At 43.8% G+C, this 72,089-nt stretch overlaps 2 protein-coding genes across 3 annotated transcripts in view; one reads left to right on the top strand and one right to left on the bottom strand.

Moving 5' to 3' along the window:
- Positions 1 to 14,586: 14,586 nt before the first annotated feature.
- Positions 14,587 to 56,687, top strand: si:ch211-168d23.3 (BRD4-interacting chromatin-remodeling complex-associated protein). 2 transcript variants are annotated; one of them, XM_014211625.2, is made up of 15 exons: positions 14,587 to 14,924; positions 17,750 to 17,977; positions 23,783 to 23,910; positions 24,066 to 24,108; positions 29,070 to 29,138; positions 30,668 to 32,250; positions 39,334 to 39,571; positions 39,774 to 40,304; positions 43,860 to 44,943; positions 45,864 to 46,105; positions 47,652 to 47,707; positions 48,087 to 48,235; positions 49,903 to 49,997; positions 52,742 to 52,844; positions 53,836 to 56,687. In XM_014211625.2, exons 2-15 carry the CDS (start codon positions 17,957 to 17,959, stop codon positions 55,185 to 55,187), a joined length of 5,694 nt encoding a protein of 1,897 aa, XP_014067100.2. In that variant the 5' UTR covers positions 14,587 to 14,924; positions 17,750 to 17,956; the 3' UTR covers positions 55,188 to 56,687. The 2 variants fall into 2 exon arrangements, with proteins under 2 accessions (XP_014067100.2, XP_014067101.2); XM_014211626.2 differs by having other exon boundaries at positions 23,865 to 23,910.
- Positions 56,688 to 60,451: 3,764 nt separating this feature from the next.
- The window catches only part of LOC106591874 (exonuclease 3'-5' domain-containing protein 2), an 18,266-nt gene continuing 6,628 nt past the window's right edge, over positions 60,452 to 72,089 (bottom strand). The window contains exons 5-11 of the mRNA XM_045723762.1: positions 71,808 to 71,934; positions 70,951 to 71,273; positions 65,265 to 65,371; positions 64,917 to 65,052; positions 64,623 to 64,785; positions 62,616 to 62,818; positions 60,452 to 62,425 (exon numbers count right to left, since the gene is read on the bottom strand). Coding sequence (XP_045579718.1) covers positions 62,209 to 62,425; positions 62,616 to 62,818; positions 64,623 to 64,785; positions 64,917 to 65,052; positions 65,265 to 65,371; positions 70,951 to 71,273; positions 71,808 to 71,934 — 1,276 coding nt within the window. The 3' untranslated portion in view covers positions 60,452 to 62,208. The remainder of the gene's footprint in view (positions 62,426 to 62,615; positions 62,819 to 64,622; positions 64,786 to 64,916; positions 65,053 to 65,264; positions 65,372 to 70,950; positions 71,274 to 71,807; positions 71,935 to 72,089) is intronic.

A 72,089-nucleotide genomic window follows, 5' to 3' on the forward strand; every position in this document is an offset into this window, starting at 1 on the left:
GATAGGTTTATTATGGGGGAAGGCCTGTCAGTCAGTGGTTATTTGATGCGTATCTGTTTATTATGGGGGAAGGACTGTCAGTCAGTGGCTATTTGATGCTGATAGGTTTATTATGGGGGAAGGCCTGTCAGTCAGTGGCTATTTGATGTGTATCTGTTTATTATGGGGGAAGGCCTGTCAGTCAGTGGCTATTTGATGCGTTTCTGTTTATTATGGGGGAAGGCCTGTCAGTCAGTGGCTATTGGAGGCTGATTTTTTATTATGGGGGAAGGCCTGTCAGTCAGTGGCTATTTGAGGCTGCTAGGTTTGTTATGGGGAAAGGACTGTCAGTCAGTGGCTATTTGATGCTGATAGGTTTATTATGGGGGAAGGCCTGTCAGTCAGTGGCTATTTGATGCTGATAGGTTTATTATGGGGGAAGGCCTGTCAGTCAGTGGCTATTTGATGCTGATAGGTTTATTATGGGGGAAGGCCTGTCAGTCAGTGGCTATTTGATGCTGATAGGTTTATTATGGGGGAAGGCCTGTCAGTCAGTGGCTATTTGATGCTGATAGGTTTATTATGGGGGAAGGCCTGTCAGTCAGTGGCTATTTGATGCTGATAGGTTTATTATGGGGGAAGGCCTGTCAGTCAGTGGCTATTTGATGCTGATAGGTTTATTATGGGGGAAGGCCTGTCAGTCAGTGGCTATTTGATGTTGATAGGTTTATTATGGGGGAAGGCCTGTCAGTCAGTGGTTATTTGATGCGTATCTGTTTATTATGGGGGAAGGACTGTCAGTCAGTGGCTATTTGATGCTGATAGGTTTATTATGGGGGAAGGCCTGTCAGTCAGTGGCTATTTGATGCGTATCTGTTTATTATGGGGGAAGGCCTGTCAGTCAGTGGCTATTTGATGCGTTTCTGTTTATTATGGGGGAAGGCCTGTCAGTCAGTGGCTATTCGATGCTGATTTTTATTATGGGGGAAGGCCTGTCAGTCAGTGGCTATTTGATGCTGCTAGGTTTATTATGGGGAAAGGCCTGTCAGTCAGTGGCTATTTGATGCTGATAGGTTTATTATGGGGGAAGGCCTGTCAGTCAGTGGCTATTTGATGCTGATAGGTTTATTATGGGGGAAGGCCTGTCAGTCAGTGGCTATTTGATGCTGATAGGTTTATTATGGGGGAAGGCCTGTCAGTCAGTGGCTATTTGATGCTGATAGGTTTATTATGGGGGAAGGCCTGTCAGTCAGTGGTTATTTGATGCTGATAGGTTTATTATGGGGGAAGGCCTGTCAGTCAGTGGCTATTTGATGCGTATCTGTTTATTATGGGGGAAGGCCTGTCAGTCAGTGGCTATTTGATGCTGATAGGTTTATTATGGGGGAAGGCCTGTCAGTCAGTGGCTATTTGATGCTGATAGGTTTATTATGGGGGAAGGCCTGTCAGTCAGTGGCTATTTCATGCTGATAGGTTTATTATGGGGAAGGCCTGTCAGTCAGTGGTTTTTTGATGGTGATAGGTTTATTATGGGGAAGGCCTGTCAGTCAGTGGCTATTGGTTGCTGATTTTTTATTATGGGGGAAGGCCTGTCAGTCAGTGGCTATTTGATGCTGATAGGTTTATTATGGGGGAAGGCCTGTCAGTCAGTGGCTATTCGATGCTGATTTTTATTATGGGGGAAGGCCTGTCAGTCAGTGGCTATTTGATGCTGATAGGTTTATTATGGGGGAAGGCCTGTCAGTCAGTGGCTATTTGATGCTGATAGGTTTATTATGGGGGAAGGCCTGTCAGTCAGTGGCTATTTGATGCTGATAGGTTTATTATGGGGGAAGGCCTGTCAGTCAGTGGCTATTTGATGCTGATAGGTTTATTATGGGGGAAGGCCTGTCAGTCAGTGGTTTTTTGATGGTGATAGGTTTATTATGGGGAAGGCCTGTCAGTCAGTGGCTATTTGATGCTGATATTTTTATTATGGGGGAAGGCCTGTCAGTCAGTGGCTATTTGATGCTGATAGGTTTATTATGGGGGAAGGCCTGTCAGTCAGTGGCTATTTGATGCTGATAGGTTTATTATGGGGGAAGGCCTGTCAGTCAGTGGCTATTTGATGCTGATAGGTTTATTATGGGGGAAGGCCTGTCAGTCAGTGGTTATTTGATGCTGATAGGTTTATTATGGGGGAAGGCCTGTCAGTCAGTGGCTATTTGATGCGTATCTGTTTATTATGGGGGAAGGCCTGTCAGTCAGTGGCTATTTGATGCTGATAGGTTTATTATGGGGGAAGGCCTGTCAGTCAGTGGCTATTTGATGCGTATCTGTTTATTATGGGGGAAGGACTGTCAGTCAGTGGCTATTTGATGCTTATCTGTTTATTATGGGGGAAGGCCTGTCAGTCAGTGGCTATTTGATGCTGCTAGGTTTATTATGGGGAAAGGCCTGTCAGTCAGTGGCTATTTGATGCTGATCGGTTTATTATGGGGAAGGCATGTCAGTCAGTGGCTATTTGATGCTGATAGGTTTATTATTGGGGAAGGCCTGTCAGTCAGTGGCTATTGGATGCTGATTTTTTATTATGGGGGAAGGCCTGTCAGTCAGTGGCTATTTGATGCTGATAGGTTTATTATGGGGGAAGGCCTGTCAGTCAGTGGCTATTTGATGCTGATAGGTTTATTATGGGGGAAGGCCTGTCAGTCAGTGGTTTTTTGATGGTGATAGGTTTATTATGGGGAAGGCCTGTCAGTCAGTGGCTATTGGTTGCTGATTTTTTATTATGGGGGAAGGCCTGTCAGTCAGTGGCTATTTGATGCTGATAGGTTTCTTATGGGGGAAGGCCTGTCAGTCAGTGGCTATTGGTTGCTGATTTTTTATTATGGGGGAAGGCCTGTCAGTCAGTGGCTATTTGATGCTGATAGGTTTATTATGGGGGAAGGCCTGTCAATCAGTGGCTATTTGATGCTGATAGGTGTATTATGGGGGAAGTTCTTTCAGTCAGTGGCTATTTGATGCTGATAGGTTTATTATGGGAGAAGGCCTGTCAGTCAGTGGCTATTTGATGCTGATAGGTTTATTATGGGGGAAGGCCTGTCAGTCAGTGGTTTTTTGATGGTGATAGGTTTATTATGGGGAAGGCCTGTCAGTCAGTGGCTATTGGTTGCTGATTTTTTATTATGGGGGAAGGCCTGTCAGTCAGTGGCTATTTGATGCTGATAGGTTTATTATGGGGGAAGGCCTGTCAGTCAGTGGCTATTTGATGCTGATAGGTGTATTATGGGGGAAGTCCTTTCAGTCAGTGGCTATTTGATGCTGATAGGTTTATTATGGGGGAAGGCCTGTCAGTCAGTGGCTATTTGATGCGTATCTGTTTATTATGGGGGAAGGCCTGTCAGTCAGTGGCTATTTGATGCTGATAGGTTTATTATGGGTGAAGGCCTGTCAGTCAGTGGCTATTTGATGCTGATAGGTTTATTATGGGGGAAGGCCTGTCAGTCAGTGGCTATTTGATGCGTATCTGTTTATTATGGGGGAAGGCCTGTCAGTCAGTGGCTATTTGATGCTGATAGGTTTATTATGGGGGAAGGCCTGTCAGTCAGTGGCTATTTGATGCGTACCTGTTTATTATGGTGGAAGGCCTGTCAGTCAGTGGCTATTTGATGCTGATAGGTTTATTATGGGGGAAGGCCTGTCAGTCAGTGGCTATTTGATGCTGATAGGTTTATTTTGGGGGAAGGCCTGTCAGTCAGTGGCTATTTGATGCGTATCTGTTTATTATGGGGGAAGGCCTGTCAGTCAGTGGCTATTTGATGCTGATAGGTTTATTATGGGGGAAGGCCTGTCAGTCAGTGGCTATTTGATGCGTATCTGTTTATTATGGGGGAAAGCCTGTCAGTCAGTGGCTATTTGATGCTGTTAGGTTTATTATGGGGGAAGGCCTGTCAGTCAGTGGCTATTTGATGCGTATCTGTATATTATGGGGGAAGGCCTGTCAGTCAGTGGCTATTGGATGATGATTTTTTTATTATGGGGGAAGGCCTGTCAGTCAGTGGCTATTTGATGCTGCTTGGTTTATTATGGGGAAAGGCCTGTCAGTCAGTGGCTATTTGATGCTGATAGGTTTATTATGGGGGAAGGCCTGTCAGTCAGTGGCTATTTGATGCTGATAGGTTTATTATGGGGGAAGTCCTTTCAGTCAGTGGCTATTTGATGCTGATAGGTTTATTATGGGGGAAGGCCTGTCAGTCAGTGGCTATTTGATGCTGATAGGTTTATTATGGGGAAGTCCTGTCAGTCAGTGGCTATTTGATGCTGATAGGTTTATTATGGGGGAAGGCCTGTCAGTCAGTGGCTATTTGATGCTGATAGGTTTATTATGGGGGAAGGCCTGTCAGTCAGTGGTTATTTGATGCTGATAGGTTTATTATGGGGGAAGGCCTGTCAGTCAGTGGCTATTTGATGCTGATAGGTTTATTATGGGGGAAGGCCTGTCAGGCAGTGGTTATTTGATGCTGATAGGTTTATTATGGGGGAAGGCCTGTCAGTCAGTGGCTATTTGATGCTTATCTGTTTATTATGGGGGAAGGCCTGCCAGTCAGTGGCTATTTGATGCTGATAGGTTTATTATGGGGGAAGGCCTGTCAGTCAGTGGTTATTTGATGCGTATCTGTTTATTATGGAGGAAGGACTGTCAGTCAGTGGCTATTTTATGCTGATCTGTTTATTATGGGGGAAGGCCTGTCAGTCAGTGGCTATTTGATGCTGCTAGGTTTATTATGGGGAAAGGCCTGTCAGTCAGTGGCTATTTGATGCTGATCGGTTTATTATGGGGAAGGCATGTCAGTCAGTGGCTATTTGATGCTGATAGGTTTATTATTGGGGAAGGCCTGTCAGTCAGTGGCTGTTGGATGCAGATTTTTTATTATGGGGGAAGGCCTGTCAGTCAGTGGCTATTTGATGCTGATAGGTTTATTATGGGGGAAGGCCTGTCAGTCAGTGGCTATTTGATGCTGATAGGTTTATTATGGGGGAAGGCCTGTCAGTCAGTGGCTATTTGATGCTGATAGTTTTATTATGGGGGAAGGCCTGTCAGTCAGTGGCTATTTGATGCTGATAGGTTTATTATGGGGGAAGGCCTGTCAGTCAGTGGCTATTGGATGCTGATTTTTTATTATGGGGGAAGGCCTGTCAGTCAGTGGCTATTTGATGCTGATAGGTTTATTATGGGGGAAGGCCTGTCAGTCAGTGGCTATTTGATGCTGATAGGTTTATTATGGGGGAAGGCCTGTCAGTCAGTGGCTATTTGATGCTGATAGGTTTATTATGGGGGAAGGCCTGTCAGTCAGTGGCTATTTGATGCTGATAGGTTTATTTTGGGCGAAGGCCTGTCAGTCAGTGGCTATTTGATGCGTATCTGTTTATTATGGGGGAAGGCCTGTCAGTCAGTGGCTATTTGATGCTGATAGGTTTATTATGGGGGAAGGCCTGTCAGTCAGTGGCTATTTGATGCGTATCTGTTTATTATGGGGGAAGGCCTGTCAGTCAGTGGCTATTTGATGCTGATAGGTTTATTATGGGGGAAGGCCTGTCAGTCAGTGGCTATTTGATGCATAACTGTATATTATGGGGGAAGGCCTGACAGTCAGTGGCTATTTGATGATGATTGTTTTATTATGGGGGAAGGCCTGTCAGTCAGTGGCTATTTGATGCTGATTGGTTTATTATGGGGGAAGGCCTGTCAGTCAGTGGCTATTTGATGCTGATAGGTTTATTATGGGGGAAGGCATGTCAGTCAGTGGCTATTTGATGCGTATCTGTTTATTATGGGGGAAGGCCTGTCAGTCAGTGGCTATTGGATGCTGTTTTTTTATTATGGGGGAAGGCCTGTCAGTCAGTGGCTATTTGATGCTGATAGGTGTATTATGGGGGAAGTCCTTTCAGTCAGTGGCTATTTGATGCTGATAGGTTTATTATGGGGGAAGGCCTGTCAGTCAGTGGCTATTTGATGCTGATAGGTTTATTATGGGGGAAGGCCTGTCAGTCAGTGGTTATTTGATGCCGATAGGTTTATTATGGGGGAAGGCCTGTCAGTCAGTGGCTATTTGATGCGTATCTGTTTATTATGGGGGAAGGCCTGCCAGTCAGTGGCTATTTGATGCGTATCTGTTTATTATGGGGGAAGGCCTGCCAGTCAGTGGCTATTTGATGCTGATAGGTTTATTATGGGGGAAGGCCTGTCAGTCAGTGGCTATTTGATGCGTATCTGTTTATTATGGGGGAAGGACTGTCAGTCAGTGGCAATTTTATGCTTATCTGTTTATTATGGGGGAAGGCCTGTCAGTCAGTGGCTATTTGATGCTGCTAGGTTTATTATGGGGAAAGGCCTGTCAGTCAGTGGCTATTTGATGCTGATAGGTTTATTATGGGGGAAGGCCTGTCAGTCAGTGGCTGTTTGATGCAGATTTTTTATTATGGGGGAAGGCCTGTCAGTCAGTGGCTATTTGATGCTGATAGGTTTATTATGGGGGAAGTCCTGTCAGTCAGTGGCTATTTGATGCTGATAGGTTTATTATGGGGGAAGGCCTGTAAGTCAGTGGATATTTGATGCGTATCTGTTTATTATGGGGGAAGGCCTGTCAGTCAGTGGCTGTTTGATGCTGATATGTTTATTATGGGGGAAGGGCTGACAGTCAAGGGCTATTTGATGCTGATAGGTTTATTATGGGGGAAGGCCTGTCAGTCAGTGGCTATTTGATGCTGATAGGTTTATTATGGGGGATGTCCTGTCAGTCAGTGGCTATTTGATGCTGATAGGTTTATTATGGGGGAAGGCCTGTCAGTCAGTGGCTATTTGATGCTGATAGGTTTATTATTGGGAAAGGCCTGTCAGTCAGTGGCTATTTGATGCTGATAGGTATATTATGGGGAAGGCATGTCAGTCAGTGGCTATTTGATGCTGATAGGTTTATTATGGGGGAAGGCCTGTCAGTCAGTGGCTATTTGATGCGTATCCGTTTATTATGGGGGAAGGCCTGTCAGTCAGTGGCTATTGGATGATGATTTTTTTATTATGTGGGAAGGCCTGTCAGTCAGTGGCTATTTGATGCTGATAGGTGTATTATGGGTGAAGTCCTTTCAGTCAGTGGCTATTTGATGCTGATAGGATTATTATGGGGGAAGGCCTGTCAGTCAGTGGCTATTTGATGCTGATAGGTTTATTATGGGGGAAGGCCTGTCAGTCAGTGGCTATTTGATGCTACTAGGTTTATTATGGGGAAAGGCCTGTCAGTCAGTGGCTATTTGATGCTGATAGGTATATTATGGGGAAGGCATGTCAGTCAGTGGCTATTTGATGCTGATATGTTTATTATGGGGGAAGGCCTGTCAGTCAGTGGCTATTTGATGCGTATCTGTTTATTATGGGGGAAGGCCTGTCAGTCAGTGGCTATTGGATGATGATTTTTTTATTATATGGGAAGGCCTGTCAGTCAGTGGCTATTTGATGCTGATAGGTGTATTATGGGTGAAGTCCTTTCAGTCAGTGGCTATTTGATGCTGATAGGATTATTATGGGGGAAGGCGTGTCAGTCAGTGGCTATTTGATGCTGATAGGTTTATTATGGGGGAAGGCCTGTTAGTCAGTGGATATTTGATGCGTATCTGTTTATTATGGGGGAAGGCCTGTCAGTCAGTGGCTGTTTGATGCTGATATGTTTATTATGGGGGAAGGGCTGACAGTCAAGGGCTATTTGATGCTGATAGGTTTATTATGGGGGAAGGCCTGTCAGTCAGTGGCTATTTGATGCTGATAGGTTTATTATGGGGGATGTCCTGTCAGTCAGTGGCTATTTGATGCTGATAGGTTTATTATGGGGGAAGGCCTGTTAGTCAGTGGCTATTTGATGCTGATAGGATTATTATTGGGAAAGGCCTGTCAGTCAGTGGCTATTTGATGCTGATAGGTATATTATGGGGAAGGCATGTCAGTCAGTGGCTATTTGATGCTGATAGGTTTATTATGGGGGAAGGCCTGTCAGTCAGTGGCTATTTGATGCTGATAGGTTTATTATGGGGGAAGGCCTGTCAGTCAGTGGCTATTGGATGCTGATTTGTTTATTATGGGGGAAGGCCTGTCAGTCAGTGGCTATTTGATGCTGATAGGTTTATTATGGGGAAGGCATGTCAGTCAGTGGCTATTTGATGCTGATAGGTTTATTATGGGGGAAGGCCTGTCAGTCAGTGGCTATTTGATGCTGATAGGTTTATTATGGGGGAAGGCCTGTTAGTCAGTGGCTATTTGATGCGTATATGTTTATTATGGGGGAAGGCCTGTCAGTCAGTGGCTGTTTGATGCTGATAGGTTTATTATGGGGGAAGGCCTGTCAGTCAGTGGCTATTTGATGCGTATCTGTTTATTATGGGGGAAGGCCTGTCAGTCAGTGGCTATTTGATGCTGATAGGTGTATTATGGGGGAAGTCCTTTCAGTCAGTGGCTATTTGATGCTGATAGGTTTATTATGGGGGAAGGCCTGTCAGTCAGTGGCTATTTGATGCTGATAGGTTTATTATGGGGGAAGGCCTGTCAGTCAGTGTTTATTTGATGCATTTAGGATTATTATGGGGGAAGGCCTGTCAGTCAGTGGCTATTTGATGCTGATAGGTTTATTATGGGGGAAGGCCTGTCAGTCAGTGGCTATTTGATGCTGATAGGTTTATTATGGGGGAAGGCCTGTCAGTCAGTGGCTATTTGATGCGTATCTGTTTATTATGGGGGAAGGCCTGCCAGTCAGTGGCTATTTGATGCTGATAGGTTTATTATGGGGGAAGGCCTGTCAGTCAGTGGCTATTTGATGCGTATCTGTTTATTATGGAGGAAGGCCTGTCAGTCAGTGGCTATTTTATGCTGATCTTTTTATTATGGGGGAAGGCCTGTCAGTCAGTGGCTATTTGATGCTGCTAGGTTTATTATGGGGAAAGGCCTGTCAGTCAGTGGCTATTTGATGCTGATAGGTTTATTATGGGGGAAGGCATGTCAGTCAGTGGCTATTTGATGCTGATAGGTTTATTATTGGGGAAGGCCTGTCAGTCAGTGGCTGTTGGATGCAGATTTTTTTATTATGGGGGAAGGCCTGTCAGTCAGTGGCTATTTGATGCTGATAGGTTTATTATGGGGGAAGTCCTGTCAGTCAGTGGCTATTTGATGCTGATAGGTTTATTATGGGGGAAGGCCTGTCAGTCAGTGGCTATTTGATGCGTTTCTGTTTATTATGGGGGAAGGCCTGTCAGTCAGTGGCTATTTGATGCTGATATTTTTATTATGGGGGAAGGCCTGTCAGTCAGTGGCTATTTGATGCTGATAGGTTTATTATGGGGGAAGGCCTGTCAGTCAGTGGCTATTTGATGCTGATAGGTTTATTATGGGGGAAGGCCTGTCAGTCAGTGGCTATTTGATGCGTATCTGTTTATTATGGGGGAAGGCCTGTCAGTCAGTGGCTATTTGATGCGTTATCTGTTTATTATGGGGGAAGGCCTGTCAGTCAGTGGCTATTGGATGCTGATTTTTTATTATGGGGGAAGGCCTGTCAGTCAGTGGCTATTTGATGCTGCTAGGTTTATTATGGGGGAAGTCCTGTCAGTCAGTGGCTATTTGATGCTGATAGGTTTATTATGGGGGAAGGCCTGTCAGTCAGTGGCTATTTGATGCGTATATGTTTATTATGGGGGAAGGCCTGTCAGTCAGTGGCTGTTTGATGCTGATAGGTTTATTATGGGGGAAGGCCTGTCAGTCAGTGGCTATTTGATGCTGATAGGTTTATTATGGGGGAAGGCCTGTCAGTCAGTGGCTATTTGATGCGTATCTGTTTATTATGGGGGAAGGCCTGTCAGTCAGTGGCTATTGGATGCTGATTTTCTTTATTATGTGGGAAGGCCTGTCAGTCAGTGGCTATTTGATGCTGCTAGGTTTATTATGGGGAAAGGCCTGTCAGTCAGTGGCTATTTGATGATGATAGGTATATTATGGGGAAGGCATGTCAGTCAGTGGCTATTTGATGCGTATCTGTTTATTATGGGGGAAGGCCTGTCAGTCAGTGGCTATTGGATGATGATTTTTTTATTATTTGGGAAGATCTGTCAGTCAGTGGCTATTTGATGCTGATAGGTGTATTATGGGGGAAGTCCTTTCAGTCAGTGGCTATTTGATGCTGATAGGTTTATTATGGGGGAAGGCCTGTCAGTCAGTGGCTATTTGATGCTGATAGGTTTATTATGGGGGAAGGTCTGTCAGTCAGTGGTTATTTGATGCTGATAGGTTTATTATGGGGGAAGGCCTGTCAGTCAGTGGCTATTTGATGCTACTAGGTTTATTATGGGGGAAGGCCTGTCAGTCAGTGGCTATTTGATGCTGATAGGTTTACTATGGGAGAAGGCCTGTCAGTCAGTGGTTATTTGATGCGTATCTGTTTATTATGGAGGAAGGACTGTCAGTCAGTGGCTATTTGATGCTGATACGTTTATTATGGGGGAAGGCCTGTCAGTCAGTGGCTATTTGATGCTTATCTGTTTATTATGGGGGAAGGCCTGTCAGTCAGTGGCTATTTGATGCGTTTCTGTTTATTATGGGGGAAGGCCTGTCAGTCAGTGGCTATTGGATGCTGATTTTTTATTATTGGGGGATTGCCTGTCAGTCAGTGGCTATTTGATGCTGCTAGGTTTATTATGGGGAAAGGCCTGTCAGTCAGTGGCTATTTGATGCTGATAGGTTTATTATGGGGAAGGCATGTCAGTCAGTGGCTATTTGATGCTGATAGGTTTATTATTGGGGAAGGCCTGTCAGTCAGTGGCTGTTGGATGCAGATTTTTTTATTATGGGGGAAGGCCTGTCAGTCAGTGGCTATTTGATGCTGATAGGTTTATTATGGGGGAAGTCCTGTCAGTCAGTGGCTATTTGATGCTGATAGGTGTATTATGGGGGAAGTCCTTTCAGTCAGTGGCTATTTGATGCTGATAGGTTTATTATGGGGGAAGGCCTGTCAGTCAGTGGCTATTTGATGCTGATAGGTTTATTATGGGGGAAGGCCTGTCAGTCAGTGGCTATTGGATGCTGATTTTTTATTATGGGGGAAGGCCTGTCAGTCAGTGGCTATTTGATGCTGCTAGGTTTATTATGGGGAAAGGCCTGTCAGTCAGTGGCTATTTGATGCTGATAGGTTTATTATGGGGAAGGCATGTCAGTCAGTGGCTATTTGATGCTGATAGGTTTCTTATGGGGGAAGGCCTGTCAGTCAGTGGCTGTTGGATGCTGATTTTTGTATTATGGGGGAAGGCCTGTCAGTCCGTGGCTATTTGATGCTGATAGGTTTATTATGGGGGATGTCCTGTCAGTCAGTGGCTATTTGATGCTGATAGGTGTATTATGGGGGAAGTCCTTTCAGTCAGTGGCTATTTGATGCTGATAGGTTTATTATGGGGGAAGGCCTGTCAGTCAGTGGCTATTTGATGCTGATAGGTTTATTATGGGGGAAGGCCTGTCAGTCAGTGGCTATTTGATGCTGATAGGTGTATTATGGGGGAAGTCCTTTCAGTCAGTGGCTATTTGATGCTGATAGGTTTATTATGGGGGAAGGCCTGTCAGTCAGTGGTTATTTGATGCTGATAGGTTTATTATGGGGGAAGGCCTGTCAGTCAGTGGCTATTTGATGCTGATAGGTTTATTATGGGGGAAGGCCTGTCAGTCAGTGGCTATTTGATGAGTTTCTGTTTATTATGGGGGAAGGCCTGTCAGTCAGTGGCTATTTGATGCTGATAGGTTTATTATGGGGGAAGGCCTGTCAGTCAGTGGCTATTTGATGAGTTTCTGTTTATTATGGGGGAAGGCCTGTCAGTCAGTGGCTATTGGATGCTGATTTTTTATTATGGGGGAAGGCCTGTCAGTCAGTGGCTATTTGATGCTGATAGGTTTATTATGGGGGAAGGCCTTTCAGTCAGTGGCTTTTGGATGCTGATTTTTTTATTATTGGGGAAGGCCTGTCAGTCAGTGGCTATTTGATGCTGATAGTTTTATTATGGGGGAAGTCCTGTCAGTCAGTGGCTATTTGATGCTGATAGGTGTATTATGGGGGAAGTCCTTTCAGTCAGTGGCTATTTGATGCTGATAGGTTTATTATGGGGGAAGGCCTGTCAGTCAGTGGCTATTTGATGCTGATAGGTTTATTATGGGGGAAGGCCTGTCAGTCAGTGGTTATTTGATGCTGATAGGTTTATTATGGGGGAAGGCCTGTCAGTCAGTGGCTATTTGATGCGTATCTGTTTATTATGGGGGAAGGCCTGTCAGTCAGTGGCTATTTGATGCTGATAGGTTTATTATGGGGGAAGGCCTGTTAGTCAGTGGCTATTTGATGCGTATCTGTTTATTATGGGGGAAGGCCTGTCAGTCATTGGCTATTTGATGCTGATAGGTTTATTATGGGGGAAGGCCTATCAGTCAGTGGCTATTTGATGCTGGTAGGTTTATTATGGGGGAAGGCCTGTTAGTCAGTGGCTATTTCATGCGTATCTGTTTATTATGGGGGAAGGCCTGTCAGTCAGTGGCTATTTGATGCTGATAGGTTTATTATGGGGGAAGGCCTGTCAGTCAGTGACTATTTGATGCTGATAGGTTTATTATGGGGGAAGGCCTGTCAGTCAGTGGCTATTTGATGCGTATCTGCTTATTATGGGGGAAGGCCTGTCAGTCAGTGGCTATTTGATGCATATCTTTGTATTATGGGGGAAGGCCTGTCAGTCAGTGGCTATTGGATGCTGATTTTGTTATTATGAGGGAAGGCCTGTCAGTCAGTGGCTATTTGATGCTACTAGGTTTATTATGGGGAAAGGCCTGTCAGTCAGTGGCTATTTGATGCTGATAGGTTTATTATGGGGGAAGGCCTGTCAGTCAGTGGCTATTTGATGCTGATAGGTTTATTATGGGGGAAGGCCTGTCAGTCAGTGGCTATTGGATGCTGATTTTGTTATTATGAGGGAAGGCCTGTCAGTCACTTGCTATTTGATGCTACTAGGTTTATTATGGGGAAAGGCCTGTCAGTCAGTGGCTATTTGATGCTGATAGGTTTATTATGGGGGAAGGCCTGTCAGTCAGTGGCTATTTGATGCTGATAGGTTTATTATGGGGGAAGGCCTGTCAGTCAGTGGCTATTTGATGCGTATCTGTTTATTATGGGGGAAGGCCTGTCAGTCAGTGGCTATTTGATGCCTATCTGTTTATTATGGGGGAGGCCTGTCAGTCAGTGGCTATTTGATGCTGATAGGTTTATTATGGGGGAAGGCCTGTCAGTAAGTGGCTATTTGATGCTGATAGGTTTATTATGGGGGAAGGCCTGTCAGTCAGTGGCTATTTGATGCTGATAGGTTTATTATGGGGGAAGGCCTGTCAGTCAGTGGCAATTTGATGCTGATAGGTTTATTATGGGGGAAGGCCTGTCAGTCAGTTGCTATTTGATGCTGATAGGTTTATTATGGGGGAAGGCCTGTCAGTCAGTTGCTATTTGATGCGTATCTCTTTATTATGGGGGAAGGCCTGTCAGTCAGTGGCTATTTGATGCTGATAGGTTTATTATGGGGGAAGGCCTGTCAGTCAGTGGCTATTTGATGCTGATAGGTTTATTATGGGGGAATGCCTGTCAGTCAGTGGCTATTTGATGCGTATCTGTTTATTATGGGGGAAGGCCTGTCAGTCAGTGGCTATTTGATGCCTATCTGTTTATTATGGGGGAGGCCTGTCAGTCAGTGGCTATTTGATGCTGATAGGTTTATTATGGGGGAAGGCCTGTCAGTCAGTGGCTATTTGATGCTGATAGGTTTATTATGGGGGAAGGCCTGTCAGTCAGTGGCTATTTGATGCTGATAGGTTTATTATGGGGGAAGGCCTGTCAGTCAGTGGCGATTTGATGCTGATAGGTTTATTATGGGGGAAGGCCTGTCAGTCAGTTGCTATTTGATGCTGATAGGTTTATTATGGGGGAAGGCCTGTCAGTCAGTGGCTATTTGATGCTGATAGGTTTATTATGGGGAAGGCCTGTCAGTCAGTCTTTATTTGATGCGTATCTGTTTATTATGGGGGAAGGCCTGTCAGTCAGTGGCTATTTGATGCTGATAGGTTTATTATGGGGGAAGGCCTGTCAGTCAGTGGCTATCTGATGCTGATAGGTTTATTATGGGGGAAGGCCTGTCAGTCAGTGGCTATTTGATGCTTATCTGTTTTAATTGTGCTGCATGTGTCATTTATTTTCTCAGCAGGCCATTTCTGGAAATTTTACATTTTGAAATATTTCAAATGTCATTGATGCCTTTTAACGAATCATTCATTGTAAATGTATGCAACATGAAATTATTTTAGACAGTCGCTACTGTTTGGACGTAATATATGAGAAATAAGACCGCTAGCTCAGTTATAGGTCTATGAGAATTAGATTTTTTTATTTTTATTTAACCTTTATTTAACTGGGTAAGTCAGATCTTTAGAGGACAAGTATTTCCATTGGCTTCTGTAGTCCTCATACATGCATAATGAAATAGCTCTGCGATGACAGAACATTATCCAAGAGAGCTGGGGATATTTAAAGCAGCGTTTGTAGAACGTCCGCATGATGACAGCAGCACACGAGAGAGAGAGAGAGAACATGCAGCGTTCCCATCTCTTCTTCACCACTGAAGGACGTAGCGGCAGCTGGGCCACATCTCTTCTTCACCACTGAAGGACGTAGCGGCAGCTGGGCCACATTGCTGCCTTCTACTGTTTTCTACCTTTTGTGTTCTGGTCGGCTCTCTCTCTCACTCTTGTTTCGCACCCACCCCAGTCCCACCCCTCCTCTTAGCATCTCAAAAGAGCACTGAGAGAGAATCGATGGCGCAGAGGCCCGCCTTGCTGACAGGACAATAAAACCACAAAAGAAGAAAGGGTGAGTTTTTTTTTTCTAAGTTGAATTGCGGGAATTTTCTCTAATGGCAGAAGGAGACTGTGGACGGTGGAGTCTGTGGCTATATTTACACAGCATCCTTTGTTGTTTTCCGCTGCCCCCCCCCCCTTCTCTCTCTCACCTCTCGAAAGAAATAAGAATCACCAGCACCAAACCATCCATAGCAACTATCTGTACATTATTTTAGATGTGAGATCTAACTCTCACTCCCAATGTACAGCGTATAGCCTATTCAAAATATAACGACAAAAAAAAAGCACCAGTATATTATTTAAGACATATTTAGACCCACGTTTAAAATTGTGCGGGATGGTTCGAGGTCGGTCGTTTTTAATTCAATACTCGCTGCGGTAACGTTTACCGTTTACCGCAGGCTGGTGTGTGTGTGTGTGTTGAGGTTGTAAACAAAACAAAAAAAAAATATGACAGATCGGTGGAGGAGGTCGGTCTATTTTAAGGGACCTCCCCTGGAAATTGAGTGAGAGGGGTAGGAAATGGAGCAAGTAGCCTAATGTTGTTACAATGTGTTATGGGTTAATTCGCACTCGCTTCTCAAGACAGCTCGCTTAAGGGGAGGGGAGGGGGGGTAGCCATCTCCAAACAGAATACTCTGTTTTCAAATAGGATATTATTTTTCTCACCCACACTTTCAAGCCCATAACATAGGAAAATGGCATATAAACAGAATCATATGAACCATTTCCCACAACATAAAAGATGATGTTGAATGTCATTGATATGGTCTGTTATTGTGTGGTTACAGTTTCTACATGTTATTGATATGGTCTGTTACTGTGTGGTTACAGTTTCTACATGTTATTGATATGGTCTGTTATTGTGTGGTTACAGTTTCTACATGTTATTGATATGGTCTGTTATTGTGTGGTTACTGTTTCTACATGTTATTGATATGGCCTGTTATTGTGTGGTTACTGTTTCTACATGTAATTGATATGGTTTGTTATTATGTGGTTACTGTTTCTACATGTTATTGATATGATCTGTTATTATGTGGTTACTGTTTCTACATGTTATTGATATGGTCTGTTGTTATGTGGTTACTGTTTCTACATGTCATTGATATGGCCTGTTATTATGTGGTTACTGTTTCTACATGTTATTGTTTGGTTACTGTTTCTACATGTTATTGATATGGTCTGTTATTGTGTGGTTACTGTTTCTACATGTTATTGTGTGGTTACTGTTTCTACATGTTATTGATATGGCCTGTTATTATGTGGTTACTGTTTCTACATGTTATTGATATGGTCTGTTATTGTGTGGTTACAGTTTCTACAAGTTATTGATATGGTCTGTTATTGTGTGGTTACAGTTTCTACATGTTATTGATATGGTCTGTTATTGTGTGGTTACTGTTTCTACATGTTATTGATATGGCCTGTTATTGTGTGGTTACTGTTTGTACATGTAATTGATATGGTCTGTTATTATGTGGTTACTGTTTCTACATGTTATTGATATGGTCTGTTATTATGTGGTTACTGTTTCTACATGTTATTGATATGGCCTGTTATTGTGTGGTTACTGTTTCTACATGTTATTGATATGGTCTGTTATTGTGTGGTTACTGTTTCTACATGTTATTGTGTGGTTACTGTTTCTACATGTTATTGATATGGTCTGTTATTGTGTGGTTACTGTTTCTACATGTTATTGATATGGCCTGTTATTATGTGGTTACTGTTTCTACATGTTATTGTGTGGTTACTGTTTCTACATGTTATTGATATGGTCTGTTATTGTGTGGTTACTGTTTCTACATGTTATTGATATGGTCTGTTATTGTGTGGTTACTGTTTCTACATGTTATTGATATGGCCTGTTATTATGTGGTTACTGTTTCTACAGGTAATTGATATGGCCTGTTATTATGTGGTTACTGTTTCTACATGTTATTGATATGGTCTGTTATTATGTGGTTACTGTTTCTACATGTCATTGATATGGTCTGTTATTATGTGGTTACTGTTTCTACATGTTATTGATATGGCCTGTTATTGTGTGGTTACTGTTTCTACATGTTATTGATATGGCCTGTTATTGTGTGGTTACTGTTTGTACATGTTATTGATATGGCCTGTTATTATGTGGTTACTGTTTCTACATGTTATTGATATGGTCTGTTATTATGTGGTTACTGTTTCTACATGTTATTGATATGGCCTGTTATTATGTGTTTACTGTTTCTACATGTCATTGATATTATTGATATTATTGTCATTGATATCATTGATGTTATTGATATGGCCTAATGGACACCAATTCATGTCTGCAATCACCCTACACATCTGTTGTACTGGGCTGTAATGTATCACACATACACACAGCAATGTGTTGGTGCTCCCGAGTCTAAGGCACTGCATCTCAGTGCTCGATGCATCACTACAGACCCTGGTTCGATTCCAGGCTGTATCACAACCGGCCGTAATTGGGCGGCACACAATTGGCCCTGAGTCGTCCGGGTTTGGCCAGGGTAGGTCGTCATTGTAAATAAGAATTTGTTCTTAACTCACTTGCCTAGTTAAATAAAGGTTAAATATTTTTTTTAAAACACCAATGTTTTGGATGCAAATGAGAATCCAAGCTACACACATAATATATTTGGTTGCTGTCATTTCTATAGAATACAGTAACCAAATTAAAGATTCATTACGAGAGAAGTCAGGAGAGGACTAAGCCCGGACTGTTGTGGGTAACAGACATAGGTCTAAAGCAGAAGACTGGTGCTGTAAGACTTTAGTAGTAACTTTAAATGACCTCTCAACGTGGCCATGTTGTGCCCTTAGGACCTGCACTGCCTTAGTCCGCTCCGTTGTGAGATCCAGTGATGCCCCGTCAGACCGAGGACCTGCCCCACAGTCCTGCCTCCTCAACTGGACACCGTTTTGCTGCCAGCCCCTAATCCCCTGGAGCCTCTGGAGCTTCTGAATCCTCAAACCCAAGGCAGAGGTTCCCATGAGGCCCCCCAGGAGAACTCAGCGTGACACCTCTGTATGGGGCCTCCAGCATATAAAGTAGGTCTGAATCCATCCGTGCCCTTCACACCAGAAATATAGTATGTCTCACACTCTGTTAACCTTTTAGGGACAGACGTTCCGCTAGCAGAACGCCGCACCAATATCCAATGGTAGAGCGTGGCGCGAAATACAAATACCTTAAAAATGCTAGAACTTCAATTTCTCAAACATATGACTATTTTACACCATTTTAAAGACAAGACTCTTGTTAATCTAACCACATTGTCCAATTTCAAAAAGGCGCTACAGCGAAAGCAAAACATTAGATTATGTCAGGAGAGTAAAATGCCAAAAATAATCACACAGCCATTTTCAAAGCAAGCATATATGTCACAAAAACCAAAACCACAGCTAAATGCAGCACTAACCTTTGATGATCTTCATCAGATGACACTCCTAGGACATTATGTTATACAATACATGCATGTTTTGTTCAATCAAGTTCATATTTATATCAAAAACCAGCTTTTTACATTAGTATGTAATGTTCAGAACTAGCATACTTCCGGTGAATTTACTAAATTACTCACGATAAACGTTGACAAAAAAACATATTTTAAGAATTATAGATACAGAACTCCTTTATGCAATCGCGGTGTCCGATTTTAAAATAGCTTTTCGGTGTAAGCACATTTTGCAATATTCTGAGTAGATAGCTCGGCCATCACAGGCTAGCTAATTTGACACCCACCAAGTTTGGTGCTCACTAAACTCAGAATTACTATAAGAAAAATTGGATTACCTTTGCTGTTCTTCATCAGAATGCACTCCCAGGACTTCTACTTCAACAACAAATGTTGTTTTGGTTCCAAATAATCCATAGTTATATTGAAATAGCTCCGTTTTGTTCGTGCGTTGAGGTCACTATGCGAAGGGTGACGCGCGAGCGCATTTCGTGACAAAACATTTCAAAATATTCCATTACCGTAATTCGAAAGCATGTCAAACGCTGTTTAATTAAAATCACTTTGTATGTCATTTTTCTTGTAAAATAGCGATAATATTCCAACCGGGCGACGTTGTATTCATTCAAAGGCTGAAAGTAGTCTCGTGAATGCGCATCTCCAGTGTCATTGTTCCCAGGCTGACCAGTAACAAATACTCCTGCTGTTCTTAGCCCAGAGACTGCAGACACCCCATTAGACTTTCTGGCGCCTTCTGAGAGCCAATGGAAGCCTTAGAAAATGTCACGTTACAGCACAGATGCTGTATTTTTGATAGAGATGCTACAGAAGGACAATAAATTGTCAGACAGGCCACTTCCTGTATGGAATCTTCTCAGGTTTTGGCCTGCCATATGAGTTCTGTTATGCTCACAGACACCATTCAAACAGTTTTAGAAACTTTAGAGTGTTTTCTATCCAAATCTACTAATTATATGCATATTCTCGTTTCTGGGCAAGAGTAGTAACCAGTTTAAATCGGGTACATTTTTTATCCGGCCGTGAAAATACTGCCCCCTATCCCAAACAGGTTAAACCACTGAAGGAGGAAGGATATGGGGTGCCCTTCACACCAGAAATATAGTCTCACACTGTCACGGTTGTCGTAGAATGAAGGGACCAAACTGCAGCGTGATTATCGTTCCACATATTTTATTATTAACCTGTGAAACTATGCAATACATACAAAATAACTAAAGAACAAAAACAACACACCGTGACGCAGAGGTGAAACATACACTAACTCAAAAACAATCTCTCACAAACCCAGGTGGGAAAAACACCTACTTAATTATGATCTCCAATTAGAGACAACGATGACCAGCTGCCTCTAATTGGAGATCATCCCAAACAAAACCCAACATAGAAATACAAAAACTAGAACATAACAACATAGAAAATCTAAACTAGAAAAAAAAACTGTCACGCCCTGACCTATTCTACCATAGAAAATAACAGCTTTCTATGGTCAGGACGTGACACACACTCTGTTAAACCACTGAAGGAGGAAGGATATGGGGTGCCCTTCACACCAGAGATATACAGTACCAGTCAAAAGTTTGGACACACCTACTCATTCCAGGGTTTTTCTTTATTTTATACTATTTTCTACATTGTAGAATAATAGTGAAGACTTCAAAACTATGAAATAACACATATGGGATCATGTAGTAACCAAAAAAGTGTTAAACAAATCAAAATATATTTTATATTTGAGATTCTTCAAATAGCCACCCTTTGCCTTGATAACAGCTTTGCACACTCTTGGCATTCTCTCAACAAGCTTCATGAGGTAGTCACCTGGAATGCATTTCAATTAACAGGTGTGTCTTGTTTAAAGTTAATTTGTGGAATTTCTTTCCTCTTAATGCATTTGAGCCAAACAGTTGTGTTGTGATAAGGTGGGGGGGGGGGGAACTGACAGGCCTGCCAGTCCATCATTACTTTAAGACATGAAGGTCAGTCAATACGAAACATTTCAAGAACTTTGAAAGATTCTTCAAGTGCAGTCGCCAAAACCATCAAGCGCTATGATGAAACTGGCTCTCAAGAGGACCGCCACAGGAAAGGAAGACCCAGAGTTACCTCTGCTGCAGAGGATAAGTTCATTAGAGTTACCAGCCTCAGAAATTTCAGCCCAAATAAATGCTTCACAGAGTTCAAGTAACAGACACATCTCAACATCAACTGTTCAGAGGAGACTGTGTGAATCAGGCCTTCATTGTCGAATTGCTGCAAAGAAACCACTACTAAAGGACACCAATAAGAAGAAGAGTTTTGCTTGGGCCAAGAAACACGAGCAATGGACATTAGACCGGTGAACATTTGTCCTTTGGTCTGGAGTCCAAATTGGAGATTTTTGGTTCCAACCGCTGTGTCTTTGTGAGACGCCGTGTGGGTGAACGGATAATCTCTGCATGTGTATTTCCCACCGTACAGCATGGAGGAGGAGAAGGTGTGATGGTGTTAGGGTGCTTTGCTGGTGACACTGTCTGTGATTTATTTAGAAATCAAGGCACACTTAACTAGCATGGCTACCACAGCATTCTTGAGCATTACGCCATCCCATCTGGTTTGGGCTTAGTGGGACTATCATTTGTTTTTCAACATGACAATGACCCAACACAGCTCCAGGCTGTGTAAGGGCTATTTGACCAAGAAGGAGAGCGATGGAGTGCTGCATCAGATGACCTGGCTTCCACATTCCCCCGACCTCAACCAAATTGAGATGTTTTGGGATGAGTCGGACAGCAGAGTGAAGGAAAAGCAGTCAACAAGTGCTCAGCATATGTGGGAACTCCTTCAAGACTGTTGGAAAAGCATTCCAGGTGAAGCTGGTTGAGAGAATGCCAAGAGCGTGCAAAGCTGTCATCAAGGCAAAGGGTGGCTATTTGAAGGATCTCAAATATAAAATATATTTTGATTTGTTTAACACTTTTTTGGTTGCTACATGATTCCATATGTGTTATTTCATAGTGGTGATGCCTTAACTATTATTCTACAATGTATAAAATAGTACAAATAAAGACAAACCCTTGAATGAGTAGGTGTTCTATAACTTTTGACCGGGAGTATAGATATCCCTAATATGACGACTGCTGTACACAACATAGAAGCTTATCAGGTCCTGATCATCCTACTATGCTTCTTCACCCGAGGTTGACACCCAATTGCTGATCAATCAGTTCTTTATTCTCCAGGCTCTGCTTTGTCATCAAAATGGACAACCTTGCAATGAGTGACATGTATCCATCGTGATTTTCCCTGGACTTTTACTGCTGACCTCGTTATGAGCAAAACTTGATAAGGACCTTCCCATTTTGGCCCTAATGTCTCTGTTACATATTTTTGTTATACTATCACCCACTGTCCTGGTACTACGTCATGTCCCCCCCCCCCCCTCGGGAGTTATTACCCACGGCCTCTGTTACTTGTCTGTCTATGATTTCTCCTACTGCATTAGAAAGTTATATTCAATAGTTAAGTATTGTGTCACTCATAAAATGTATGTCTGCTTTTCTCAAATCTAACGTGCCTGGTAGTGACACGGGTCGACCTGTGACGACCTCAAACAGACTCAACCCTGGGGTTTTGTTATGTGTTGCCCGTATACTACATAATACTGTAGGCAATGCATCCGGCCATGCTATCCCTTCTTGATGCATCTTTGAAAGTTTCTCTTTCAAAACTCTATTTGTGCGTTCTACCTGTCCACTCAATTGAGGATGGTAAAGGGCAGTGTAGTTGCCAGTCTATGTTCAGAAGACGAACTACCTCCTGACACACTTTTCCTGTGTAATGCGTGCCTTGTTCGGGAATCTAATTGTTCCGGAAATACCCATCTGGGAATTATTTCTGGAATCAGAATTTTAGCTGTGTGTTGTGCAGTTCCTTTCTTTAGTAGTGTAGGCTTTAACCCATCGTGAGAAACGATCAACAAACGACCAGCACATTTTCATGTCTTTTACATTTGGGCAGCGTGATGTAATCAAGCTGTAAATGTCTGATGGGTCCTGGTGGGGCAGGCGGTACGTCATGTCTGTATTTTCAACCATCCCTTGGTGTTGTTTTCCATACAAATGTTGCAATTCGCCATGACAGTCTCAGCCTCTTTCCGCACACCAGGATTCCACCATTTGCCCACAAAATGATAAACTATCTTGTCCAAACCAATGTGTCTCAAATAGGGGATCTGTTTCACCAAGTAGGGTAGGAGTGCATTTGGCACTACACATCTCCGGTTGTATTTTTACACACCTTCTTGATGGAGTTTGCACCCTGCAGTCATCCATTCCAAACACTTCATATTTTGGTCCACTGTTTATGTCATGCCCTGATCTGTTTCAACTGTCCTTGTGATTGTCTCCACCCCCCTCCAGGTGTCGCTTATTTTCCCCAGTGTATTTATCCCAGTGTTTCCTGTCTCTCTGAGCCAGTTCGTCTTGTATGTTTCCAAGTCAACCAGCGGTTTTCCCCGCTCTCCTGCTTTTTTTGCATTCTCCTTTTTCTAGTCCTCCTGGTTTTGACCCTTGCCTGTTTCTGGACTTTGTACCCGCCTGCCTGACCATTCTGTCTGCCTTGACCACGAGCCTGTCTGCCATTCTGTACCTCCTGGACTCTGATCTGGTTTTAACCTTTTTGCTTGTCCACGATCATTCTCTTGCCTACTCCTTTTGGACTAGTAAACATTGAAAGACTCCAACCATCTGCCTCCTGTGTCTGCATTTGGGTCTCGCCCTGTGCCTTGATAGCTTTACATGTCTATAATGTGTTGTAATGTATCCAAGGTGTATCTCCTAACCAGTTTAGGTGACAAAGGTGTTCTCTTGGCAGCCGCCTTGGCAGCTCTGTCAGCCAGGTCATTACCTTTACTCTCATCTGTAAAGATTTTCCCATGTGCTTTCATTTTCAAAATTGCAACTTGTCCAGGTAACTGGAGAGCATTCAGTAGAGCTCTCACCTCTGGTCCATTCTTCACAGAAGCTCCCAGTGATGTCATGAATCCTCTGTTTTTCCATATTTATTCAAAATCATAGGTAACGCCGAAAGCATACATCGAGTCTGTGTAGATTTGAGCTATTTTTCCTTCAGCCTGTTTACGTGCTTCTGTCAAAGGCACCAGGTCCGCCACCTGTGCGGATGTTCCTGCAGGTAACGTGCCTGTCACTATCACGTTGTCCATTGTAGTAACTACCCAGCCTGCACCCCCCCCCCCCCACCTCCATAATGTACAATGAAATCTATCTTTTGATATTGAATAATGTTTTCTCAGCAACCACTTTCTAAGTATGATTTTCCTACCGAATAATGAGGTGTGCTGCGATGCTGTAGCTACTTCAAAACATCTCAATGTCACCAGGTGCTGAAGATGCATCTAGAACGAGAGAGAGAACTATGTGATGTGACCTTCTCATCCTCCTCCTCCTCCTCCTCTCCTTCAGTTGACATGGAGAATGAAGACGGGACGTGTCTACTTGATGTTTTGTGGTGAGTGCTGCTGACAAGATCTTTCTGCAAAAAAAAAAAAAAAGGTTGCTGATAGAAATGAAATATGATATTAGTTTGATACTCAGAGATAATATGTTTAATCAGCCAGTCCTCTTCGAAGAGCTATATTTAACCCTGTTCTATTTTCCATTCAGTGATCCCCAAGCCTTAAATAACTTCCTTCATGGAACCAATGAGGTAATACTTTCTCTTATTATCCAGGGTTAATTAGAACTGTATCTCAGAGAGACAACGCCAAATGTATTATTGATTTTATAAATAGCTGTAGGTGTTGTTCATGGTACAAAAACGTTGAAAATACAACTATTGTTGTCACAGAGACCCAGAGAAAATAGCAATCAGAATACTAGTTTAGTAGGATCTCTATGGTCATACCTGTCTGTCATCTCACATTTACATTTACATTTTTAGTCATTTAGCAGACGCTCTTATCCAGAGCGACTTACAGCAGTGAAAGCATACATTTCAATTAAATTCATAACATTTCTTTTTTTATTACATTTTTTTCCCATACTGGCCCCCATCTCTATTGTCATAACTGTCTGTCTGTCATCTCTACGGTCATAACTGTCTGTCATCTCTATGGTCATAACTGTCTAACTGTCTGTCATCTCTACAGTCATAACTGTCTGTCATCTCTATGGTCATAACTGTCTAACTGTCTGTCATCTCTATAGTCATAACTGTCTAACTGTCTGTCATCTCTATGGTCATAACTGTCTAACTGTCTGTCATCTCTATGGTCATAACTGTCTGTCATCTCTATGGTCATAACTGTCTATCATCTCTATGGTCATAACTGTCTGTCATCTCTATGGTCATAACTGTCTAACATCTCTATGGTCATAACTGTCTGTCATCTCTATGGTCATAACTGTCTGTCATCTCTATGGTCATAACTGTCTAACTGTCTGTCATCTCTATGGTCATAACTATCTAACTGTCTGTCATCTCTATGGTCATAACTGTCTGTCATCTCTACGGTCATAACTGTCTAACTGTCTGTCATCTCTATGGTCATAACTGTCTAACTGTCTGTCATCTCTATAGTCATAACTGTCTAACTGTCTGTCATCTCTATGGTCATAACTGTCTAACTGTCTGTCATCTCTATGGTCATAACTGTCTGTCATCTCTATGGTCATAACTGTCTAACTGTCTGTCATCTCTATGGTCATAACTGTCTGTCATCTCTATGGTCATAACTGTCTAACTGTCTGTCATCTCTATAGTCATAACTGTCTAACTGTCTGTCATCTCTATGGTCATAACTGTCTAACTGTCTGTCATCTCTATGGTCATAACTGTCTGTCATCTCTATGGTCATAACTGTCTATCATCTCTATGGTCATAACTGGCCCCCATCTCTATTGTCATAACTGTCTGTCTGTCATCTCTACGGTCATAACTGTCTGTCATCTCTATGGTCATAACTGTCTAACTGTCTGTCATCTCTACAGTCATAACTGTCTGTCATCTCTATGGTCATAACTGTCTAACTGTCGGTCATCTCTATAGTCATAACTGTCTAACTGTCTGTCATCTCTATGGTCATAACTGTCTAACTGTCTGTCATCTCTATGGTCATAACTGTCTGTCATCTCTATGGTCATAACTGTCTATCATCTCTATGGTCATAACTGTCTGTCATCTCTATGGTCATAACTGTCTAACATCTCTATGGTCATAACTGTCTGTCATCTCTATGGTCATAACTGTCTAACTGTCCGTCATCTCTATGGTCATAACTGTCTAACTGTCTGTCATCTCTATGGTCATAACTATCTAACTGTCTGTCATCTCTATGGTCATAACTGTCTGTCATCTCTACGGTCATAACTGTCTAACTGTCTGTCATCTCTATGGTCATAACTGTCTAACTGTCTGTCATCTCTATAGTCATAACTGTCTAACTGTCTGTCATCTCTATGGTCATAACTGTCTAACTGTCTGTCATCTCTATGGTCATAACTGTCTGTCATCTCTATGGTCATAACTGTCTAACTGTCTGTCATCTCTATGGTCATAACTGTCTGTCATCTCTACGGTCGTAACTGTCTGTCATCTCTATGGTCATAACTGTCTAACTGTCTGTAATCTCTATGGTCATAACTGTCTAGCTGTCTGTCATCTCTATGGTCATAACTGTTTAACTGTCTGTCATCACTATGGTCATAACTGTCTGTCATCTCTATGGTCATAACTGTCTAACTGTCTGTCATCTCTACAGTCATAACTGTCTGTCATCTCTATGGTCATAACTGTCTAACTGTCTGTCATCTCTATACTCATAACTGTCTAACTGTCTGTCATCTCTATGGTCATAACTGTCTAACTGTCTGTCATCTCCATGGTCATAACTGTCTGTCATCTCTATGGTCATAACTGTCTATCATCTCTATGGTCATACCTGTCTGTCATCTCTATGGTCATAACTGTCTAACTGTCTGTCATCTCTATGGTCATAACTGTCTAACTGTCTGTCATCTCTATGGTCATAACTGTCTAACTGTCTGTCATCTCTATGGTCATAACTGTCTGTCATCTCTATGGTCATAACTGTCTAACTGTCTGTCATCTCTATGGTCATAACTGTCTGTCATCTCTACGGTCGTAACTGTCTGTCATCTCTATGGTCATAACTGTCTAACTGTCTGTAATCTCTATGGTCATAACTGTCTAGCTGTCTGTCATCTCTATGGTCATAACTGTCTAGCTGTCTGTCATCTCTATGGTCATAACTGTTTAACTGTCTGTCATCACTATGGTCATAACTGTCTGTCATCTCTATGGTCATAACTGTCTAACTGTCTGTCATCTCTATTGTTGTCACAGAGAACCAGAGAAAATAGCAATCAGAATACTAGTTTAGTAGGATCTCTATGGTCATACCTGTCTGTCATCTCACATTTACATTTACATTTTTAGTCATTTAGCAGACGCTCTTATCCAGAGCGACTTACAGCAGTGAAAGCATACATTTCAATTAAATTCATAACATTTTTTTTTTTTTATTACATTTTTTTCCCATACTGGCCCCCATCTCTATTGTCATAACTGTCTGTCTGTCATCTCTACGGTCATAACTGTCTGTCATCTCTATGGTCATAACTGTCTAACTGTCTGTCATCTCTACAGTCATAACTGTCTGTCATCTCTATGGTCATAACTGTCTAACTGTCTGTCATCTCTATAGTCATAACTGTCTAACTGTCTGTCATCTCTATGGTCATAACTGTCTAACTGTCTGTCATCTCTATGGTCATAACTGTCTAACTGTCTGTCATCTCTATGGTCATAACTGTCTAACTGTCTGTCATCTCTATGGTCATAACTGTCTAACTGTCTGTCATCTCTATGGTCATAACTGTCTGTCATCTCTATGGTCATAACTGTCTAACTGTCTGTCATCTCTATGGTCATAACTGTCTAACTGTCTGTCATCTCTATAGTCATAACTGTCTAACTGTCTGTCATCTCTATGGTCATAACTGTCTAACTGTCTGTCATCTCTATGGTCATAACTGTCTGTCATCTCTATGGTCATAACTGTCTGTCATCTCTACGGTCGTAACTGTCTGTCATCTCTATGGTCATAACTGTCTAACTGTCTGTAATCTCTATGGTCATAACTGTCTAGCTGTCTGTCATCTCTATGGTCATAACTGTTTAACTGTCTGTCATCACTATGGTCATAACTGTCTGTCATCTCTATGGTCATAACTGTCTGTCTGTCATCTCTACAGTCATAACTGTCTGTCATCTCTATGGTCATAACTGTCTAACTGTCTGTCATCTCTATAGTCATAACTGTCTAACTGTCTGTCATCTCTATGGTCATAACTGTCTAACTGTCTGTCATCTCCATGGTCATAACTGTCTGTCATCTCTATGGTCATAACTGTCTATCATCTCTATGGTCATACCTGTCTGTCATCTCTATGGTCATAACTGTCTAACTGTCTGTCATCTCTATGGTCATAACTGCCTAACTGTCTGTCATCTCTATGGTCATAACTGTCTAACTGTCTGTCATCTCTATGGTCATAACTGTCTGTCATGTCAATGGTCATAACTGTCTAACTGTCTGTCATCTCTACGGTCGTAACTGTCTGTCATCTCTATGGTCATAACTGTCTAACTGTCTGTCATCTCTATGGTCATAACTGTCTAACTGTCTGTCATCAATATAATAGTATTGTAAACCTTGTGAATATTATATTGATTTTATATATCATATTGTGAACTTCTCTCTGTTTCACCGGTATGATCATGGTATTGTCTCTCTGTTTCACCAGTATGATCATGGTATTGTCTCTCTGTTTCACCAGTATGATCATGGTATTGTCTCTCTGTTTCACCGGTATGATCATGGTATTGTCTCTCTGTTTCACCAGTATGATCATGGTATTGTCTCTCTGTTTCACCAGTATGATCATGGTATTGTCTCTCTGTTTCACCGGTAGGATCATGTCTCTCTGTTTCACCAGTATGATCATGGTATTGTCTCTCTGTTTCACCAGTATGATCATGGTATTGTCTCTCTGTTTCACCGGTATGATCATGGTATTGTCTCTCTGTTTCACCAGTATGATCATGGTATTGTCTCTCTGTTTCACCAGTATGATCATGGTATTGTCTCTCTGTTTCACCGGTATGATCATGGTATTGTCTCCTTGTTTCACCAATATGATCATGGTATTGTCTCTCTGTTTCACCAGTATGATCATGGTATTGTCTCTCTGTTTCACCGGTAGGATCATGTCTCTCTGTTTCACCAGTATGATCATGGTATTGTCTCTCTGTTTCACCAGTATGATCATGGTATTGTCTCTCTGTTTCACCGGTATGATCATGGTATTGTCTCTCTGTTTCACCAGTATGATCATGGTATTGTCTCTCTGTTTCACCGGTATGATCATGGTATTGTCTCCTTGTTTCACCAGTATGATCATGGTATTGTCTCTCTGTTTCACCAGTATGATCATGGTATTGTCTCTCTGTTTCACCGGTATGATCATGGTATTGTCTCTCTGTTTCACCGGTATGATCATGTCTCTCTGTTTCACCAGTATGATCATGGTATTGCCTCTCTGTTTCACCGGTATGATCATGGTATTGTCTCTCTGTTTCACCAGCTGCAGAATGATGACCTGCTCATTACCTGTTCCTCTGGAGAGCCTTCCTCCCTCTTCACTGACACCCCGGTGAGTCTCCTTCCCTCTCTCTCCATCTCTCTCTCTCTCTCTCTCCATCTCTCTCTCTCTCCATCTCTCTCTCCCTCCATCTCTCTCTCTCTCTCCCTCCATCTCTCTCTCTCTCTCTCTCTCTCTCTCTCTCTCTCTCCATCTCTCTCTCTCTCCATCTCTCTCTCTCTCTCCATCTCTCTCTCTCTCTCTCCATCTCTCTCTCTCTCTCTCTCTCTTCACTGAGCCCATGGTGAGTCTCCATCCCTCTCTCCCTCCCTTTCTCCATCGCTCTCTCCCTCCCCTTTTCCATCCCTCTCCCCCATCTCTCCCTCCTTCCTCACTGACCCCCTGGTGAGTCTCCCTCCCCCCCTCTTCACTGAACCCCTGGTGAGTCTGCCTCCCTCTCTCCCTCCATCCCTTCCTGTCTCCCTCGCGCTTCACTGACATCCTGCTGAGTCAGCCTCTGTATGCACAGACAAACCCACACCTACAAAAAAATATGCTATCTAGAACATAAAAGGGTCCTTTGGCTGTCCCCATAGGAGAACCCTTTGAAGAAACCTTTTTGGTTCCAACAAGAACCCTTTCGGGCGGCAAGTTGCCTAGTGTTTACCTTACATTTACGTCATTTAGCAGACGCTCTTATCCAGAGCGACTTACAAATTTGTGCATTCACCTTATGATATCCGTTTAAGAGCATTGGCCAGTAAACGAAAGGTAGCGGGTTCGAATCCTCAAGCCGTAGGTGAAAAATCTGTCTGCTAAATGAAATAAACTACTAAAATGTTAACTGTAAATGTTCCAGGTAGAACCCTTTCCACAGAGGGTTCTACATGGAGCCCAAAAGGGTTCTACCTGGAACCCGTTTTTTCGAAGAGTTCAAATCCCATTATTTATCCCTCACACTGTAACTCTAGGATCATTCTGATGTTCTCCTACTCTAGGATCATTCTGATGTTCTCCTACTCTAGGATCATTCTGATGTTCTCCTACTCTAGGATCATTCTGATGTCCTCCTACTCTAGGATCATTCTGATGTTCTCCTACTCTAGGATCATTCTGATGTTCTCCTACTCTAGGAACATTCTGTTCTCCTACTCTAGGATCATTCTGTTCTCCTACTCTAGGACCATTCTGATGTTCTCCTACTCTAGGATCATTCTGATGTTGGCCTACTCTAGGATCATTCAGATGTCCTCCTACTCTAGGATCGTTCTGATGTTCTCCTACTCTAGGATCGTTATGATGTTCTCCTACTCTAGGATCGTTTTGATGTTCTCCTACTCTAGGATTGTTCTGATGTTCTCCTACTTAGGATCGTTCTGTTTTTTTCCTACTCTAGGATCGTTCTGATGTTCTCCTACTCTAGGATCATTCTGATGTTCTCCTACTCTAGGATCATTCTGATGTTCTCCTACTCTAGGATCGTTCTGATGTTCTCCTACTCTAGGATCATTCTGATGTTCTCCTACTCTAGGATCATTCTGATGTTCTCCTACTCTAGGATCATTCTGATTAACTCCTACTCTTTTATCTCCATCCCTTAGAGCCCAATTTCTCTGTTGGCAGATGACATTACCACCTCGCAGGACACACCCCCTGCAGAATGCGTTGACCTGTCCTTCCTGGAAGAGGCTCTACTGGGGGGGTCCCCCGAGGGAGAGGGGGAGAGAAGAGGGGAGGGAGAGGAAGAGCAGGAAGAAGAGGAAGTACCACCCTGTGACATTCTGCAGCAGAGTCTTCAGGAGGCTGACATCACAGAGCACACTATGGCTCAGGAGGCGGGGCTCGTCCAACCAGGGCCTGGGGATGGCCACACCCTGTCTCTCTACACACCTGGCCCCCCACTCCTCCTCCCTCCTGCTGCCGTGCCGTTCCTCTCCAAAACCCTAGCCTTCCCTCACCCCCACCCTGGCCCCCCCAACCTGCAACACAGGGACACCCAGGCTGCGGTGGAGCCTCCCCAACCATCCCTGCTGGCCGTGGGACCAGGCTGCCCCTCCCTGAAGCCTGCTGCTCCCCAGCTGATGGGCCTCCTCCCTGGGAATATCTTCCCCGCACCCCCCCCAGAGACTTCCTTCTCCCTGACCCATGCACAGGCCTCCAACACCTCATTTTCCCTCACCCAGAAGGCAGTTCCTAGCCTGACAGGGCGCCCCCTACTGGCCCCAACCCTTAGAGCGGCTGCAGCTCCCGGGATCTTTCTCCAGAGAGGGCCCCTGCCCATCCAGCCCAAGCTGCCTATCAACATCCAACCCCGACTTATTCAGATAAGCCCTAAGCCTCCTGGCCCTGGTTGTCCTGGTCAGAAACCCTCCCCAGGTCTCACCTTCCTCCCTGGGACGCCCTCGTCAAACATCCTCCTGTCCCCCCCTCCTCCCCAGCCCAAGCCTGCCCAACACCTCACTAAGCCCCATCCCCAGCCTGCCCAACACCTCACTGCCCCCCATCTCACCAAGCCCCAGCCTGTCAGCCTGCAGCTGGTCAACCAGGGAGGAGGCTCCTTCCTGATCCAGCCTCAAGGTCTCTTCCATGGCCAGAATCAGTTCCTCCTGCCCGCCCAATCCCCTGTCACCCTGTCCCAGCTCCCTGGCCAATCCCCTGTCACCCTGTCCCAGCTCCCTGGCCAATCCCCTATCAACCTGTCCCAGCTTCCTGGCCAATCCCCTGTCACCCTGTCCCAGCTCCCTGGCCAATCCCCTGTTAACCTGTCCCAGCTTCCTGGCCAGTCCCCTGTTACCCTGTCCCAGCCTGGCGGTTCCGCGCAGCCCCTGTTCACCTCTGGCCACCAGGGAGCAACAGTCCAGTCTGTCCAGGGTATGACACCCTCCATGGGCCACCACCTGGTAGATGGGTCCCAGATCCTAACGGCCGTGCCCCACCACAGACAGCTCAACTTCAGCCCCCACACAGTCTTCAGCACCACCTCAACAGGCCAGCTCTCCCTCCGCCAGGGAACCCTGCTCTCCGGGCCCCTGCAGCTGCAGTCAGGGTCCCCTACTGTCTTCCAGATGCCAGCCCAGTTGACGGGTGCCTACAATCCCCAGGGGCCCCAGGGACAGGGGGGTCCAGGCCAGCATGCCACCCTGCTCCACAGCCCTGCTCTAGGGAGCCACATCACCCTGATGCAGTGAGTGTGATATAGAGACTATATGAGTATATGAGTGTGATATAGAGAGTCCCAATTGGCTCCCTATTCCACACAGGGCCTAGTGAATGTTTTCACACCCCTTGCACAGTTGGCACATTTTGCTGCCTTAAAATATAATCTAAAAAGGGATTTTTTTTTTTTTTTACTTCTCTAGGGCCAGTGGGACGATTTCGTCGCACCTACGTAACAGCCAGTGGAATCCCGTGGCGCGTTATTCAAATACCTTAGAAATGCTATTACTTCAATTTCTCAAACATATGACTATTTTACACCATTTTAAAGACAAGACTCTCGTTAATCTAACCACACTGTCCGATTTCAAAAAGGCTTTACAACGAAAGCAAAACATTAGATTATGTCAGCAGAGTACCCAGCCAGAAATAATCAGACACCCATTTTTCAAGCTAGCATATAATGTCACATAAACCCAAACCACAGCTAAATGCAGCACTAACCTTTGATGATCTTCATCAGATGACAATCTTAGGACATTATGTTATACAATACATGCATGTTTTGTTCAATCAAGTTCATATTTATATCAAAAACCAGCTTTTTACATTAGCATGTGACGTTCAGAACTAGCATACCCCCGCAAACTTCCGGTGAATTTACTAAATTACTCACGATAAACGTTCACAAAAAACATAACAATTATTTTAAGAATTATAGATACAGAACTCCTCTATGCACTCGCTATGTCCGATTTTAAAATAGCTTTTCGGTGTAAGCACATTTTGCAATATTCTAAGTAGATAGCCCGGCATCACAGGGCTAGCTATTTAGACACCCACCAAGTTTAGCCCTCACCAAAGTCAGATTTACTATAAGAAAAATGTTATTACCTTTGCTGTTCTTCATCAGAATGCACTCCCAGGACTTCTACTTCAATAACAAATGTTGGTTTGGTTCAAAATAATCCATAGTTATATCCAAATAGCGGCGTTTTGTTCGTGCGTTCAAGACACTATCCGAAAGGGTAAAGAAGGGTGACGCGCCCGACGCGTTTCGTGACAAAAAAATTCTAAATATTCCATTACCGTACTTCGAAGCATGTCAAACGCTGTTTAAAATCAATTTTTGTGCCATTTTTCTCGTAAAAAAAGCGATAATATTCCGACCGGGAATCTGTGTTTTAGTACAAAGAGAGAGAAAATAAAAACATGGGGTCGCCTCGTGCATGCGCCTCAGTCTCATTGTCCTCTGATAGACCACTTACCAAAGGCGCTAATGTTTTTCAGCCAGGGGCTGGAATTACATCATTCAGCTTTTTCCCGGGTTCTGAGAGCCTATGGGAGCCGTAGGAAGTGTCACGTTACAGCAAAGATCCTCAGTTTTCAATAAAGAGAGTCAAGAAGAACAAGAACTTGTCAGACAGGCCACTTCCTGTAAGGAATCTTCTCAGGTTTCTGCCTGCCATATGAGTTCTGTTATACTCACAGACACCATTCAAACAGTTTTAGAAACTTTAGGGTGTTTTCTATCCAAAGCCAATAATTATATGCATATTCTAGGTTCTGGGCAGTAGTAATAACCAGATTAAATTGGGTACGTTTTTTATCCGGCCGTGTAAATACTGCCCCCTAGCCCTAAGAGGTTAAATCCTACTGATCTACACAACTGGTTCCACATTTTTCAAAGTAAAAGAAAAAGTATAGAAATAAATGAATAGAAAATAAAAGATTAAGATATCTTGATTGTGTATGTCTTCACCCCCCCAGAGTTCATACTTGGTGGAAGCACCTTTGGCAGCCATTACAGCTGTGGATCATTTTGAATAGGATTCTACCAACTCTGCACAACTCTTAGGGCAACATATATATTGTTTTTGTCATAATTGCTCAAGCACAGTAAATTCGGTTGGGAATCATTGATGGACAGCAATATTTGAACCTTGTCTCTGTTAAAAAAAAAATCTATTTAAAATCATCCACTATGTTTACAACAAGGCCCTTAAGTAATAATGCAAAACATCATGGCAAAGACATTTTTTTGTCTTAAATGAAAAACCTCCCTTCCCTTTCAGTTAGTCAATTTCGGTACAGCATACTATGGGGATCGTACTCTCGTGACTTCAGTTAAAGGATCTACAATCATGCCTGACAAGGCCAATTAAATCTGTACCTGGCTGGAACCCCCTTTCCTTCCGCAGGCGATAAGAGTCTCGGATTCATTCCTTCAATTTTTCCACTCTTCATCTCGGTGTGAAACAGGAACGATTCACGCTATTAAAATAAACAATTGTAATGCGAGACTGTCTTAATTGCGCCAACTAAACTGTCCCTTAGTGGTAGAGCGTGCTCGCCCCCTAAAATGTTTATTTATTTAACTAGGCAAGTCCCCTACTGGGGAACAGTGGGTAAACTGCCTTGTTCAGGGGCAAAACGACAGATTTTTACCTTGTCAGCTCGGGGATTCAATCTAGCAACCTTTCAGTTACTAGCCCAACGCTCTAACCACTAGGCTACCTGCCTCCCCCCTCTAATCACTAGGCTACATGAGTATCTTTTTATGCATTGGGATATGGTCGCGAACCCGAACCTGGCTTGTTAGCCTTCGTGGTTTCGATTGCGTTAGCCATCTTACTTATTGCTTGTTAATGATTTATTATGTACAGTTGAAGTCGGAAGTTTACATACACCTTAGCCAAATGCATTTTAACTCAATTTTTCACAATTCCTGACATTTAATCCTAGTAAAAATCCCCTGTTTTAGGTCAGTTAGGATCACCGCTTTATTTTAAGACCGTGAAATGTCAGAATAATAGTAGAAAGAATGATTTATTTCAGCTTTTATTTCTTTCATCACATTCCCAGTGGGTCAGAAGTTTACATACACTCAATTAGTATTTGGTAGCATTGCCTTTAAATTGTTTAACTTGGGTCAAACATTTCAGGTAGCCTTCCACAAGCTTCCCACAACAAGTTGGGTTCATTTTGGCCCATTCCTCCTGGCAGAGCTGGTGTAACTGAGTCAGGTTTGTAGGCCTCCTTGCTTGCACAAGCTTTTTCAGTTCTGCCCACAAATGTTCTATAGGATTGAGGTCAGGTTTTGTGATGGCCACTCCAATACCTTGACTTTGTTGTCCTTAAGCCATTTTGCCACAACTTTGGAAGTATGCTTGGGGTCATTGTCCATTTGGAAGACCCATTTGTGACCAAGCTTTAACTTCCTGACTGATGTCTTGAGATGTTGCTTCAATATATCCACATAATTTTCCATCCACATAATTTTCCATCCTCATGATGCCATCTATTTTGTGAGGTGCACCAGTCCCTCCTGCAGCAAAGCACCCCCACAACATGATGCTGAAACCCCCGTGCTTCACTGTTGGGATGGTGTTCTTCGGTTTGCAAGCCTCCCCCTTTTTCCTCCAAACATAACGATGGTCATTATGGTCAAACAGTTCTATTTTTGTTTCATCAGACCAGAGGACATTTCTCCAAAAGGTACAATCTTTGTCCCCATGTGCAGTTGCAAACCGTAGTCTGGCTTTTTTATGGCTGTTTTGGAGCAGTGGCTTCTTCCTTGCTGAGCGGCCTTTCAGCTTATGTCGATATAGGACTCGTTTTACTATGGATATAGATACTTTTGTACCTGTTTCCTCCAGCATCTTTCCAAGGTCTTTTGCTGTTGTTCTGGGATTGATTTGCACTTTTCGCACCAAAATACATTCATCTCTAGGAGACAGAACACATCTCCTTCCTGAGAGGTATGATGGCTGCGTGGTCCCATGGTGTTTATACTTGCGTACTATTGTTTGCACAGATGAACATGTTATGTTTAGGCATTTGGAAATTTCTCCCAAGGATGAACCAGACTTGTGGAGGTCTACAAATGTTTTTCTGAGGTCTTGGCTGATTTATTTTGATTTTTCCATGATGTCAAGCAAAGAGGCACTGAGTTTGAAGGTAGACCTTGAAATACATCCACAGGTACACCTCCAATTGACATCAATTAGCCTATCAGAAGCTTACATTTACATTTTTGTAATTTAGCAGACACTCTTATCCAGAGCGACTTACAGTAGTGAATGCATACATTTCATAAATGTTTTTTCCCGTACTGGTCCCCTGTGGGATTCGAACCCACAACCCTGGCGTTGCAAACACCATGCGCTACCAACTGAGCCACACGGGACCTTTAAACAGCTGGAATTTTCCAAGCTGTTTAAAGGCACAGTCAACTTTGTGTATGTAAACTTCTGACCCACTGGAATTGTGATACAGTGAATTATAAGTGAAATAATCTGTCTGTAAATAATTGTTGGAAAAATTACTTGTGTCATGCACAAAGTAGATGTCCTAACCGACTTGCCAAAACTATAGTTTGTTAACAATACATTTGTAGAGTGGTTGAAAAACAAGTTTTAATGATGCCAACCTAAGTGTAAGTAAACTTCAGACTTCAACTGTATGTGACAATTGATACCATGAAAAAGGGGTTAAAAAAAAAAAGAACCGAGGCAAGTCAGTTAAGAAATAATTTTACTGACAATGGCGGCCTACTCCAGCCAAACCCTAACCCGAACGACGCTGGGTCAATTGTGCGCCGCCCTATGGGACTCCCAATCACGGCCGGTTGTGATACAGCCTTGAATCGAACTGTGGGTCTGTTGTGATGCCTCTAGCACTGAGACGCAGTGCCTTAGACCGCTGCGCCACTCTGGAGCCCAAACCCAAACTCCTAACCTTTAGCTCGCTCCCTTATGCTGGGGAGCGATGCGTTCATGCTCTCTGTTTGGGGCGACGCATGTCCCCGGTTGTCTGAACTTGAATGCAGATCTTTTATCCAGTTGGGACCCTCTCTCTCAGGAGAGTTGGGACCCTCTCTCTCAAGAGAGTTGAGACCCTCTCTCTCAGAAGAGTTGAGACCCTCTCTCTCAGGAGAGTTGAGACCCTCTCTCTCAGGAGAGTTGGGACCCTCTCTCTCAGGAGAGTTGGGACCCTCTCTACCCTCTCTCTCAGGAGAGTTGAGACCCTCTCTCTCAGGAGAGTTGAGACCCTCTCTCTCAGGAGAGTTGAGACCCTCTCTCTCAGGAGAGTTGAGACCCTCTCTCTCAGGAGAGTTGGGACCCTCTCTCTCAGGAGTGGAGGTGGTCTCCCAGGTATTGGACATTTTTGGCCAACGTAGATCTTTACGCGTCGCAAGAAAATGCAAAAACAAATTCTCGATGAGGGACCCGAGTGACCTGTTGGGTAACGGATACTCTGGCGCAACAGTGGCCTTGGACCGTCTTTTACGCATTTCTGCCAGTGGTTCAGATTCAGCCCACATTGGAGAGGGTCCACCGGGAGGGAGAAACATTGATTCTTGTGGCTCCCCGTTGGCCCAGGCAGCCATGATTGTTGTGGCTCCCCGTTGGCCCAGGCAGCCATGATTGTTGTGGCTCCCCGTTGGCCCAGGCAGCCATGATTGTTGTGGCTCCCCGTTGGCCCAGGCAGCCTTGATTCTTGTGGCTCCCCGTTGGCCCAGGCAGCCTTGATTCTTGTGGCTCCCCGTTGGCCCAGGCAGCCTTGATTCTTGTGGTTCCCCGTTGGCCCAGGCAGCCTTGCTTCTTGTGGCTCCCCGTTGGCCCAGGCAGCCTTGGTTCTTGTGGCTTCCCGTTGGCCCATGCAGCCTTGGTTCTTGTGGCTCCCCGTTGGCCCAGGCAGCCTTGGTTCTTGTGGCTCCCCGTTGGCCCAGTCAGCCTTGATTCTTGTAGCTCCCCGTTGGCCCAGGCAGCCTTGGTTCTTGTGGCTTCCCGTTGGCCCAGGCAGCCTTGGTTCTTGTGGCTCCCCGTTGGCCCAGTCAGCCTTGATTCTTGTAGCTCCCCGTTGGCCCTGGCAGCCTTGGTTCTTGTGGCTTCCCGTTGGCCCAGGCAGCCTTGGTTGGCAGAGATCACTCGCCTTCTAGGTGGGGACCCATGGAAACTCCTGTTTGCGAAGGGACCTGTTTGTCTGAGGCGCACGGGCAGGCTTGGCAAGCGAGGCGTAGTAGTAGTTGCTTCATATGGGCCTGGCCCCTGAGAGGGCCAATTTGATGCCTAGAGGTTTATCTTCCGAATGTTATTGCTACCGTTCAGTCTGCAAGGGTGGCCTCCACGAGAGGGCTGTATGCGTATGTGGCATGTGTTTTAAGTTCTGGTGCCAAGATAAAGGACATCCTTATATTCCTACAGGAGTTTTTGGAGCATGGGGTGGGCATTCTCTACGTTAAAAGTGTACATGGCTGCCATCAGTTTGTCATGTGGGAATTGATGGATCCTCACCGGGGACCTAACCCCTGGTTGTGCAGTTCCTGAAAGGTCTCGGACAGGTCTCTAAACTAAGGTTTAGATGGGACTTGGCGCTGGTTTTGGAGGCACTGTGGGTGGCTCCCTTTGAGCCTTTAAAGAGCTAAACTTCCTCATCTTCATTTTATATTCAATTACAAAATGTTCTATACTTTTTCTTTGACTTTGAAAATCTGGAGCCGGTTGTGTAGATCAGTGGGGAAAAAAAGTCAATTTAATTCCTTTTTAGATTTAATTCTAAGGCAGCAAAATGTGACAACTGTACAAGCGATGTGTTGACATTCAATAGAAACCGATGGGCCCTGGTCAAAAGTAGTTCACTACTTAACAGAATCCTATGGGTTCTGGTCAAAAGTAGTGCACTTGATATGGCGCCATTTGGTATGCACACAGACAATTTATACAAAATCATCATACAACAAATATAACAACACTACAATTACACCCTTTAACAACACTACTATTACACCCTTTAACAACACTACTACTACACCCTTTAACAACACTACTACTACTACACCCTTTAACAACACTACTATTACACCCTTTAACAACACTAATACTACACCCTTTAATAACACTACTACTACACCCTTTAACAACACTACTACTACACCCTTTAACAACACTACTACTACTACTACACCCTTTAACAACACTACTACTACTACTACTACACCCTTTAACACTACTACTACTACACCCTTTAACAACACTACTACTACTACTACTACACCCTTTAACAACACTACTACTACTACACCCTTTCACTCTGTCTTCCTCAACAGCTCTGGGATGCAGCTCACCTCAACCCACCCAGACAGTCACATGACCTCCATTTCCATCCTCAACACCACCCCTCCTGCTGTAGTACAGGGCCTGCCCTTCACCCCCCAGACCTCTAGACCCCTAGGGGGCGTTACAGAGGGTCAGATTAGTGTTCAGCAGGCGTCTGTAGTGTTGCTGCCTGACAGAGCTGGCCATGAGGAGAGGAGGGAGGAAGCAACGTCCCCACACCTGCCTCAGGTGAGAAGTTAACACTTGATTGGTTGATTGATTAATTGTTTGGTTGGCTGGTTGGCTTACTTGATTTGTTAATTGATTGGTGCTCAGTTAATTGATTGGTTACTTGATATATCCTCCTAAGTCAAATGCTAGGTGGGTCTAGTAAACTAGCAAAACAAATGTACACCAGAACATTCTCTAATCAGTTTGTTGTTCCCCTCAGTCGACAAGGCACCTTTTCCAGCAGCATGCCTCTCTCCAACCCTCCACCGCCAGTCTCCAGTCCACTTCTCCTCCTGTAATGGCCCTCCTACAGACCTCGCTGGAGGCCCCACAGGCCCTGGACCTACCTGGTATGCTACCCAAATACCTGTTAGACCAAGTTGGGACGTTACACAAACACCTGCTGGACCCAGTTGGGACGTTACCCAAACACCTGCTGGACCCAGTTGGGACGTTGCACAGACACCTGCTGGACCCAGTTGGGACGTTACCCAAACACCTGCTGGACCAAGTTGGGACGTTACCCAAACACCTGCTGGACCAAGTTGGGACGTTACCCAAACACCTGCTGGACCCAGTTGGGACGTTACCCAAACACTTGCTGGACCCAGTTGGGACGTTACCCAAACACCTGCTGGACCCAGTTGGGTCGTTGCCTAAACACTTGCGGGACCAGACGGAGACAGGGACAGAACCAGGGGTGGAGAAGGTTCACAGCCCCACCCAGGCCTTCATCCATCATCTACAACAGGTCAACCAGCTTTTATGCTCTCTATTGTGACTATTTATTGACTTATAGGGGCAATCTGCAGTTGCTGCATCCATTTTTTGATGTATAAATTAATGATACAGTGGCAAGAAAAAGTATGTGAACTTTTTGGAATTACCTGGATTTTTTGCATAAATTGGTCATCAAATTTGATCTGATCTTCATCTAAGTCACAACAATAGACAAACATAGTGTGCTTAAACTAATAACACACAAATTATTGTATTTTTCTTGTCTATATTGAATACATCATTTAAACATTCACAGTGTAGGTTGGAAAAAGTATGTGAACCCCTAGGCTAATGACTTCTCCAAATGCTAATTGGAGTCAGGAGTCAGCTAACCTGGAGTCCAATCAATGAGACGAGATTGGAGATGTTGGTTAGGGCTGCCTTGCCCTATAAAAAACACTCACAAAATTTGAGTTTGTTATTCACCAGAAGCATTGCCTGATGTGAACCATGCTTCGAACAAAAGAGATCTCAGAAGACCTAAGATTAAGAATTGTTGACTTGCATAAAGCTGGAAAGGGTTACAAAAGTATCTCTAAAAGCCTTGATGTTCATCAGTCCACGGTAAGACAAATTGTCTATAAATGGAGAAAGTTCAGCACTGTTGCTACTCTCCCTAGGAGTGGCCGTCCTGCAAAGATGACTGCAAGAGCACAGCGCAGAATGCTCAATGAGGTTAAGAAGAATCCTAGAGTGTCAGCTAAAGACTTACAGAAATCTCTGGAACATGCTAACATCTCTGTTGACGAGTCTACGATACGTAAAACACTAAACAAGAATGGTGTTCATGGGAGGACACGACGGAAGAAGCCACTGCTGTCCTAAAAAAACATTGCTGCACGTCTGAAGTTTGCAAAAGTGTACCTGGATGTTCCACAGCGCTACTGGCAAAATATTCTGTGGACAGATTAAACTACAGTTGAGTTGTTTTGGAAGGAACACACACTGTGTGGAGAAAAAAGTCACAACACACCAACATCAAAACCTCATCCCAACTGTAAAGTATGGTGGAGGGAGCATCATGGTTTGGGGCTGCTTAGCTGCCTCAGGGCTTGGACAGCTTGCTATCATCGACAGAAAAATGAATTCCCAAGTTTATCAAAACATTTTGCAGGAGAATGTAAGGCTATATGTCCGCCAATTGAAGCTCAACAGAAGTTGGGTGATGCAACAGGACAACGACCCAAATGGCTTCAACAACAGAATGGCTTCAACAAAAGAAAATACACCTTTTGGAGTGGCCCAGTCTGAGTCCTGACCTCAACCCGAATTGAGATGCTGTGGCATGACCTCAAGAGAGCAGTTCACACCAGACATCCCAAGAATATTGCTGAACTGAAACAGTTTTGTAAAGAGGAATGGTCCAAAATTCCTCCTGACCATTGTACAGGTCTGATCTGCAACTACAGAAAATGTTTGGTTGAGTTTATTGCTGCCAAAGGAGGGTCAACCAGTTATTAAATCCAAGGGTTCACATACTTTTCCCACCCTGCACTGTGAATGTTTACACAGTGTGTTCAATAAAGACATGGAAACGTATACTTGTTTGTGTGTTATTCGTTTAAGCAGACTGTGTTTGTCTATTGTTGTGACCTAGATGAAGTTCAGATCAAATTTAAAGACCAATTTATGCAGAAATCCAGGTATTTCCAAAGGGTTCACATACTTTTTCTTGCCACTGTATGTACCCATTGATTCTTGAAGAATTGAACGTATAAATGCCTCATGAGCTTAGTTCAACTGTCATACCCCACGAGAAGCTTAAAATATAAGCTTGTTTTACTGTTTGTAAATAATGTACACTACCGTTCAAAAGTTTGGGGTCACTTAGAAATGTCCTTCTTTTTGAAAGATAAGCAAAAAATGTTTTTGTCCATTAAAATAACAACATCAAATTGATCAGAAATACAGTGTAGACATTGTTAATGTTGTAAATGACTATTGTAGCTGGAAACGGCAGATTTTTTTCAAAATGGAATATCTACATAGGCGTATCAGCACCCATCACTCCTGTGTTCCAATGGCACATTGTGTAAGCTAATCCAAGTTAGTCATTTTAAAAGGCTAATTGATCATTAGAAAACCCTTTTGCAATTATGTTAGCACAGCTGAAAATTGTTGTTCTGATTAAAGAAGCAATGAAACTAGCCTTCTTTAGATTAGTTTAGTATCTGGAGCATCAGCATTTGTGGGTTTGATTACAGGCTCAAAATGGCCAGAAACAAAGTACTTTCTTCTGAAACTCGTTAGTCTATTCTTGTTCTGAGAAATGAAGGCTATTCCATTTGAGAAATTGCCAAGAAACTGAAGATCTTGTACTACTGGCAGCTTCATTAAATAGTACCCACAATACACCAGTCTCAATGTCGACAGTGAAGAGGCGACTCCGGGATGCTGGCCTTCTAGGCAGAGTTGCAAAGAAAAGCCATATCTCAGACTGGCCAATAAAAATAAAAGATTAAGATGGGCAATGGAACACAGGCACTGGACAGAGGAACTCTGCCGAGAAGGCCAGCATCCCGGAGTCGTCTCTTCACTGTCGACGTTGAGACTGTTGTTTTGCAGGTACTATTTAATGAAGCTGCCAGTTAAGGACTTGTGAGGTGTCTGTTTCTCAAACTAGACACACTAATGTACTTGTTCTCTTGCTCAGTTGTGCACCGGGGCCTCCCACTCCTCTTTCTTTTCTGGTTAGAGCCAGTTTGCACTGTTCTGTGAAGGGAGTAGTACACAGCGTTGTACGAGATCTTCAGTTTCTTGGCAATTTCTCACATGGAATAGCCTTCATTTCTCAGAACAAGAAGAGACAAATGAGTTTCAGAAGAAAGGTCTTTGTTTCTGGCCATTTTGAGCCTGTAATCGAACCCACAAATGCTGATGCTCCAGATACTCAACTAGTCTTAAAGAAGGCCAGTTTTATTGCTTCTTTAATCAGGACAACAGTTTTCAGCTGTGCTAACATAATTGCAAAAGGGTTTTCTAATGATCAATTAGCCTTTTAAAATAATAAACTTGGATTAGCAAACACAACGTGCCATTGGAACACAGGAGTGATGGTTTCTGATAATGGGCCTATGTAGATATTCCATTAAAAATCTGCAGTTTCCACCTACAATGTTCGTTTACAACATTAACAATGTCTACACTGTATTTCTGATCTAAATTGATGTTATTTTAAATGGACACATTTTTTTTGCTTTTTCTTTCAAAAAGAAGGACATTTCTAAGTGACCCCAAACTTTTGAACGGTAGTGTACATGTCAACAAACAATGTATAGCCTCAAAACATGGGTAAAACTATAATGTTGATATCATGGATGATCAGTCGTTGCATCCGTATCTCTATGAATTTGAGCGGTAACATTTCTCCAGCCCCATCCCTCAGCTTTTTTACTGAAAACAGGGTAGGTTTTAAACTGCTGATTGTCCCTTTAAAGGTTTATTGATTAAATGTTGAACATATTGTCTTGATTTACATAGCATAACCTTATTGTTTTCCTTCATCGCACCACAATTTCTATCATAGCAAGCACTTACCCCTCCCAATCCCTCCCCATCACCTGAGGTCCTGGCTGGGACTGTGTCAGTGGAGGATCACATTGTCTCCGCTGTGGCCAGTGAGATGGAGGAGGCCCCTCCACCCACCCAGCCAGCAGTTCTAGGACAGGCAGGAGCCCAGTCTGCGATGCCCCTCAGCCCCTGTGTGTTGGTGGCCTATCCAGCTTCACTACACCCAGCGACAGAGACTACCCTGCCAGGCCACTCTCCTACCCTGCTATGCCAATCTCCACCTGAGCAGGGTTTAGGGACCACACCGCCGGCTGGGCAGGGCTTATGGACCACACCGCCAAATGGGCAGGGCTTAGTGAGAACACTCCCAAATGGGCAGGGCTTAGTGAGCACACCCTTTACTAGGCAGGGCTTAGGGTCCACACCCCAACAAGACAGTTTATCTTCCCCACCAAGTGGGGCCACCTCCCTGGGACTGGCTGGGTCTGGGTCTGGGTCTGGAAGTGCCGTCCCTCAAACCCAGACTTCAGTTTTCAGAAGCCCCTCCCCTCTGCCTGTCAGCGCCTCCCCCCAGCTTCAGACTGCAGTGTTCAGAAGCCCCTCCCCTCTGCCTGTCAGCACCTCCCCCCAGCTCCAGGCCGCAGTGTTCAGAAGCCCCTCCCCTCTGCCTGTCAGCACCTCCCCCCAGCTTCAGACCGCAGTGTTCAGAAGCCCCTCCCCTCTGCCTATCAGCGCCTCCTCCCAGCTTCAGACTACAGTGTTCAGAAGCCCCTCCCCTCTGCCTGTCAGCACCTCCCCCCAGCTCCAGACTGCAGTGTTCAGCAACCCCAGCCCCTCTCCTCTACCTGTCTGTGTGCCTCAGCAGCAGCCTGACCCCCTCCTAGTGCAGCCTGACCCCCTCCTAGTGCAGCCTGACCCCCTCCTAGTGCAGCCTGACCCTTTCCTAGTGCAGCCTGACCCTTTCCTAGTGGAGCCTGACCCTTTCCTAGTGCAGCCTGACCCCCTCCTAGTGCAGCCTGACCCCCTCCTTGTGACTCCCAGCTCCTATGGAGAACAGGATAACCAGCACCATGCTGTCCAACAGCACACAAAGCAAAGCAGTGAGTCTGACCACACAGAGATTGCAACCCAAATGGCACCCTATTCCCTATATAGTGCACTACTTTTGACCAGAGTCCTATGGGAATAAGGTGCCATTTAGGGATGCAAACAGAGTATTAATACAAATCATCATGCAACAATTCTAACAATGCTACTCCCTTTCACAGTCTTCCTAACCCACTCCTTTCACTCTGTCTCCCTGCCTCACACTCATCATCACCACCACCACCATCATCATCACCATCTTCATCATCATCACCCCCATCTCCACCATCACCACCCCCATCATCACCATCATTACCCTTATCTCCACCATCATCACCCCCATCTCCACCATCATCACCCCCATCTCCACACCATCACCCCCATCTCCACCATCATCACCACCCCCATCTCCACCATCACCACCATCATCACCACCCCCATATCTACCATCACCCCCATCTCCACCATTACCTCCATCTCCACCATCATCACCCCGATCTCCACCATCACCACCCCATCTCCACCATTACCCCCATCTCCACCATCATCACCCCATCTCCATCATCACCACCATCACCACCCCCATCTCCACCCCCATCTCCACCATCACCATCTCCACCCCCATCTCCACCATCATCACCCCCATCTCCACCCCCATCTCCACCATCACCACCTCCATCACCACCATCATCTCCACCCCCATCTCCACCATCACCACCATCATCACCACCATCACCACCATCACCACTCCCATCTCCACCATCATCACCCCCATCTCCACCCCCATCTCCACCATCTCCACCATCATCACCACCCCCATCTCCACCATCACCCCCATCTACACCATCATCAACCCCATCTCCACCATCATCACCCCCATCACCATCCCCATCATCATCACAACCATCATCATCTTCTGTATTATAATGCTCAGAACCACCAGCTGCCTTGGCCATGGATGTGGAGGGTAAAGCCTTTACTCTTGATGTCCATCCACCTTCTCCCAGACCCCAGGGCCACCAGTGGCCACCAGGCCCCCACACAGTCCAGGGGCCCAACACAGTTCGGTGGCTCCACACTGTCCAGGAGCCCCAGTACGACCAGGGGCCGCAAGCCCACAGAGAGCAGGACCAGTGGCTCAGAGCAGTTCAGACAGCCCAACAGTCAAAGACAAAGGTGAGAAACAAGCAAGTTTGCATTTGAAATGGACCCCTATTCCCTGTATAGTGCACTACTTTTGAACAGGGCACTATGGAACCCTATTCCCTATATAGTGCACTACTTTAGATCAGAGCCCTATGGCACCCTATTCCCTATATAGTGCACTACTTTTAACCAGAGCTTTATGGGCCCTGCTTTTGGCCCTCGAGGCCCTCTTCAAAAATGAAGGGAATATGGTGCCATTTCAGATATATCCATTCTCAGATTCTAGGCCTTTCATCCAGCATATTGGTCTGAAACCACAACACTCTTCATTCTACTCAGATTCTGAAACCACTATACCCCTCAGATTTTGAAACCACTATACTACTCAGATTCTGAAACCACAATACTACTCAGATTCTGAAACCACTATACTACTCAGATTCTGAAACCACAATACTACTCAGATTCTGAAACCACAATACTACTCAGATTCTGAAACCACAATACTACTCAGATTCTGAAACCACTATACTACTCAGATTCTGAAACCACTATACTACTCAGATTCTGAAACCACAATACTCTTCATTCTACTCAGATTCTGAAACCACTATACCCCTCAGATTTTGAAACCACTACACTACTCAGATTCTGAAACCACAATACTACTCAGATTCTGAAACACAAAGCTCTTCATTCTACTCAGATTCTGAAACCACTATACTTCTCAGATTCTGAAACCACTATACTACTCAGATTCTGAAACCACAATACTACTCAGATTCTGAAACCACAATACTACTCAGATTCTGAAACCACAATTCTACTCAGATTCTGAAACCACAATTCTACTCAGATTCTGAAACCACTATACTACTCAGATTCTGAAACCACTATACTACTCAGATTCTGAAACCACAATACTACACAGATTCTGAAACCACTATACTTCTCAGATTCTGAAACCACAATACTACTCAGATTCTGAAACCACAATACTACTCAGATTCTGAAACCACAACTCAGATTCTGAAACCACAATGCTCTAGCATTCTACTCAGATTCTGAAACCACTATACTACTCAGATTCTGAAACCACTATACTACTCAGATTCTGAAACCACTATACCCCTCAGATTTTGAAACCACTATACTACTCAGATTCTGAAACCACAATACTACTCAGATTCTGAAACCACAATACTACTCAGATTCTGAAACCACAATACTACTCAGATTCTGAAACCACAATACTCTTCATTCTACTCAGATTCTGAAACCACTATACTACTCAGATTCTGAAACCACTATACTACTCAGATTCTGAAACCACAATACTTCTTAGATTCTGAAACCACTGTACTACTCAGATTCTGAAACCACAATACTACTCAGATTCTGAAATCACAATACTACTCAGATTCTGAAACCACAATACTACTCAGATTCTGAAACCACAATACTTCTCAGATTCTGAAACCACTATACTACTCAGATTCTGAAACCACAATACTCTTCATTCTACTCAGATTCTTCAATCTCCAGTAAACCTAAGGTCATATCTCATCCATACCAGGTGGCCGGTCCTGTGGCGAAGGAGAGGGAGCAGAGACTGACTGAAGCAATGTGCAGGTAAGAAGCAGGACACGCCAGGTAGTCACTGTCTGATATTGACGACGTCTGTATTGCATGATGATGAAGTGCAGTACCAAAAAGTGTCTGAGGTGTGAAAGAAGGATAGATACCCTGCAGTTTTATTGTGCAACGGTTCAACCTTAAAGGGATAGTTCAGGATATTTGGCAATGGAGTAATCTTCTCATTAAACTACCTCTAACTTCCTTCATATTGTATGCAGAGACATACAAATGGTATCCATGAGTTCATCTGACTGTGGGGAAGTAGATAAAATGGCTTTTAAAAACTGCAGGAGCATTCACCAGAGTATTGATCGATCCTCTGGTCACTTTACGTTCTTGAACCCTAAACTAGTGTCTGTGATGTCATCCTCAGGCTCCAGCAGCAGCTGTGTCTGGACCAGGGACCGGTCCAGAGCCCTTACATCTGTCCCCCCTTCTCCTCATTGGGGGAGGCTGTGACACACCTGTTACCATACCACACCTGTGCCGGACACCTGCCTAGTCAGGACGACTTCAACTTAGGTCAGAACACCGCTTTTAATTCACTCTGTAGAGACTGGCAGTACACTCTTAGATAAAAAAGGGTTCCAAAAGGAACCCTTTGCGGAAAGGGTTCTACATGGAATGTTTTTAACTGGAACCCAAAAGGGTTCTACAAAAAGGGTTCTACATGGAACCCAAAAATGTTTTAACTGGAACCCTTCTACATGGAACCCTAAAGGGTTTTAACCTGTCTGGGCTAGGGGGCAGTATTTTCACGGCTGGATGAAAAACGTACCCAATTTAAACAGGTTACTACTCTGGCCCAGAAATTAGAATATGCATATTATTAGTAGATTTGGATAGAAAACACTCTGAAGTTTCTAAAACTGTTTGAATGGTGTCTGTGAGTATAACAGAACTCATATGGCAGGCAAAAACCTGAGAAAAAGTCAACCAGGAAGTGGAGGATCTGAGAATTGTAGTTCTTCTTTCTAGTCCCTTTCGAAACTACAGTATCTGTGGGGTTACGTTGCACTTCCTAAGGCTTCCATTGGCTGTCAAAAGCCTTCAGAAAGTTGTTTCAGCCTTCTCCTTCTTTTCTTGTGGAAGTAGCAGTCCTGGGAGTGCATTCTGACAAAGATCAGCAAAGGTAAGAGAATATTTCTAATACTAATTCTGAGTTTAGCTTGCGCCGAACTTGGCGGGTGTCTGTATAGCTCTCTGTGATGGCTGAGCTATGTACTCAGAATATTGAAAAATGTGCTTTCTCCGTAAAGCTATTTTAAAATCTGACAAAGCGGTTGCATCCAGGAGTAGTCTATCTATAATTCTTTAAATAATTGTTATATATTTTGTCAACGTTTATGATGAGTATTTTTGTAAATTGATGTGCACATTCACCGGAAGTTTTGGTGAGAATACATTTTCTGAACATCACGCGCCAATGTAAAATGCTGTTTTTGGATATAAATATGAACTTTATCGAACAAAACATACATGTATTGTATTGTGTAACATAATGTCCTAGGAGTGTCATCTGATGAAGATCGTCAAAGGTTAGTGCTTCATTTAGCTGTGTTTTGGGTTTTATTGACACATGTCCTTGCTTGGAAAATGGCTGTGTGATTATTTTTGTCTATGTACTCTCCTAACATAATCTAATGTTTTGCTTTCGCTGTAAAGCCTTTTTGAAATTGGACAATGTGGTTACATCAAGGAGAAGTGCATCTTTAAAATGGTGTAAAATAGTTGTATGTTTGAGAAAGTTGAATTATGACATTTTGTTGTTTTTGAATTTGCCGCCCTGATATTTCACTGGCTGTGTCCCGCAGGTGGGCGTCCCACGTAGCCCATAGAAGTTAACTGGAACCCAAAAGGGTTCTACAAAAAGGGTTCTACATGGAATCCAAAAAGGTTTTAACTGGAACCCAAAAGGGTTCTACATGGAACCCAAAAGGGTTTTAACTGGAACCCAAAAGGGTTCTACATGGAACCCAAAAGGGTTCTACATGGAACCCAAAAGGGTTTTAACTGGAACCCAAAATGGTTCCTCAAAAAGTTATCCCATGGGGACAGCTGAGCCTACCCTATTATGTTGTAGATATAACCTTGTTTTTCTAAGAATGTAGTAAAAGCTGGGTCTTGATGCCATAATCAGTCTCTGTATCTATATGTGTGATTATTGACGTGTCCCCCTCTCTCTCCAGTGGACAAGCAGTTTGACACTGTGTCAGGGTTCCTACTGAAACGCACCAAGGACATGCTCAACAAATACAGACAGCTACTGCTCGGGGAAGCACTGGTATGACTCTCATACATCTATATTTCCCTTTTGTTTCCTCTTAAATCATATCGCAACTGTCTTTGCTAAAGTTATCATTTGTTTTCTTCTGTATTTTGCTTTTATGGATGGAAATTCCTCTGACAATTCTAAGTTTTGAGTTTTGGAGTTCCTCAAGGGTCAGTTCTGTTTTTAATTTTACTGTTGAAGTCTGAAGTTTAAATACACTTAGGTTGGAGTCATTAAAACTCATTTTTCAACCACTCTACAAATTTCTTGTTAACAAACTATAGTTTTGGCAAGTTGTTTAGGACATCTACTTTGTGTATGACACAAGTAATTTTTCCAACAATTGTTTACAGATTATTTCACTTACAACTCCCTGTATCACAATTCCAGTGGGTCAGAAGTTTACATACACTAAGTTGACTGTGCCTTTAAACAGCTTGGAAAATTCCAGAAAATGATGCCATGTCTTTAGAAGCTTCTGATAGGGTAATTGACATAATTTGAGTCAATTGGCGGTATACCTGTGGATGTATTTCAAGGCCTACCTTCAAACTCAGTGCCTCTTTGCTTAACATCATGGGAAAATCAAAAGAAATCAGCCAAGACCTCAGAAAAAAAATGTGGACCTCCACAAGTCTAGTTCATCCTTGGGAGCAATTTCCAAATGCATGAAGGAACCACGTTCATCTGTACAAACAATAGTACGCAAGTATAAACACCATGGGACCACGCAGCCGTCATACCGCTCAGGAAGGAGACGCGTTCTGTGTCCTAGAGATGAACGTACTTTGGTGCGAAAAGTGCAAATCAATATCCCAGAACAACAGCAAAAGACCTTGGAAAGATGCTGGAGCAAACAGGTACAAAAGTATCTATATCCACAGTAAAACGAGTCCTATATCGACATAACCTGAAAGGCTCCTCAGCAAGGAAGAAGCCACTGCTCCAAAACCGCCATAAAAAAAGCCAGACTACGGTTTGCAATTGCACATGGGGACAAAGATCGTACTTTTTGGAGAAATGTCCTCTGGTCTGACAAAAATAGAATTGTTTGGCCATAATGACCATCGTTATGTTTGGAGTAAAAAGGGGGAAGCTTGCAAGCCGAAGAACACCATCCCAACCGTGAAGCACGGCGGTGGCAGCATCATGTTGTGGGGGTGCTGTGGGGGTGCTTTGCTGCAGGAGGGACTGGTGCACTTCACAAAATAGATGGCATCATGAGGATGGAAAATTATGTGGATATATTGAAGAAACATCTCAAGATATCAGTTAGGAAGTTAAAGCTTGGTCGCAAATGTGTCTTCCAAATGGACAATGGACCCCAAGCATACTTCCATAGTTGTGGCAAAATGGCTTAAGGACAACAAGGTCAAGGTATTGGAGTGGCCATCACAAAGCCCTGACCTCAATCATATAGAAAATTTGTGGGCAGAACTGAAAAAGCGTGTGTGAGCAAGGAGGCCAACAAACCTGACTCAGTTACACCAGCTCTGTCAGGAGGAACGGGCCAACATTCACCCAACTTATTGTGGGAAGCTTGTGGAACAACAACAACAATTTAAAAGGCAATGCTACCAAATACTAATTGAGTGTATGTAAACTCCTGACCCACTGGGAATGTGATGAAAGAAATAAAAGCTGAAATAAATAATTCTCTCAACTATTATTCTGACTTTTCACATTCTTAAAACAAAGTGGTGATCCTAACTGACCTAAAACAGGGAATTTCTTTACTAGGATTAAATATCAGGAATTGTGAAAAACTGAGTTTAAATGCATTTGGCTTAGGTGTATGTAAACTTCCGTCTTCAACAGTATATGCTACTGCTTGGCGATGCCATTCGGAAACACAGTGTCAATTTTCACTGATACACGGACAATACAAAGCTGCTGATGCAGGCGTTATAATTACATGTGATTTGGTTGTGTTACAGATTATTTTGTGCCCAATATAAATGAAATTAATGGTAAATAATATATTGTGTCATTTTGGAGTCACTTTTATTGTAGATAAGAATAGCACTTCTACATTAATGTAGATGCTACCATGATTACGGATAAGCCTGAATGAATCGTGAATAATGGCTAGTGAGAAAGTTACAGACGCACAAATATCATACCCCTAATACTAACCTCTCACCATTACAATAACAAGGAACGTTAGGAATTGGGGGGTGGGTATGATATTTGTGCGTCCGTAACTTTCTCACTCACCATTATTCACGATTCATTCAGGATGTTCTGTAATCATGGTAGCATCTACATTAATGTAGAAGTGTTTAGAAACTTTATATTCTTATTCATAATAAAAGTGACTCCAGAATGACACAATACATTATTTACCATTCGTTTCAATTGGGCACAAAATAATCTGAAACACAATCAAAACAAATAGAAAATATATCCAATATGTTTTTTTGTAGAGTCAAAAGCTTGATATAATCATTGCATGCTGTGAATATGGGACAAAATACTTAACTTTTGACTACTTTAATACAGTGACTTTGGCCCAATACTTTTGGTCCCAAAAAATGTACAAAAAGTGCTATAATTTCTAAACTGTTCACCTGATATGGATGAAAATACCTTCACATTAAATCTGACAGTCTGCACTTTAACTTTATAGTCATTGATTCATTTCAAATACAAAAGTTTGGAGTTTTATATCCCAAAAAAGAAATCACACTTCAATAATTACAGAAGGCACTGTATCACACACACACTGTATGCCCCCCATTTATCAATATCAACAGCAGGTGATGCCGTCGGCAGAGATGGTGATGCTGGATCGTCTGTTCCTCCAATCAGAGAGGTTTTCCCTGGGGGAGGACCGACACAGGGCCCGTAGAGACCCAGGTTAGTGCCGTGGGGGAGTGGATATGCACTATATATATACAGCAGTAAACAGCAGTATGTGGACACCCCTTCAAATTAGTGGATTTGGCTATTTCAGCTACACCTGCTGCTGTGTATAAAATCGAGCAGACAGCCATGCAATCTCCATAGACAAACATTGAGAGTAGAATGGCCCTTACTGAAGAGCTCAGTAACTTTCAACGTGGCACCGTCATACGATGCCACCTTTCCAACAAGTCAGTTCTTCAAATTTCTGCCCTGATAGAGCTGCCCCGGTCAACTGAAGTGGAAACGTCTAGGAGCAACAACGGCTCAGCCGCGAAGTGGTAGACCACACAAGCTCACAGAACGGGGTTTAGTGGATGCCAGGAAAACACTACCTGCCCCAATGCATATTGGCAACTGTAAAGTTTGGTGGAGGAGGAATAATGGTCTGGGGCTGTTTTTCATGGTTCGGGCTAGGCCCCTTAGTTCCGTGTAGTGTACCTACTGGTGTACGGGTACAGGTGTAGTGTACCTACTGGTGTACGGGTACAGGTGTAGTGTACCTACAGGTGTACGGGTACAGGTGTAGTGTACCTACAGGTGTACATGTACAGGTGTAGTGTACCTACTGGTGTACGGGTACAGGTGTAGTGTACCTACAGGTGTGCAGGTGTAGTGTACCTACTGGTGTACGGGTACAGGTGTAGTGTACCTACTGGTGTACGGGTACAGGTGTAGTGTACCTACAGGTGTACAGGTACAGGTGTAGTGTACCTACAGGTGTACAGGTACAGGTGTAGTGCACCTACAGGTGTACAGGTGAACTATCTACTGGGATAAAAGTGAAGCACTGTGACGTTTAACCAGAAACGTCCTTTTTAATGTTGGTGCAGTCTGTCTTTGAAGTTAAATGAGCTCTTCTGTGAACATAGTCAGTCAGTGTTATGTAATGCACCGATGTGTAGCGTTCTCTCCCCTTGTACCTTTATGCTTGGATCTTCCACAGAGTCCTTCCTGATGGCCCTGCATGCATCTGAGTCCTCCAGCTCCGGGTCATCCCGTGTGGGGCTGGATCGGCCTAGCAGTTCCCCCTCCCCCCCTGCTTGGACCAGACTCTCCGACCGACCCCCGGGACTCAGGACCTACCACTCCACCAGCCGCGGAGGCCTCAGGCTCACCATCAAACACAAGGCTGGATCCAGGATGGTGGTTCACAACTCAGCCTGTGACACCGTGCACACTACTGCCCCCTCGTGTCACAAGCGGTACTACACCGGCCAACTGCTCAATGGGAGTGGTGATCTGGCTGAGCAGGGCTCCTCCTATAGGACCTCCTGCCATCCAATCGATGAGGAGATGTCGAACGGAGCCCTGCCCTCCAAAGCAGTAGAGGACATCCCCCATGGTCACCATAGTGACAGCAGGGAATCTGTAGCACAGATTCAGACAGCAGCACTGGGTTCACAATATACAAGATCCCCAAACTCCCTTACTATGCCGAGCTTAGACCCACAGACTGCCTGTCTAGAGCCTCCCCCTCCAGACCCTGGAGAGATGAGTACCCCCAAACTGAAACGCTTCAGGCCCACGCTTCCGGACCTCCCATCCCAGGCGGACAGGCACAGCTACAGGCCCCAGCCTTTCCCACAGACCAGCTACAGGCCCCAGCCTTTTCCACAGACCGGCTACAGGCCCCAGTCTCTTCCCCAGACCAGCTACAGGCCCCAGCCTTTTCCCCAGACCAGCTACAGGCCCCAGCCTTTTCCCCAGACTGGCTACAGGCCCCAGTCTCTTACCCAGACCAGCGACAGACCCCAGCCTTTTCCCCAGACCGGCTACAGACCTCAGCCTCTTACGCAGACCAGCGACAGGCCCCAGCCTTTTCCCCAGACCGGCTACAGGCCCCAGTCTCTTACCCAGACCAGCGACAGACCCCAGTCTCTTCCCCAGACCAGCGACAGGCCCCAGTCTCTTACCCAGACCAGCGACAGGCCCCAGCTTCTTCCCCAGACCAGCGACAGACCCCAGCCTCTTTCCCAAACTAGCTACAGGCCCCAGTCTCTTACCCAGACCAGCGACAGGCCCCAGTCTCTTACCCAGACCAGCAACAGACCCCAGCCTCTTACCCAGACCAGCGACAGGCCCCAGCCTCTTACCCAAACTAGCTACAGGCCCCAGTCTCTTTCCCAGACCAGCTACAGGCCCGAGGCTAGTCCTAGCCCCCAACCCCCCTGCCAGAGGACAACACCCTCAGTGAACACCTGCAGAGTGCCATCAACAGCATCCTGGAGCTGCAGCGCCTGCAGGGTCCCACGGCTGCAGCTCAGCCCCGGATCCAGGGGGCGTGCCCGGCTGTAGGCCCCGCCTCCCTACTGGACCAGGCCATCACTAGCATCCTACAAGGAAACCTCTAGAGACTCCTGAGAGGAGGGACACCTGGAGGGAGTGGAGGGGGAAGAACTCAGCCTGGTTTAACCAAGCTAGGAGGAGGAGGGGTAAAGACTAGGCACAAAAACAGGAAATGCAGAGAAATTTACACCAAGCATTATTTTCTAGATGGCCTTCTAGATACTTAATTTGATGTACATGTGAGATTAAATCTAGTATAGTAGGAGATATAGCGTATCAGCAGTAGTTTGAGGATCACGACGCCAGGTGTAACCAAACCGTCATCATATTTATAAATACCATTGAGAAACAGAGACAGGAGAGCATTAGACAAAAGAGATTATTCATTTTATACTTTGTTTTTTAAAAGATGTTGTTCAAATGTGAATTATTATTATTTTTGCTTTATATTACTAAGAAAATCCTATACGGTGTACTATTTCAATAATCTGTGCCAACTGTGTAAAATGTGATTATTGGGTTGATTAAGAGCAGGAAGGTTGTCTTTATGTGAATCTCTGTGCCTGGGTGTAGGGGGGGGGGTAGATGGTGAGTTTGAGTGAGTCAGTATTTTTAGGAACATTGTGAATGACCTAATGATTCTTTCTTCAACATAACGGTTTAACCCCAACCTGACAGACTGTTGAACCCCAAAGAAACTTACGTTCATCTGGGATGCATTCACTACGAACAAGCGGAAGCGAAACGGGGGCGAAACAGGGAAGCGCCTACCTGACTTTTGTCCAATAGAATCTCTTGTTTCGGGGTTGCAAAATGTTTTCTGTTGCAAAAAAAAACGTTTTGCTGTGGTGTGCTCTAATGAATACACCCCTGAATACACCAGCAAAATGGCAACATTGCATCTCTGAATGTATCCCATACATTCACAGGAGCCTGTTAAGAGTCACAGCGGAAAGAGAAAATATCTGACGCAGGGTGTGAAAGATACAGTCCTGCTTTTTGAAGAAAATTGACGTTTTTTTATTCACGCTGGATTCTAACTGTGATTTGAATGTCTTTTCTTTTCTTTTCTTTTTTTGGTATAAAAGATGAGAACAGATCCCAAACTTCTTAACAAGCAAGCAATACGAGGAGAGGTTTTCTGTGTGAGGGTTCTGTAGTGTAGTGAGAGGTCTACAGGTCTACAAGTACGTCCCAAATGACACCCTTATTCCCTATCAAAACTAGTGTACTAAATAAGGAATAGCATGCCATTTGGCACACACTGTATACCTGGCCTCCTAACACACCACATTACCCGCCTGGCACCAGAGCCTGACTGGAGCTCACCTGCATCTTCTACCAGCCTTGGACCAAAAACTAGGAGAATTATCAGCTTTATACAGTTGAAGTCAGAAGTTTACGTACACCAGAGTCAAATACATTTAAACTCAGTTTTTCACAATTCCTGACATTTTAATCCTAGTAAAAATTCCCTGTTTTAGGTCAGTTAGGATTACCACTTTATTTTAAGAATGTGAAATGTCAGAATAATAGTAGAGAGAATGATTTATTTCAGCTTTTATTTCTTTCATCACATTCCCAGTGGGTCAGAAGTTTACATACACTCAATTAGTATTTGGTAGCATTGCCTTTAAATTGCTTAACTTGGGTCAAACATTTCGGGTAGCCTTCCATAAGCTTCCCACAATAAGTTGGGTGAATATTGGCCCATTCCTCCTGACAGAGCTGGTGTAACTGAGTCATGTTTGTAGGCCTCCTTGCTCATACACGCTTTTTCAGTTCTGCCCACAAATTTTCTATAGGATTGAGGTCAGGGCTTTGTGATGGCCACTCCAATACCTTGACTTTGTTGTCCTTAAGACATTTTGCCACAACTTTGGAAGTATGCTTGGGGTCATTGTCCATTTGGAAGACCCATTTGCGACCAAGCTTTCACTTCCTGACTGATGTCTTGAGATGTTGCTTCAATATATCCACTTAATTTTCCATCCTCATGATGCCATCTAGTTTGTGAAGTGCACCAGTCCCTCCTGCAGCAAAGCACCCCCACAACATGATGCTGCCACCTCCGTGCTTCACGGTTGGGATGGTGTTCTTCAGCTTGCAAGCATCCCCCTTTTTCCTTCAAACATAACGATGGTCATTGTGGCCAAACAGTTCTATTTTTGTTTCATCAGACCGGAGGACATTTCTCCAAAAAGTACAATATTTGTCCCCATGTGCAGTTGCAAACTGTAGTCTGGCTTTTTTCTGGTAGTTTTGGAGCAGTGGTTTCTTCCTTGCTGAGCGGCCTTTCGGGTTATGTCGATATAGGACTCGTTTTACTGTGGATATAGATACTTTTGTACATGTTTCCTCCAGCATCTTCACAAGGTCCTTTGCTGTTGTTCTGGAATTGATTTACACTTTTCGCACCAAAGTACGTTCATCTTTAGGAGACAGAACATGTCTCCTTCCTGAGCGGTATGACGGCTGCGTGGTCCAATGGTGTCTATACTTGTGCACTATTGTTTGTCCAGATGAACGTGGTACCTTTAGGCGTTTGGAAATTGCTCCCAAGGATGAACCAGACTTGTGGAGGTCTACACATTTATTTCTGAGGTCTTGGCTGATTTCTTTTGATTATCCCATGATGTCAAGCAAAGAGGCACTGAGTTTGAAGGTAGGCTTTGAAATACATCCACAGGTACACCACCAATTGACTCAAATGATGTCAATTAGCCTATCAGTTGCTTCTAAAGCTATGACATCATTTTCGGTAATATAGCAAACTTTTAAAGGCACAGTCAACATTAGTGTATGTAAACTTCTGACCCACTGGAATTGTGATACAGTGAATTATAAGTGAAATAATCTGTAAACAATTGTTGGAAAAATTCCTTGTGTCATGCACAAAGTAGATGTCCTAACCGACTTGCCAAAACTATAGTTTAACAATAAATTTGTAGAGTGCTTGAAAAATATGTTTTAATGACTCCAACCTAAGTGTATGTAAACTTCTGACTTCAACTGTATATTACCCTGAATTAGGCTGTTAGGCTGTTTATGTTTATCCTGTATGTTCAAGGCTGAATAATGACTTCTTAAGGGAAGACACAAATGTGAAGAAAAAAAACAAAACGTAAAAGCAGTCTCTGTTTGGCTTGTACACTTGACAATCTATCATTCATGTAAAAAGGCTAATTAATGTGGGGTAGCGTTACACATTTTCTTTTTAATTGAGATGTTTGTCTTTATAAGATGTCTACCAATACTCTTAAATGACCTCTAAACTGAGAGCCCTGAATATGTGAAAGTAAAAGCAGTGCATTTCTGTGTTTAAACTCTTACTCTGGAAACCATTTAAGAGAATTGGGAGAGTCACCTTTTTGGTAGTTCAGGGTTTTTAAAATCATACACACAGTTCCAATGTATTGAACAAAATGTGAATTATGGTATGCAGTAATAGTGTTTATAGTGCAGTGCTGCTAGGCAACGCGATAATTCAGTAGTTCATAGTGATACCAGCAGGGGGAATTGATTGAACCAATGCTTGTTATACCAACAGGGGGAATTTATTGATCCAAGGCTTGTTATATCAACAGGGGAAATTGATTGATCCAAGGGTTGTTCAGCAAATGTCCTCTATAGAGCTGACGTGATTCTACATGTCAGCTGCAAGTTCTATACCGACCCCAAAAAATATCCAATGCAACATGTCAAAGGGTTGGTCTCATGTTTCATGAGCTGAAATAAAAGATCCCAGAAATGTTCCGTATGCCGGAGTATTTCTGTCTGAAATTTTAGCTCTTTTGTGGGAGAAAAACCTCATTCGGATTGGATGGGCCTAGCTCCCCATGTGGATGGGCCTATGCCCTCCCAGACCCCCATGGCTGAGCCCCTGCCCAGTCATGTGAAATCCATAGATTAGGGTCTAATGAATTTATTTCAATTGACCGATTTCCATATATAAATTAAGTAAAAAAATCATTTCACATTGTTGCATTTATATTTTTGTTTAGAATACATAGCATATCTCCATCTGAACGTAACAAAACATTTGCAACCTGCTGAACGTGCCTCACGGTCGTGTCCTCAAGAAATTCCACTGTTACATCTGTTGAGCAGCACTGAACCAAACAAAAACAAAATTGTGTTTGAATTGAAGAACATTTGGGGCGAATGAGGGAATTTCTGCTTGTTGAGCCATTTTTGTAACGTATTTTGTTTGTTGTTTTGACTGAACTGCGAAACTAGAAGGTGTGTTTGGACAGCCCATAAGGCCCTGGTCAAAAGTAGAGCACTGTACAGGGAAAAAGGGGTGTAATTTGAGACAGCCCATGTTATATGCCGATTCAAAAAAAAAAAAAGACAAACCATTTGACTAACAGATTGTTTTTAATGGCAATATCAAGAGGCCTTAACACCACAACACTGGATTGTAGAAACTTCATTAATACGGACAACATCCAACTGAAGACTCCTGGGAGCTGGACATGAGAAGCGATTCGTTCATTTACAAAAATGTAAAAGGACAACGCTTTTGTACAACCTTTTTTTACAGACTATTAAAAATGATTTTGTATTGAAAACAAGTGTTCATTTTGTGTTTCTCTTGTTCAACTGAACTGATGGTGGTTTCCCCCCACATCTCATTCTTGATATAAGACATGTAGACAGAGCAAGAGGTGATAAAGATTAGCCAAAGATGCAATGTATTTAACTGAACACTATGGTAGAAAAATTACAAGATTATGTTATAATACTGTTATTGCATCAAATAAGGTTTCTCATTACTCTCATCTGTGTGAGTGAGTTGGGCCTCTGGGGGCTTGGCACGAGCAATTGATTTGTGACAGCTTGGTGATTAACCCTACAGCCTGCTTTCCATAGAATGGAGTTGGCGTTTGGGACCCAAGCTAGAGATAGCCTGGAGGAGTAAAAACAAACCCCCTTGTTGTTTCTAATCATCTTGGCGTCTGAGAAACAATACGAAACTCACAAGATGAACCCAAGATAGCTTGTGATGCCCCGAGCTGCAGGGGAGGGGTGGAATCAGCCATGACTAAGCATTTTTAGTGTCAGCTATATAAAAAAGACCCATGAATCCTTCTGTAAGGTTGGGTTATCAAAGCGATCAACGATGGGTGGTCGCTGATCAGCTTCATTATTGCAATTCTTATAAGAATCAATAAAGATGAATTGTTTGAAGAAATAAAAGTCTCTCACTTAAAGAATTTCCCACAACGCTACAATCCATCCACGCTGAATAATCAAAACCAGCCTCACAATTAGACAAATCTGATCTTTTATTTTACAATATTAGGGAAACAGAACAGCTTCTATGGGGGGGTTACATCTGGACAAATGTAAATAAAAGAAAAAGCTGCCAGTTTCTTTAAGTTAAACACTTCTAAATTGAAACAAAACGCAATTGTTGTCATGCTCAAGAACATGAAAATCTCTGCTTTGCAAACAGGTTAGTTGCTCTGTATGCGTTAACAAGTTAGCTGCTCTGTACATGAAGGCCATCATTCTTTACTAACCAATGAAGCTAGTCACTCTTAGGCTACCAATACATACAAGCTGGTCTCAGGCTACCTATACATACAAGCTGCTCCTTATCTCAATGTGAAATGATTAGGAGGCGGAAAAGGAGGTTGGAATGGTTGTAGAGGAATGAAGACGTGTCTTGATTTTAGTCTCTTCTAATGAGGGGAAGAGTCACACTAAAACATGTGACATGAGGTGTCCTGATTAGAGAGAGAGAGGAAACACATCCATGACCAACATAGGGAATAGGGTGCCATTTGGGATGTATTCCATGTAGTTCATTACCCTACGGGCTCTGATGTAAAGTAGTGCGCCATGTAGAGAATAGGGTGCAATTTGGGATGCATCCAGACAGTACAGGAGGAAGTGACGTGACGTCGCCAAGCCAATCGTTCTACGCTCGACATTGTCCTACTGAACCTGAGAATGGCTGTGACTGAAATGAAACCTTAAATCACTATATAAAAAAAACGCACTGCCTTATGGGTCCTTTTTCAAAAGTAGTGTAATTTGTTTCGCATCCAATGGCTGGTGGTCATATCATGTCTGATCTGTTGAAGATAAACAACAAAATGGGGACCTCAAATCGTGTTGTCGAATTAAAGTTACCTTTGCAAAGCAAACCGTTGACTTCTGCACATACACAAATGCATAGGAATTATCATTAGGGCTGAAAACCTGCAAGGGGAAAATGACAATTTATATTTAATGAGAATTAAGAGCAGGTTTCAGCGTAGTCTAAAAAGACAGGATTTTCTGAAATTGGGCAAAAACCACATTTCTATATATTGATATACATTAGGGTTGGTTTCCTGGCCCCAGATTAAATTTAGTCCTGGAGAGAATCTCCATTTAAAATGGATGTTTAAGACCAGGACAAGTCAATCTGTCTGGGAAACCAAACCACAGTTGTTGGTTAAAAAGTGTCCATATGCAATATTATTTCATCATGAATCCCGCAGCATTGGACCAGGATGGTGTTCTTGATACGGACTTCTTTTACCCGTCAGAACCAAGGCGGTCTGTCCATCCCTTCTCAGGCGCCAGCTAGGCCGTATCCGAAATGGCTCTAGACAGTACATGATGCACCCCCTGTGGGTCCTGGTCTAAAGTACTGCCCTTTATAAAGAAGAGGGGTAACATTTTAGGCAATAGTCTCTGCTAGTGTCTGGCTCCAGTTCATTGGATGGCCTGTAGGGGGACGTTTTGAGTTCAAGCGAGGTCCATAAGGGCCCGCTCGATCCATTAGTCAGGGTGACAGACTGCCTCGTCACAGCCGGAGGTGAGACTACAGCCAGACACCGTAGTCGGTCAGTCAGCCCTCTGGGCACCAGTGTGGATAATGTAGCTTCTGTTTTAACTACTAAAAACGGTGATCCAGAGAAGCTGATGAATAAATAGAGCAAGAGAGAGAGCCTGGGTACCAATCCATTTCATTAGACTCCTTTGTCATGCCAAACTGCCTTGCCTTTCAGGTTAAAACGCAGACCGTAGTTCAGTTGAGCTGGATGAGGAGATCCTCGCCGTATTTGCGTAAGAACTTGCTATGGTTGTGGTTGACGGACCAGAGAGGAGGGAGGTAGCGCGGCGTCATGGTAGACAGGAAGTGCTGCCTCCAGTGGCGTTCCAGGCCCATTAACCCCTTCAGACCCTGCTTGGCATGCGCCTGCACCACCTTCAGCCCGTGGGGAACGTAGCTCTCATTGAAGATCCTGGGAGGGGGGGGGAGACAAGGGTGAAGAAAGGACTACAGTGTTTATTTTATAAACAATCATAAAAATTAATATATGTGCCACAGACTGTTACCCAACATGACAGTACATTTAGAGTATGTGTACGTGATCCCTGTTGGAATTGAACCCATAACCTTGGCATTGATAGCTCCTCAACAACCTCTCTCACCGTGTCTCCAGTCCAGCAGCACTCTGCAGGGTGTCTGTCGTCAGCTCCCCGTCGGGGTCGTTGAAGAAGCTCCTGATGACTTCCTGCAGCTCATCTCTCCGGGGCCCAGGGAGCCCCTCCCCCGCAGTCAGGAGGGCACGGGCTGCAGAACGAACCCTCCTGCGGTCAGAGTCCTCCAGTAGCCGCACACCCTCCTCACAACCCTGGGGGGGGGGGTAGAAATTAATCCATACATTTGAGTAGTGCAATATTATTTTTTAACTTCTAGGGCCAGTGGGACGATTTCGTCCCACCTACGTAACAGCCAGTGGAATCCCGTGGCGCGTTATTCAAATACCTTAGAAATGCTATTACTTCAATTATTCAAACATATGACTATTTTACACCATTTTAAAGACAAGACTCTCGTTAATCTAACCACACTGTCCGATTTCAAAAAGGCTTTACAACGAAAGCAAAACATTAGATTAAGTCAGCAGAGTACCCAGCCAGAAATAATCAGACACCCATTTTTCAAGCTAGCATATAATGTCACAAACCCAAACCACAGCTAAATGCAGCACTAACCTTTGATGATCATCAGATGACAATCTTAGGACATTATGTTATACAATACATTCATGTTTTGTTCAATCAAGTTCATATTTATATCAAAAACCAGCTTTTTACATTAGCATGTGACGTTCAGAACTAGCATACCCCCCGCAAAATTCCGGTGAATTTACTAAATTACTCACGATAAACGTTCACAAAAAACATAAATTATTTTAAGAATTATAGATACAGAACTCCTCTATGCACTCGCTATGTCCGATTTTAAAATAGCTTTTCGGTGTAAGCACATTTTGCAATATTCTAAGTAGATAGCCTGGCATCACAGGGCTAGCTATTTAGACACCCACCAAGTATAGCCCTCACCAAAGTCAGATTTACTATAAGAAAAATGTTATTACCTTTGCTGTTCTTCGTCAGAATGCACTCCCAGGAATTCTACTTCAATAACAAAATGTTGGTTTGGTTCAAAATAATCCATAGTTATATCCAAATAGCGGCGTTTTGTTCGTGCGTTCAAGACACTATCCGAAAGGGTGAAGGGTGACGCGCCCGACGCGTTTCGTGACAAAAACAAAATCGAAATATTCCATTACCGTACTTCGAAGCATGTCAACCGCTGTTTAAAAATCAATTTTTATGCCATTTTTCTCGTAAAAAAGCGATAATATTCCGACCGGGAATCTGTGTTTTAGTACAAAGAGAGAGAAAATAAAAACATGGGGTTGCCTCGTGCACGCGCCTCAGTGTCACTGTCCTCTGATAGACCACTTACCAAAGGCGCTAATGTTTTTCAGCCAGGGGCTGGAATTACATCATTCAGCTTTTTCCCGGGTTCTGAGAGCCTATGGGAGCCGTAGGAAGTGTCACGTTACAGCAAAGATCCTAAGTTTTCAATAAAAAGAGTCAAGAAGCCCAAGGAATGGTCAGACAGGGCACTTCCTGTACAGAATCTTCTCAGGTTTTTGCTTGCCATATGAGTTCTGTTATACTCACAGACACCATTCAAACAGTTTTAGAAACTTTAGGGTGTTTTCTATCCAAAGCCAATAATTATATGCATATTCTAGTTTCTGGGCAGTAGTAATAACCAGATTAAATCTGGTACGTTTTTATCCGGCCGTGTAAATACTGCCCCCTAGCCCTAACAGGTTAACGTTTAAAAATGGTAAGCCAACATGTTGTTTTCAGCACTTTCATTTCATGACTGATCAAAACTCATGACTCCCTTGTCCCTAGGCATCAGACATATGGTGAGCAATGTTTAAGACCTGCCTCTACCCCCCAAACCCCCTCAGGACCCCCCACCCCTCCCCAAACCCCCTCCCGGACCCCCACCCTCCCAAACCCCCTCAGGATCCCCCTCCCCTCCCCAAACCCCCTCCCGGACCCCCACCCTCCCAAACCCCCTCCCGGACCCCACCCACCCTCCCAAACCCCCTCCCGGACCCCTACCTGGGGGGCAGCGTGTTCATCAGCCAGCTGCTGCTTCAGGAAGCCATCGTGGACATTGGAGGCAGCGTGACAGGAAGTACACAGCAACAAGATGTCATGGGAGTTGTGGTCTTTCATCTCCGTGGGGAAGTGACGTCTGTACTCATGAGGAACGATGTTCTTCCTGTCGGGGTAAGAAGAGGGGGGGATATGATGACTAACAGGGGGAGTATTCATTAGTGCCAAGTGTTTGGCAATGGAAAACGTTTTGCAATAAAAACAAAATGTTAATAAAAACAAAAAGGTTCTCCTCACCTAATATAGGAGTCGTTCTTGCCACACACCACACACAGGTTCTCCTTGGCAGTCAGGTAATAGTCCTGCTGGGAGTCTGGACGTCCCGACGGTTCAAACAGCAGACGCACGATGAACGGATCCTCACTCTGCAGCACTGGATGCGGAGAGGAGAGAGCGAGAGTAGAGATGGGGGAGAGAGAAAGGAATTTAGTGTCAACTGTAAACTTGGCGGGTTTTGGGGCCTGGCAGCGCCGCACACTTGGTGGGTTTTGGGGCCTGGCAGCGCTGCACACTTGGCGGGTTTTGGGGCCTGGCAGTGCTGCACACTTGGCGGGTTTTGGGGCCTGGCAGTGCTGTATGTTGTACCTCCGATTCCTTTATCCAGGTACCACTTGGCCTTCTTCTTGTCACAGGTACAGAGGGGTTGTCCATCCGGGGCATGGAGGAAGCAGTTGTCATAGAGAGGGGATTTCCTGTAAACAGTGATGGGGAATCCTGGTCAGTCACTACACCGGATACGACTGGGTCTCGATTCTACACCTAGTAGGGAACAGGTGTAGGGTGTTTACTTCAGACCACCTTTAGCATGATACCCATAGAAAATAGCAATGTACATTTTCCAAAATGAGGAGAGTCACCTGTTCATATCTCACAACCACCGCAGGCTTTCGGAGTTGCCTATGAGCGAGTCAATAGCAAAATAACACACTTAAATTTACGCTATACTGTAAACTGGGTGGTTCGAGCCCTGAATGCGGATTGGCTGACAGCCGTGGTATATCAAACCGTATACCACAGGTATACACAAACCATTTATTTTTTATTAAGTTGGTAATCAGTTTATAATAGCAATAATAAGGCACCTCAGGGGTTTGTGGCATATGGCCAAAATACCTGGGCAAGGGGCTGTATATCCAGGCACTCCGCGTTGCTTCGTGCTTAAGAACAGCCCTTAGCCGTGGTATATTGGCCATATACCACACGCCCTCGTGCCTTAATTATAGCATGCAAAATGTTTCTGGTCAGTAATAGATCAGCGCGGAGATAAAATATAGCCTACACAGGAAGATTTTGTTACATAATCTTCAACTCCTCCATTTAGCTAACATTTCGCCGCTTAAATTGTTACCAAATATCCAAAACTGATTCAGTTAAAACAAAATCTGACATTGATTGATTCATCAAGACCTCAGGGTGGGTACCAAAGCAGCACGATGGCACCGTGTCCCAATCAAAACGGTGCTGAAATTATAGTTGAGCACACGTGGCTATCGCTTCAATAGCATTAGCCTACTTTATTCCAATATTTTTTTTTTGTTGCCATTCGGTGATATTGATTGCCACAGTAATTCTGTATTGATTCATCCACTTGTGGTTAGCATCGATCACACCGATAGCGATATTACCCAAATCTGTACGCAGTATCATCTGGATATGTACGCAACAACAGTTCAACATTCACCTTCTGCTACCATTTCTGTCAAGCCGTACGTTTAATACATCCAATGTACGCACCACCGAACGCACTGCCTCTCCAACGCTGCAAGGTAAAGGCAGCGTTCCATTGGAAATTAATGTACTTCAATGAATGCAATGACAATGTCTGCGATCGAGGCGTTAAGAAAACGTGAACTCATAGTTGTCGGCTTTGCAAAATGACTTGCGTTGTAAACATTAGAACTAGGGTTGCCAGGTCTAGTTAAAATCCCTAGCCCAATGACTACTGAAAACCCGCCAAAAAGCATGAAACTAGCCCAATTTGTTTTCCTGCAGCAAGAGAGTCGCCGCCACATTAGGCTAATAAACCCTTTTTCCCCATAACGTTATCGAGCGTATTAACGAGAAATATCGACGTAACTTGTAACGATGTAAGAAGCAAAATGTGGTTTTCCATCAAAATAAAGTATTGCGAGCTAACATGACTAATAAAAGAAATTTGACAATCAAGAGAAAAGATAAATTCGCCCTTATTTAAATATGTAAAATATATATTTAAATATGTAATATATATTACATATTAAATATGTATAATAATAATAAAATAGGAATTTAATAAAAGCAATAATATATATATTTTTTATAACAAAAATAATAACGAAAAAAAAAAAAAAACAAATTAAATGAAATAAAAAAATTTTGGCAGATCGTTTTCCATCAACGGATGTTGATTTAATTTGTTTGACTGCTGTGTGAATAAATATCTTCCCTTATGCGCATGATGTCATTAAGACTCATTTTTCAACCACTCCCAAATTTCTTGTTAAACTATAGTTTTAGCAAGTCGGTTAGGACATCTACTTTGTGCATGACACAAGTCATTTTTCCAACAATTGTTTATAGACAGATTATTTCACTTATAAATCACTGTATCACAATTCCAGTGGGTCAGAAGTTTACATACACTAAGTTGACGGTGCCTTTAAACAGCTTGGAAAATTCCAGAAAATGGTGTCATGGCTTTAGAAGCTTCTGATAGGCTAATTGACATCATTTGAGTCAATTGGAGGTGTACCTGTGGATGTATTTCAAGGCCTACCTTCAAACTCAGTGCTTGACATCATGGGAAAATCTAAAGAAATCAGTCAAGGCCTCAAAAAAGAATGTAGACCTCCACAAGTCTGGTTCATCCTTGGGCGCAATTTCCAATCGCCTGAAGGTACCACGTTCATCTGTACAAACAATAGTACGCAAGTATAAACACCATGGGACCACGCAGCCGTCATACTGCTCAGGAAGGAGACGTGTTCTGTCTCCTAGAGATGAACGTACTTTGGTGCGAAAAGTGCAAATCAATCCCAGAACAGCAGCAAAGGACCTTGTGAAGATGCTGGAGGAAACAAAAGTATCTATATCCACAGTAAAACGAGTCCTATATCGACATAACCTGAAAGGCCGCTCAACAAGGAAGAAGCCACTGCTCCAAAACCGCCATAAAAAAAAAGCCAGACTACGGTTTGCAACTGCACATGGGGGAAAATTTCATATTTTGAGAAATGTCCTCCGGTCTGATGAAACAAAAATAGAACTGTTTAGCCATTATGACCATCGTCATGTTGAGGAAAAAGGGCAAGCCGAAGAATACCATCCCAACCGTGAAGCACGGGGGTGGCAGCATCATGTTGTGGGGGTGCTTTGCTGCAGGAGGGACTGGTGCACTTCACAAAATAGATGGCTTCATGAGAAAGGAAAAGTATGTGGATATATTGAAGCAACATCTCAAGACATCAGTCAGGAAGTGAAAGCTTGGTCACAAATGGGTCTTCCAAATGAACAATGGCCCCAAGCATATTTCGATAGTTGTGGCAAAATGGCTTAAAGACAACAAAGTCAAGGTATCGGAGTGGCCATCAAAGCCCTGACCTCAATCCTATATATAGACAATATTGTGTGCATAACTGAAAAATCGTGTGCGAGCAATTAGGCCTACAAACCTGACTCAGTTACACCAGCTCTGTCAGGAGGAATGGGCCAAAATTCACCCAACTTATTGTGGGAAGCTTGTGGAAGGCTACCTGAAACATTTGACCCAAGTTAAACAATTTAAAGGCAATGCTACCAAATACTAATTGAGTGCATGTAAACTTCTGACCCACTGGGAATGTGATGAAAGAAATAAAAGCTGAAATAAATCATTCTCTCTACTATTATTCTGACATTTCACATTCTTAAAATAAAGCGGTGATCCTAACTGACCTAAAACAGGGAATTTTTACTAGGATTAAAATGTCAGGAATTGTGAAAAACAGAGTTTAAATTTGGCTAAGGTCTATGTAAACTTCCGACTTCAACTGTAGATCAATCTACCAGGATAGTTTGAGGGATGAAAGTTGGACAAAAGGATCAAGAAATATTTGGATAACATTCAAAAGAACTTTAGGCTATTCAGGCAATTGTGCAGTTATTATGTGGCCGACTACAAAACCCTTATAAAATGGCCTATTTGCGAGATTGACTTGTCATTTCAATAGGCATAGGCTAGGCGTTCTAAAATCTGGGTTTATGATTATAATTCAATTTTGCCATGGTTTGGTTAGCTAGATGCAGGTAGTCTATAGGCCCCTGATAGTCTACAGTAGCCTAGGCACGATGTAAAATAAACAATTTAGCAGTTTGCTTCCCTGTGGCTCAGTTGGTAGAGCATGGTGTGTGCAGCGCCAGGGTTGTGGGTTCGATTCCCACGGGGGGCCAGTACAGCCCCTGGCTAAATAAATAAATGAAAGCATTCACTACTGTAAATCGCTCTGGATAAGAGCGTCTGCTAAATGACTAAAATGTAAATTGACAGACTAATTTATCTAATACGAACAGCGAGGTGATTGAGGTAAGAAGTGCTTCTGTTGCCCAATAGCCTGCTGGAAAAGGCTACTGCGGATGAGGTCGTAATTTAATTCACTAAATCATATATTTAATTATATAGACAGGGGCGCAATTTTACTGGGGACGAGACAACGACATGCCTCTTCCCCCCCCCATTCTGAAATTGCATTTTTTGTCCCCCCACCCCTCCAGATTTGTCATTGGAAGTTGATACAAAACAAGGCAATGGTGTGCTTTAGGACCACGTGGACACCTCCGAATGGTCAGGTAGGCTGTTTGGAGTGTTTATCCGTCTGGATAAATTTTTAATTTTTTTTTATAAAAATTTTTTTTAAACCCCCCCACTTCTAAAACCAATGTTGCGCCCCTGTATATGGATATCAACTTTAGTCCTATTCCTGTCAACAACAGCCAGTGTTTTTTTAAATCGTTTTTTTTACCTGTAGCCTAATCTGACTGTTACCTTCAATCTAAAGCATTTTAACAGCTGATCCACAATTCCAAAAGAACTGTGACCATGACACCAAATTTAATTATTTATTTATGGCCATGTTTAGTTAACTAGACAAGTCAGTTAAGAACAAATTCTTATTTACAATGACAGCCTACCAGGGGAACAGTGGGTTAACTGCTTTGTTCAGGGGCAGAACAACAGATTTTTTTACCTTGTCAGCTCGGGGATTCGATCTAGCAACCTTTCGGTTACCAGCCCAACGAGCTAACCACTAGGCTAATGGCATAATAACACAGGGCTACAACAACAACAAACTAAAGTTATAGACTATTTAATCAGTTAGCCAGCTCCAGGTAAGCTACACAAGTGGTATCATTTAATACATGTTGAAATAACGATATCACTAGAGTCATTGAAAATCAATTTGTGCCACTTGTGTAGTCTACCTGGAGCTGACAAAAGGTTTGAATAAATAGCCTATAACGTCAGTTTATTGTTGTCGTAGCCTGCATATAAATGAATAGGTTACTTAAAAATGGCAGGCAGATGTATCCCCCCCCCCCCATATCAGAAGCAGGTGAGGGAATTCCACAACTTCCATTTAAAAATGTCTACTGACTGGCGCAGCATTTCAGACCCAAGAACTGAGCATGCGTAAAAACCCTTCGCTTGATATACAGTTTAGACCACCTCCGAGCGAATGCTCTCTAGAGCGCCTAAAGCGGTTTTCCTGTGCATCGTGGCCTTATTTCTTGCTGAGCGTCAGTTCTAACGCGTTACTATGTTCAATGGAAAGAGGGTTTGGAATAACAGAGACATATTCCCATCTAAAAACAACCTTTTACCTACAACTGGTAAAGGGTTGTCATGACATGTGAGCCTGTTCGCCGCCTCCTCTCATTCACATCACTCAGCTGCAGTGCTCAGCCTCAACATTACACCTGGTCCCTCCCCACCATACAACTCACTCAGCCTCAACATTACACCCCCCCTCCCCCCACCTGTACAGAGAAGCCCCCCCCCACCTGTAGACTAGCCCACCCCCCCTACCCACCTGTACAGACTAGCCCCCCCCCCCACCTGTACAGACGAGCCACCCCCCCCACCTGTACAGACGAGCCACCCCCCCCCACCTGTACAGACTAGCCACCCCACCCACCTGTACAGACTAGCCCCCCCCTCACCTGGCAAAGTAGCCCTACCCACCTGGCAGAGTAGCCCCCCCCACCCACCTGGCAAAGTAGCCCTACCCACCTGGCAGAGTAGCCCCCCCCCACCCACCTGGCAGAGTAGCCCACCCCCAGCGGTTTTCTCTTGTTGTTTCTCCTGGGGTCTGGAACTTGCTGGTCCCCAGACTCTGGGCTTTCAAAAACAGACTGCTGGAGCTTCCTACTCCTCCTCTCTCCATCCACACTTTTCCCTCCATCCTCGCACTCTTCTCCACCACGCCCCCTGAAGGGTGTGTCCACCACACCCTGGCAGCAATTGGCCAGCTGGGAGTAGCCACTCCCAGTGTCAGGTGAGGGCGTGTTGTCTGTGTGGAGGCCGAGCAGGCGAAAGAAGAGGGCGATGGATACCTGTGCGTCCCGGGCTGCGTAGGTCATCTGAAGGTCAGGGGCGGGAGCGTTAATGAGAAGAAGATAATCTCTGCATGTTTGAGGAAGCAGAGGTAAAGCACAGAAGGGCTAATATTGATCACATCAATGAGAAGTTATTTGGGATGCAGGTTGATTTGTAGATCAGTTCGTCTGTTCAGTCCAACTGCAAAAGGTGATCTTCAACATGCACAGTAACGACGTGTCACATCCTGTATAAACTAACACCAGTAGTGTAGACGTTCTAACGACGTGTCACATCCTGTATATAAATTAACACCAGTAGTGTAGACGTTCTAACGACGTGTCACATCTTGTATATAAACTAACACCAGTAGTGTAGACATTCTAACGACGTGTCACATCCTGTATATAAACTAACACCAGTAGTGTACACGTTCTAACAACGTGTCACATCCTGTATAAACTAACACCAGTAGTGTACATGTTCTAACGACGTGTCACATCCTGTATAAACACCAGTAGTGTACATGTTCTAATGACGTGTCACATCCTGTATATAAACTAACACCAGTAGTGTACCTGTTGTAGGGTCAGCGGGTCAGCCTCCCAGTCACTACAGCGCAGCTTCAAGGATTTCTCCAGAGAGACGTCGAGCAGGTCAGCTGCCAGAGACTTCAGACTCAGACCGTTATTCAACACTACCTTCCTGCACAGAAACACATACAGACTAGGAACACACACACGACTCCAACACCATGAAGTTTGCTGACGACACGGTGGTAAGCCTGATCACCGGCGACGACGAGACAGCGTATAGGGAGGTCAGAGACCTGGCAGTGTGTTGCCAGGACAACAACCCCT

Source organism: Salmo salar, chromosome ssa09 (genome assembly GCF_905237065.1).
Source record: "Salmo salar chromosome ssa09, Ssal_v3.1, whole genome shotgun sequence".
Classification (NCBI taxonomy): domain Eukaryota; kingdom Metazoa; phylum Chordata; class Actinopteri; order Salmoniformes; family Salmonidae; genus Salmo; species Salmo salar.

Coding starts and splice junctions, on each gene's coding strand:
- si:ch211-168d23.3 (XM_014211625.2), top strand. CDS start 17,957: ATGGGGCCTCCAGCATATAAA. Junction 32,251..39,333: donor AGCCACATCACCCTGATGCA/GTGAGTGTGATA, acceptor CTTCCTCAACAG/CTCTGGGATGCAGCTCACCT. Junction 49,998..52,741: donor TACTGCTCGGGGAAGCACTG/GTATGACTCTCA, acceptor CAATATCAACAG/CAGGTGATGCCGTCGGCAGA.